The sequence below is a fragment of the Chrysemys picta genome, chromosome 20, assembly GCF_011386835.1.
Source record: "Chrysemys picta bellii isolate R12L10 chromosome 20, ASM1138683v2, whole genome shotgun sequence".
NCBI classification, from domain to species: Eukaryota; Metazoa; Chordata; order Testudines; family Emydidae; genus Chrysemys; species Chrysemys picta.
The window spans coordinates 4682819-4753600 of NC_088810.1; the positions used below are offsets into that span (position 1 = coordinate 4682819).

Consider the following 70782-nt stretch of genomic DNA (forward strand, 5'->3'; position numbering starts at 1 on the left):
AGGCTGCAGCGGAACCCCGTCAGCCTTGGATCACGTAAGGTGCCCCTTAACACCATTCGTGCCCCTCCCCTTGAACTCTGGGGCTGCACTGACCAGGGACAGAGACTTTGGGGGGTTGTTGGACTTTTGGGACTTTGGTGATTCTTGGGTTGCTGGACCCAAGAGACTGGGGGGTTGTTGGACTTTTGGGACTTTGGTGATTCTTGGGTTGCTGGTTTCAAGAACCAAAGGGAAAGGACACAGCCCAATTTGCTGGGGTGGGTTTTTTGCTCATGGTTTGTGTCATGAATCCTGTTTGTGGTGATTTTCCAATTTAATGCTGATGTCGTTTACCTCATGTTATTAAACATTTTCTGTTACACTCAGACTCCGTGCTTGCGAGAGGGGAAGTATTGCCTCTTAGAGGCACCCAGGGGGTGGTATATAATTGTCCCAGGTCACTGGGTGGGGGCTCGAGCCAGTTTTGCATTGTGTTATTGAAACGGAACCCCTAGATACAGAACCCGGCCCTTGTTGCTGCCAACTTAGATGGGCAGAAGGGTTACACATACATGGGGCAACTTGACAGCAGCAAGGAGCGGTTCAACTCTGAGCCCAGGCCCCACCCCGACCCCGAACGTCTACACAGACCTCGGAGGAAACGTCCGTGCTGAAATCAAAGACCCTCAGCCCAAGCTCCGTGAGCCCGACCCAACACACCCAGGCTCTGAGCCTTGGCACTGTGGGGCTTTGAGGGTAGGGTGGACAGACCCTGCCAGGCCTGCCCAGCCGGTACCAGCATCTGGCTGTTCTGGGTGTTGCTTTTAGCTGTCCTTCTGGGTGCAGCAGGGCAGCCTGGCGTAAAAGTACCCAGGTTTTGCTGGCCAAGCCTGGGGGCAAAAGGAGAGGGCTGGGGAGAGATGAACCAAGGGGAGAAGGCAAAGGACCCAGGGGGTGTGTGTTTCTGATGTCCCTGTGGTGGCTGGGACTGGGGTGGGGGCAGGAGTGGGGTATTTTAGAACCCTGGCTCTGGCCCGCCCTGGGGAGGATACGTTTGGGGACCGGGAGGCCATCATTGTTAATTTGCTGCATCAAGGGCAGCCTCAATGGGGGCAGCTGAGGCTTGATTGGACTCCTGGGCTGTCTAGAAGGGCCACAAGTGCCCAGACTGAGCGTAAAGAAGCAGGTGGGTTGGTGTGAAGCGCAACTGACCAAGGATGGGGCCAGATCCGTGCCTGGGGGCCAGCCGAAGAGACACCCCAGGGCAGAAGAACCTGTGGGACTCTGCCACTGGATATTCGCAGGTTAATCTATGGGACTCCCTTCCCCTGGGCATTAGTATGGTTAACATGTGGGACTCCCTGCCTCTGGGTTTCACTCTCACTATTATTAATTTGTGGGCTGTGTCTCCTGCATTCCCCAGACAGTCCCCAGCTGGGGATTGGGCTGAACACATCCTGCAGTGCCAGGGGACCAGCCTAAGCTGCAGCTGCTCCCTGTGCTCCCAGCCCCCGCCCTGGCTCCAATTGCAGGTGGACAGGGAGTCCCTGACAGGGAACAGCTCACGGGGGCCCTTCAGGTCAGCTCCTGGGCCCAGGGGAATGAGGCCATTAGCACCCTGAGCTGGACAGGAAACAGTCACTGGGACCCCAGGATCTTCTGCCTTGGCTCCAACACTGACAGGATGTTTGCTGTACTGCTGAGCCCACTGGAAACAGGTGAGACCCCATCCCCACTAGGGGGTGCAAGCTCCAATCTGGCCCAGGGGTGGGGATTTGCTGGCTTGCGGGGGGCAGGAATTGGACCATGGGACCTTTCCTCTCAAGTGGGCCCCGGCTCCGTCCCAGCACCAGGGTGGGTTTGGCTGGCATAGGAACTGGGGAATTTCCCCTCTAGGGGGCGCTGGTTCTCACCTGGCCTAAAGGCAGGGACCGGCTGGGTCAGGGGGCTGGGAATTTCCCCTCTAGGAGGCACCAGCTCTGACCCAGCCCCAGGGCGGGGGCTGGCTGGCTTGGGACAGGGGTTGCAGGGATCTATCCCAGACTCTCGGCTTGTTCCATCTCCCACAGATGGCCTTAGTCGGGCATTTATCAAAATCAGCTGCAAACTCGTTTTCGTGGAGACTGGATTCTTACTGGCCTATTACCTCACCCTGCTCTATTATGGATGGTAACTCAGCTACTGACCCACCTATCAATCTGCCCACCTATGTACCCACCTGACTACCAAACTACTGACCCACCCATCTACCCACCTACAACCCTGCCTAGCTACCTACCTACAAAATTACCATCCTACTCACCCACCTAACATCCCACCCACCTACGTACCCACCTACCTACCTATGTACCCATTGACCCACCCATCTACCTACTACCCCATCTAGCTACCAACCCACTTACCTAACCACCCACTGACCTACCCACTTACTGATCTACCCACCTACGTACCTCTCTATCCACTTACCCAACTAACTAGCTATCCACCCACCTATGTACCCATCTACCACTCGACCTACCTACCTATTCACGCACCCATTTACCTACTCACCTACCATCCCATCCACCCACCCATACATCTATCTATCTATCTCTCTATCTATTCTGACTGCCAGCCACTTATATACCCCAGAATCTCTCTCTCTCTCTCCCCCAGGACACGCTGTCATTCCTCAGCCACTGAAGAGCGAACAAGGAATTGGGTATCGGGGGAATTGAGTAGCCGTGTTAGACTGTATTTGCAAATTCATTAGCAAATTTAACACCATTAATCTGGGCTTGAATAGGGACTGGGAGTGGCTGGCTCATTACAGAAGCAGCTTTTCCTCTCCTGGAATTGACACCTCCTCATCTATTATTGGGAGTGGACTACATCCACCCTGATTGAATTGGCCCTGTCAACACTGGTTCTCCAGCTGCGAAGTAACTCCCTGCTCTCCATGGGTCAGTATATAATGCCTGCATCTGTAACTTTCACTCTATGCATCTGAAGAAGTGAGGTTTTTACCCACAAAACCTTATGCCCAAATAAATCTGTTAGTCTTTAAGGTGCCACCAGACTCCTTGTTGTTTTAACAAGGAATTGGAATCTCACAGGACTGAGGAAATGGAGAATGAGACCTCAGCTGGGGGCACTGCCACCCTGGGTGAGGCCAACAGCACAGTTTAGCCCAGTACCTGGCCTCCTCCTTACCCCTCCGAATCAGACCCATCATGGATCCATCTAGCCTGGTATCCCGCCACCTCCCTACCCCTCCAGCTCAGACCCATGGGCCTGGGAAGCATGTGGAATCTGCCTGTAACATTTGTATGACCAGTAGATGATCTGTTTGTTGCCCTGATGGTTATGACTAGGGCTGGCCTTAGGGAAAATGGCACCATGGGCAAACTTGTATTTTGGTGCCCCCCCATCACTCCTGGCCCCCATGGGCTCCTTGGGCTTCCCCCCCCCCATCACCTCTGGGCCCCATTCCCTCCCACAGTTTAATTTGTATTGAAAGAGATGCCAGAGCTCAAATTAAGCCCTGGCAGGGTGGCCTGATAATGGCGGGTGCTGGCCGGGCACCCAGCTCTGAAGGTACATCATGAGCAACAGCACAGAAGTCAGGGAGGCCTGGCACATGGGGTATTGCCACCTTCCTGCACTGCTGCTGGGGCTTGTGATGCCTGATGCTCGGCATGTGGCTCAAGGCTTCACGCTGTCACACGTGGACTGCATCTCGCCAGAGCCCACATCCTCCTCCAGCCCTCTGGCCACTCCTGGCTCATCGGGGGGGGGGCACCAGTTCAGATTTGGGGGCGGGGGTGGCAGGAAACTTTAACCATGATTCCAGGGACTACTTAGGCACCTGAAAACTCTCAGGTTTTTTTCAGATATTAACTTGTAAGCAGAGTCAGGATAAGCTCTACCCTGACATCTGGTGGTGAATTATGGTGAGGGTTGAAAAGAACTCCAGGGGCTGATCTTGTTTGCATAGGCACACCAACCCGCCTGACCTGGGACAACAACAACTGAAAGTGGTTACTTTGGCTGGTGTGGGATCCCCAGTTTCTCTGTTATTGTGGCAGGAAGAATAAAGTGTTGTTACCTGATTCGGTGAATCAAGGCCAGTGGAACTGTTGTATGACAGAGAGACTCACCAGAAACAAAGTAGCACTTCCTAGACAAGGGGCATGGGTTCCACAACCCAATCAATTGAGAGGGAAGGGATTTGTGTATGGTGGGTGTGACCCCTTTTGAGGAAGGAAGGAAGGAAGGAAGGAAGGAAGGAAGGACCGACCGACCGACCGACCGTACTATTGCCATTGTTGAATGTCAGAGATAACTTTGATTCTATTAGGAATCTAACTACAGACTGTTAAGCTGAATTTACTTTGGGTCAATGGTGCATGAGCACTGGGGCTCCCCTACTACAAGCTAAAATCACAAAAGAGCTGGGGAGCCTGAAGCTATATTGCTAAGTGGCTGGTGGAGCAAGTTTGCAGGGATGGCTAGAGTGGCTCATAGGTTGGTGAGTGGAGCCATTTGCAGAGATGGCTGGAGCGGCTCATAGAGCAGAGTAATTTGTGGGATGGCACGAAGTGGACTGGCTCGTGGTGAAGGCTGTGGAGAGATGGCTGGTCTCAGATCATGTAAAGTTCCCCTTAACACCCTGCGGGGCCCCCTTTTACTCTGGGGCTGCACTGACCAGGGACAGAGACTTTGGGGGTTGTTGGACTTTTGGAACTTCGGGTGGTTTTGAGGTTGCTGGATTCAAGAACCAAAGAGAAAGGACACGGCCCAATTTGCTGGGGTGGGTCTTTTGCTCCTGGTTTGTGTTATGAATCCTGTTTGTGGTGTTTTTTCCAATTTAATGCTGATGTCGTTTACCTCATGTTATTAAACATTTTCTGCTACACTCAGACTCCGTGCTTGCGAGAGGGGAAGTATTACCTCTTAGAGGCACCCAGGGGGTGGTATGTAATTGTCCCAGGTCACTGGGTGGGGGCTCGAGCCGGTTTTGCATTGCATTATTGAAACGGAACCCCTAGATACAGAACCCGGCCCTTGTTGCTGCCAACTTAGATGGGCAGAAGGGTTACAAACTTAAGGATCAGCTGACAGGAGCACTGTATCTAGCTATTATATAAAGATAGAAAAAAAATATACAAAAGCTAATTAAAGCCACGTTTAAAGCTTCTATGTAAATTTAGAACAGTCAGGAGATAATACAGCAAGATATTCCCAATCCCAAGCCTTGAGGTATCAGTTCTGGATCTCTAACGCAGATATCAGAAACACATGTCTCATACTTTGTACACTATCTTTAGTAGAGATAAATAAAATCTGCTTACACAGACACACTGTGTTACTGCCATTATCTCCTCTATTTTAGTCAATTGTTTTTCACTTAATTTCAACATATGTGATTAAGGTTTTTTTTCTCTTTTATTAAGAAAGGGAATTAATTTTTTAAATTATTTTGGCATTTATGTTTACCGACCACAATCATGTATTTGTATGTGACTCACTAACGTTTGACTCCATCATTGCTATTGATATCCTAGTTGGAACTGCAGTTATTTTCATGCAAATGTTGTTAGTTTACAGATATAACTAAAAATACAATTTAAAAATAAATGACTTTCATCTGCGCAATGTCTCTAGTTCTGTGTTTAGCTAATGTTTTTGAAACTGGAATTACTAAAGTGAGTACAAGCTAAAGCTACGTTCTAGGAGAATGCTATTATTTGATTGTACCACTTTACATAATGAATGACAGAGCACAATATGATACTAACAGTAATAATGCTCATTACTCCGGCCAGGACAGGTTAGGCAGTTTAGAACTCACTACTCAAAGAACTCAATGTAAGCGTAAGCGAAAAAGAAAATTATGAAATGCAGAAACTCAAAGAACAGCACTTTGAAAGAATAAAATTACAGAGAATATATGTGTATTGCAGTAACAAGAGCACTATAGGTATGTGTAGGGGGTGATTGTGAAAGAGACAATGTGTGTGAGCTGGGGGGGGGGTGAGGTGGGGGAGTGTGTGCGGTACCGTTCATTGCCCCTTTAGGAGAGCGGCACTCAGCAGTCTGAGGAAAGCTCCTTCAGACACAGCAGCAGCCGCCAACAGCACCGTCCCTCTCTCGGTGAGTCCTGTTCCCCCCCCCCCCACCTGCTCTGCGGTGATGGGGTACATGGGGGGACAGGGGACAGCCTGACATCAGAGCCCCTCCCCCGTGCTCCTTACAGCAGACAGGAAGCTCCCAGGAGCAGCTGGCCAGGGGCGGCTCCAAGGCAGGGGGCAGGAGCCACAGGGCTGTAGAGGCCCCTGTGACGTTGCACTCCATCATGCATTATAAAAATACGTGTATAAGTGTGAATATAATGTAACTGGAATATGCTTTATGCAAAAGGTCTCTTGTAAGGTATCATTACAAAGCTTATAATCTACTAAGTGTGTTCCTCCTATTTGTACGAATGCATCATTCATTTTCTTGAATCTAGGAATATGTAGCATAACTCTGAGGTCCTATTGTAATTATGCAAAGTGTGGGCCATTAATGGTGGTTTGGAATCTCCAAGGCAGGGGGCAGGAGCCGCGGGGCTGCAGACACCAGCAAGGTGAGGGGCACCCCTGCTCCGGAGGTCCCCCCATTTGCCCATGCCTGAGGCTGGCCCTGGATTACTTTGTTTGCTCTGTGATATCTGCAAGGTGCCCATATACCCCGGTGACGACTGCAGTACGACACCCTTTACTTTAGAGCAGTGGTTTTCAAACTGTGGATCAGGGACTCCAAAGTGGGTCGTGAACCCATTTTCATGGGGTCACCAGGGTTGGCTTTGACTTGCTGAGGCCTGGGGCCAAAGCCCGAGAGCTTCAGTCCTGGGCTTTGGGTCTCAGGTTACAGGCCCCCAAACCCAGGGTTGAAGCCCTTTGGCTTTGGCACCCCTACCCACCCATGGCAACGCGCCTCAGGCGGGCTCAAACTTTGGTCCCCCTCCTGGGGTTGTGTAGTAATTTTTGTTTTCAGAAGGTGGTTGTGGTGGGATGACGTTTGAGAACTGCTGCTCTAGAGAATGGAGCAGACCAGCTGATGCTAGTTACTGATCCCTGCAGGACAACGCCCTGACTTTGGGTTCCCTCAAAATTGATCAGATTATGCTTTCAGATTGACCTCAAAGTATTTTTTTCAAATGTTTGGTTCGCCAAAAAATTTGTTTCTACCCAAACAGTTTTTAGTTTGCTAAAATTTGTTACCTATTTTTGTTTCAAGCCACTAGTCAGGTGGGGAATGGGCCACTTGGCCTTTCCCCTCTTGTGGGCGATGTCTTGGATGCCAGGGCAGGGGACTGGCTGGCTCAGGTGGCAGCGGTGGGATACCTGTGACAATGAGTGCAGGCTGTGTTGCTCAGTAGCTGTGCTGAACAATTTCCCCTTGCAGATGTGCAGATAATAGCAGCCCCCATCCCCGTATCTCATGTTCTCGATGCCCAAGGAGCAGCGCCCATTCTCCAGGTACCCCAGCATCCAAAAGTGGACCTGTGCCTCCCCCAACACCTCTCAGTAGGGGATGTTGGCAGCGACGGGTTTCCCCCAACAGACGTCCACTTGCTCCATGAACCAAGGCTCACAGATCCCACCATCCGATCCGACCTCATCAGTGGCTTGAATGTGCAGGGGATGATGAAGCAGAGACCCACCCAGGCTCGCACCGATTCTTTGACCCTCAGGCCCAGGTCTGGTCTCTGGGCAAAGAATCCTGCATAGGAGAGATGGGATGGGAACAACACGCTGTTCTTGATGGAGCCAGACATAATCTTAGTGTGTGACCAAGTGTTAAGTCTTTGGAGAAATGCTGGATTGATTGTGTTCAATATTTTTATGTAGACATATACCTCTCTCTACATATATGTGTGTGTGTGTGTATATATATTTTTATGTTATTATATATCTACACACACACATAATTATAGACACACAAAGTATATATAGACAATATATCTAATTATGCTCAGTTTTATGTTAATATAATATACATATATATGTGTGTGTACACACACATACACACACACACACACACAAACACATATATAAACACACAGAGAGAGAGAGAGAGAGTACATATAGACTTTGCATACACACATATACTGGATATATACATATGTTGACTATTATTTTAGGATATATTTTATATAATGATGCTAATTATGTTTTATTTCTTGTATTAAACGTATTGAACCAGATCTGGGTGGAGTCACAACCTCCCAGGACCAGGGCTCTCTTGACTCATTATGGTCCCTAGGAGGACCCCCTTCGGTGTGACAGCCCTTCTCGGGGTCACACACACTCTGGGGGGGTTAAGACCTGGGATCCAGCGCCTCCTGGAACCACACCTCCCCGAGCGTTCAGCCTGCCTGTCACCATCAGCCCCCTCAGGGAGTCCCCTACCTCTGCACCACTGGGGTGTCCCCAACCAGAGGGAGCAACGCCCCCCGATCTCTACCCTGCAGTGACCCTCAGCCAGCATAACACAGGAGGTTTATTGACTGTCTGAACCCAGCACAGGCAGTTCTCAGGGCCCTCAGACCTGGCCAGTCTCAGCACAGTCCAGCTGGGTCTGACCTCGTCCAGGTAGCTCAGGCCCCTCTTTGTCCTCAGTCCAGAAGTGACCTTCTTCCCACCGAGCCCCCCATATCCCCTCCCCCACCAGCCCCTCCTCCACCCTTTGTCTTTGTTCCTGGGCAAATAGGTCATCTGGGCTCCATCTCTTCCATCCTTTGTTTCCCAACTGACCAGAACCAGCTGCCTTATCGGGCCCTCTCTCCTCCACTTTTTATCCTCCTACGGGTCTGTCAGGGTTCACTCCCTACTCTGAACTCTGGGGTACAGATGTGGGAACCAGCATGAAAGACCCTCTTAAGCTTATTTTTACTAGCTTAGGTTAAGAACTTCCCCAAGGCACAAATTCCTTCCCTTTTCCTAGGAAGGTATTGCTGCCACCACCAAGGGATTTAGACAAAAAACTCAGGAAAAGCGTCACTTGGAGTCCCTTGTTCCCCAAAATATTCCCCCCAAGCTCCTTCACCCCCTTTCCTGGGGAGACTTGAGAATAATATATTAACCAATTAGTTACAATGTGAGCACAGACCAAACCCCTTGGTTTTTAGGACACTGAAAATTAATCAGGTTCTTAAAAAAATAATTTTGTTTAAAGGAAAAGGAAAAGAATCACCCCTACAAAAATCAGGATGGAAGGTAACTTTACAGGGTAATAGAAAGATTTAAAACTCAGAGGATTCCCCTCTAGGCTCAGCTTCAAAGTTACTAAAAACAGGAATAAAACTCCCTGTTAGCATAGGGGAAATTCACAAGCTAAAACAAAAGATGATCTAACGCATTTCCTTGCCCTTACTTACAATTTTTGTAATCTTAGGTGCTCATTTCAGGTATGTTTTCAGGAGATGTTTTTCCTGCCTCGTCTTTCTCTCCGTCCAGAGAGAGAACAAGAAAGACAGCACAAAGAAAACCTCCGCCCTTGATTTGAAAGTATTTTCCTTATTGGTCCTTTTGATCAGATGCCAACCAGGTTATTTGAGCTTCTTAACTGCTTACAGGATTCAGTACAGATGCTCAGGCGGGATTTTATGCTACCCTTAGCTGTATGTTCACGACAGGGCCAGAACCAGCTGGCTCCCAAGATGGGATGGGCCTCTGGGTCATTGGCTGCTAAGATCCAGTGTCCAGGCCAGTGTCCAGGGTCCAGGCTGCTAGGCAGGGTCACACCTGGCCCTCTGCAACCACAAACCCCCTCTCCCACCACCTCATTACGCATGCAGCACACAGGGAAATTGAGGTACGCACCATATTAATGCAAAACACTAACAAAATCCACCACTTCATCATATCTCTCCCCACTTCGAGTCTGAACTGAGCAGGGTCACTTCAGCCAGGGCCCCGGGGAGGTTCAGGTACCTCTCTCCGGGACAAAGCCTCGGCTATAACATTCATACTCCCATTCCCATGGCCCACCTCCATCTCGTAATCCTGGAGGCTCAGACTCCATCTCAGGAGCTTGGCATCAGCCCCTTTCATTTGGTGCAGCCCGTCAGCATGAGTGGTCAGTGTACACAGTAAAGTGCCACCCAAATAGTTATACCTGCAGCTCCTTAAGGGCCCACCCCCCAGCCAGGTATTGCTTCTCTATGACTGCATAGTTCTGCTCTGCGGCAGCAATCGCTGGGAGGGAGGGGGAACAAGGCACACTCGGAAAAGAGGGGGGACCGGGGCAGGGATTTAGTTTGATAGCATCCTGTCTGTCAAGAAATCACTCATCAATAGCTGTGGTTGTGAAATCCTCATTTCTTTATTGTTTTGTCATTATGGTCCCCACTTCCCTATTGTTTATCTGTCTGGTTCTTTAATTGTTTCTGTCTGTTACATAATTAATTTTGCTAGGTGTAAATCAATTCAGGTTTTGGGATAGGATTGGTTAGAGAATTTTGTGACACTATGTTAGGATTGGTTAGCAAAATTTTAGTATCATGATTGGTTAAGGTACAGATTAAAAGGGCTCAAATTTCACTATATAAACTGGGGTCCAAAAGGAAGTTCTTTGGGTACCAACTCCAGGACACAGCCCCAAGAACACAGCTGCCAGACCTCAACTCTCTGCCAATGACACCGTGCAGAAACTGGAGTCCCCCAGATGGACCTGATTCTGTCTGGCCATCAAGAAAAGTTCATCTGCCTGATTGGGAGTGGTGAGCACTGTACGTGGGAGAGGGATAGCTCAGTGGTTTGAGCATTGGCCTGCAAAACCCAGCGTTGTGAGCCCAATCCTTGGGGGCAGCATCTAGGAATCTGAGGCAAAAATCTGTCTGGGGATTGGTCCTGCTTTTAGCAAGGAGTTGGACTAGATGACCTCCTGAGGTCCCTTCCAACCCTGATATTCTATGATTCTATGTGTAGTGTGTGCAGTCTGGTTTGGGTGATGGTTAATAAATAGAGCTTAGGTAGGATATTACTGTGTAAGGTTCTTTCACTGGTAAAAGGTCCCGCACACCTGCAGGGCTCTGCCTGAGGCCTAGGACCAGGGTAAGGTGGGTGCCCTACATTGTAAGGTGACACCTGGAGCCCTAGAAACACAGTAAGGGCAGGTGCCCTTGAGTGTGTGAGTAACAGATAATTTTGTGCAGGTAACAATTTGGTGGCGAATGCCTGGGCAACCTAAGGTCTTTTGGACTGAACTGATAGAGTCTAACACTGTAAATAATAGCAGAGTACCTGTGCGTGCTGTCAGAAAGGGTCGCTACCTATCTGGCAGAATGACCCTCCCCCCCCCCCGAGCAACAAGAGAGAAAGGGAACAAAAAAAGGACCAGGGGGGGTGGGGTCTAGCTGAAGGGCCCACCCTCCTTGCTAAATGGTTACTGGGGCAAAGCCTGTGCCCCTGGGAAGGGGCGGTTCCACAAGGAAAGCAGGATCAGGCCCAGACAAGCAGGCAGGCAACAGAGAAGGAGATTGGAAAACATGTTGGAAGCCCTGAGGGCAGAGTGGCAGGAGTAAGGAAAGCAGTAATTGCAGACATGGGGAATTCAGATCCCTGGGACAATACTTGGAAGGGTGATATCTGGACTGATGGAGGTGTCACTTTGGGAGATAAGCAAGTGATTTAAGGAAAGAGAGTGAGATGTTAACTCTGCAGAGGCTGGAGGGAATTAAGCAGCTGAACGTTGTAAAAATGTTTTTTTTTAAGTGTTATAGAAAGAGAATTTTTGGTTTCTTTCCAACCATTCTGAAGGGAAAATGGGCCCTTTTCCAAAGGAAGGTCTGTAAATAAGCCAGGCAAAGAGACAATCTGATTTAAATCATTTGACTGTGAACAATTTAGTCAAATTCGCTAAAAGAACATAAGGGGTTTCTATTGGAACGTAACTGCCCCCAAATGTATACAAATGTAATCTATGTACAGCTGTGTAAAAATTAAAGCAGTGTAAGGGGATGTTAAGCAAAAGAGTATGTATGTATCTCTCTCTCTCTCTCTCTCTCTGTGTAAATACATTGTGTAAATATGTGGAGTGTTTAAGACCTAAACCAACACTCCTGGTTTGTAAAACTCTGTTTTGTGGGTTTAAGATTAACTTGTTTTTGTTTTGTTTTGTTTTTAAATAATACCACTAAAAATCTATTTGAACCTTTCATTCAAAGTTGCAAAACTGACAGACACTGTTTTCCAGACACAGGTAACTGGCGTTGTTTGGCTTTGGTATTGAGCATTTAACCATTAAGGTACCTCAATGCTTTATAAAGTTCAATATCTTTTTAAAGACCAAAGTGGTGGCTACAGCAGGGCAGTGAAACCCAGGAGAATGGGGAAAGAGTCTAGATTCGTTTTCTGGTAACAAAATAGCAGATAAGAGCTGTAGTAAAAGAATAAGAAATAAATTAAAAAAAAAAGACGGTGTCCCTCTGGAGCAACAGCAGGGGTGAGGTGCACAAAAAAAGCAACATTCGGAACACTGAGCCTTAAGGTGGCTCTGAGTAATCAGACTGTCACTTTGATAAGGGTACATGAAAACTCTGTGAGCACAAAAGAAACAGTTCCACAGTAAGTAAAAAATGATATGACTAATATAATGTTCTAGAAGTTAAACTATGGAAGGACCGGAAGCAGTAGAGCCCTCCCACATATCCGAAGGGACTCCAGGAATTCTCGTCACCTAGTGGTTCGATCTCTGGACAGCTGGAGCCTGATCACCCACAGTCACCTAAGATTGAAAACAACATCCATGCCTGCAGTCAGCCAGTAGAACGAATGTAACGTGTGTGTGAGTATTATTGTTCAGATAAGGGAAGCAAGTAATAAATCAAGTGCCGATACTACTCGAGTTCGACCTTGGTTTGTGGTTATTTCTTGGCTGGTTCCAAGAACAGGTAACCAGAACTGCCCATAAATGGCAGCACAAAGGAGCCGCAGATAAAGGACAGACCTGGTTAGCAAACAAACTACCTGAAACCAAAAGGCTCAAATTTTGACCCTTGAGAGGAAGGAGAAAAAAGGAGTCAAACCTAAGAATAAGAAAGGGACAGATTAACCCTAAGTAGAAAAAAATATTTTGTGTGTGCAGTGCTGAAATCTGAAGACAGGTAAAAAGGGGTCTGCTTATATGCATGACACCCCTACCTTTTAACTCACCAAAATTCCAGGGAATAATACATGTTATAACAAGATACCTTGAATAGATTTTATGCTGATGTTAGTAGTATATTGCTTGATAGCATTCGTCACCATGCATTTTTGACAGGTTTCCACGCCTCATTTAGGGCTTATGTCCCGCCTTCCCACCCCGTTTCTGTTGGCGCCAAAGTTTGGCGCCGTCGGCCATTTTGAAAATTTGTGTGTGTGTGTGTGTGTGTTTAACTAGGGGAAGTGTTGTGTGTGTTTGTGCTTAGGTACATGGAGAGAAAATGGTTGAAAGAAGAGAGTGAGAGAGTGTAAAGATGAAAAAAATAAAGTGTGGGTAAGGTTTAGAGAAAAAAGGAAAGAAAGGTTATTGGATGTGATTGAGTAAGGAGAGAGGTTGGTAAAGGCATTAGGACTTAATCCTAGCCCCTCTGATTTCAACAATGTCTCAGGTCTCTTGTCTACTGTTTCATATTATTTAATGCTGTACATCATCTAAGGTTACAGTTTGCATAAAAGTGTTTTATAAAAACAAAACAAAATATATTCTGTAGGGGCTTAGACAAGAGAATGGTCAACAAAATTGTAATTATTGCTTTACAGACCTTGCTACAAAGTATCTTTTAGCTTGTTTTCATGAATATTTCTGATAGGCCGTAAGATGGGGGAGATAATACCTCATAAAATGGGAAGGTGCTTTCAAATAAAAAATGCTTGCCCATGCTAAAGCATAACAACTAACACAGACAGGCTGCCTACAAAACCGTTTCACTATCAACATGCCCCCTAAAACTCAGGACAGCTTTCTTACCCCCATGGCCTGATCTCTGTGGCTCTGGCTTTTTTTTTAAAAAAAATTGTTTGTCCTTGGTTTAGATTTTAAAAAACATTAAAAAAAGGAAAAAAGCGGCAGAGGAAGGGGGGGAAAAGTCTGTGTGTGTGTGTGGAGAGCGGGGGTGAGGAAGGGTCCATATCTCTAGTAAAAAAAACAGCTTTGTTTTTTTGTATAAATCCAAACTTTAAAAAGGAATCTTAGTTTTTTTTTTTTATTGAAACTGATATGTAAACTCCCATCAAATGCCAGTTTTCATATTCTTACCCAGTTGTTGTTCTGGTACTTTAAAAACACTGTTTTTTAAAAGAACAGGCTAATATCTTAAGCCTTTTTAGTTCACTAAACTTCTATGAAATATCCCTAAGAGGGTCCTTGTTTTGTTACAGCTCAGGCAATACTGCTTTTCCATAATAAACTTAAAAAAAACATAATGCTGCAAATAGGCCTCACTGCCTACAGAATATCCTTTGAAAAGGTCATGTTATGTTACAGCTCAGTCAATTCTGTATTTTCGTGTTAAAAACCTTTATATAATGAAACACGGCATGTTTAGCAAGTGTTAAAAGTATGGGGGGAAAGTCAAGGGGTGAGGGTATTCTTCAGATAGGCTATCTCTGAGCTTCATGCAGTCACAAAGCGGTGTTTTTTGTCTTTTACAATCAGTAAATGGAATAAAATACTTCTTATAACTTTCATAAAGTATCTTTCAATGCAATCTCGCCATTTTTTAAAACTTTAACAGAGTTTAAAAACGTAGGAAAGAAGTCTGTAAAAAACCAAATAAACTGAAGGGGTGACCCCTAGAGCCTTGCTAAGGCTATAGGGCAGGGGTCGGCAACGTTCAGCATGCGGATCCCCAGGGTAAGCACCCTGGCAGGCCGGGCCAGTTTATTTACCTGCTGACGCAGCAGGTTCGGCTGATTGCAGCCCCCACTGGCCGTGGTTCACCGTCCCAGGTGAACTAAAAAGAGGGGGTGTTAGACATTACTTTAAAAAACGCATTTTAAAATGGTTTATAGTATGTGTTGTTCAGCTTTTGTTACAGGGCCCTGGTTGTTTAGATAAGAGCAGAGCAGGGCTTTGCTGCAGCGTCACAGTTTTTACTAAAAAAAATAACCCATGTTAGTCTAAAACCTAGGGGGAAACTTTTTATCACTATACGTCACATTTATAAACAGGTTTTCTGTGTTTTTAAACCCTGAACTGTTTCTGCATACTTACATTTTATTAAAACACTTATGCCTAAGGGGCTAAATAAAAAAATGTGTCTTCATATAGGCCTGTCTTTTCAAGTGTTTATACCTTTACAAGACTTTCACCTCTCTCTTTTTTTAAAAAGTGGGGAAAGAAACAAACTTCTTCTCTCTAATCCATTGGTTTACAGAATAAGGGGAATATAAATTGGCTGTTACTAAGGACCTGGGGTTTTAAACCTGGCGTGTTTCTGCCTGCTCTATTTTATTACAACACACCTGTAAATAAAGGGATGTGTCTTCATATAGGTTTGTCTTTTCAAGTAATTATACCTTTGCAAAACTTAATGTAACTTTTACCTGCCTGTGTTAAAAAGTTGGGGGAAGAAGCAGCCTTCTTATCTCTGATCCACTAACTCACAGAGGGTGCTTTGCCGCAGCCTCATTGAAACACTTATGCCAAGGGGGCTAAATAAAAAAACGCGTCTTCATTTAGGCATGTCTTTTCAAGTGTTTATTTCCTGAAAAGCCTTAATGTAACTTTCACCTCTATTTGTTAAAAAGTGGGGGAAGAAGCAATCTTCTTCTTCTTTCTAATCCAATGGTTTACAAAATAAGGGATTTATAAACTGTCTGTTACTAAAAACCTGGGGTCGTTGTGCATAATTTTTTATTACAACACATGCAAAAGGAATGTGTCTTAGGTTTGTCTTTTTAATGTAACTTTATCATGTATTTGTTAAAAAGCAGGGAAAGAAGGAAACTCCTTCTTTGCAATCCACTGGGTCACAGAGGCTATTTTGCTAACAGGAGCTTTGCTGCTTCACATTGTTCTTACTAAAAAATAACATGTTAGTCTAAAACCTAGGGGGAACTTTTAAAATTTGCGTGTTACTAAAAGCTTATGGTTTTAACTTTTATAAAAACCCCTATGTAAAAGGGCTACATGGTGGTGAAAAATGCTGAAGGTCTGTTTCTTTAGATAAGAATAAGACAGTTAAAGGGGGGGTAGGAGAGGGGGGAGGGAAAAGAGGAGGGAGATGGCTCTTGTTTAAAACCTTGAGACTCTAGAATTGGTTCAGTAAAATGAATTATATGATGCTGTTGTAGAACAAACTCTGATTGGGCCGATCCAAAGGCGGTGATAACAAGTCTGAGAGGGTCTGAACCAGGAAAGTTGCCTCATTCTACAGAAAGACTTAAAGTTGAGAATTCTCTCTCTCTCTGACTCAACCATGTGCTGTCTATCTTTGCCCTTTGCAAAGGGGTTCTCTTTTCCCTTTTCTTGCCCTATTCTTTCTTTTAACCTCTCTTTTTTCTTAACCTACCCTGTTACTAAATGCTTTTCTACCATGTGCTTACTAAACAGACTCTGCCTGCTTCTCTCTTTCTTATTCTCTCTCATTCTGATTCCACCATGTGCTGTCTATCTTTTCTTGTCCTGTTCTTTCTTTTACCCTCTCTTTTTTCTTAACCTACACTGGTATTGAATAGTCTGAATGCATTTTTATTCACTTTTTTACCCTGTGCTTACCAAGCAGGCTCGGCCTTTGTAAATTCCCTTTTTAAACCTAGTTTTTAATTATTTTCAATGCTTTTTTCTTAGTACCCCTTTATAGTTTTTGGCCATGTGCTTCCTAAACAGGTTCTGCCTTAGTAAATTCCTTTTTTAAACCTAGTTTTTAATATTATTTAATGTTTTTAAAGGCTTTTTTCTTAACCTACCCTGATAGTAAATAGTTTACTTGTGTTTTTCTTAGCCACCCTTTATAGTTTTTGGCGATGGGCTTACTAAACAGGCTGGCCTTAGTAAATTCCCTTTTTTGGCTATATGGGTTCTTTTTCAACCTAGTTTTTAATATTATTTAACTTTTTTCTTAAACTAACCCTTTAAAAACAAATATTTCCTTTTTTTCTTTAAGTTCTATCTTTCTATTCTTGAATAACCTGCCTTTACCAATCTCTCTCCTTACTCAGTCACATCCAATAACTTTTCTTTCCTTTTTTTCTCTAAACCTTACCCACACTTTTTTTCATCTTTACACTCTCTCACTCTCTTCTTTCAACCATTTTCTCTATATGTACCCAAGCACAAACACACACAACACTTCCCCTAGTCAAACACACACACACACACACACATTTACAAAATGGCCAACGGCGCCAAACTTCTGCGCCAACAGAAACAGGATAGAAAGGCAGGACATAAGCCCTAAATGGGATGTGGAAACCTGTCAAAAAATGCATAGTGATGAATGCTATCGAGCAGTATACTACTGATGTTATTGTTAATATTAAACATTGGGATAAACTTGCTGTTAATAAGTACCCCTGTAACAATGTATAGTGTCTAAGATTTTTGTAAAAAAACCTTTAAGGTCATATGGCAATGATGCTTCTCAGCTATTACCTCTGAATAAACTTAAAGCTTAGCATAGCAGAAAAAACATTACATACCTGGTCTTCTGTATAAAAAGGGAAACTGAGTTACACCACCCCATGAATGTAATCACTGAACAGTGGGATAATTTCCCCTAAACCCTTAAAGGGTAAAAGCCAATAAACCTGGACTGCCTATAGAACAAAAACATGAAAGTATGGAGGTAATTGCTCTGTTTTGCCTGCAATCAGCAAGGGTATTTGTAAAAGGAAGGGCTATTTTAAGCAATAATCTGCCACCCCAAAGGGTTTAGAAACATGTTCTTTTTGTCTTTCAGAAAATCAGGAAAATGCTGCAGTATGGCAAGAGAAAGGTGAAAAGAATTTGTTATTGTTAGCAGGGACTATGGAATCAATACAAGAAAATGTGTCCCTTGCATTAGCCTGTACACTGGCCCAGGAAATAAGTCAGCAATTTTGGTCATTCAAATAATCTGGGAAGGCATGCAAGGAAATTTGCCTTTGGAAATGAGAAAGTTGTTGGAAAATGTTACAGAAGGGGAGAGACAAGTAATGGTGTGGTGGAAATTGGTAAATTTTCCCTAAATAAAGATCAAATAGTTCTACAAGCACATGTAGTAACTGTACACCACAGTCTAACTATTGATGTATATCCAGTGGTACCTGTGGGAATCCAATTAACCAAAAAATTGGTTGTGTATTACACTGATCATCATTCCTCGGCATATAAAGAAAACCAACAATGGAAAACCATTGACATGTTTCATTCTGTAGCCTATGAAAAATTGGGATATGTGTGTGAGGATCAAAATTTACAAGAAAGAGATAAATGTTTCTATGTTAAAGACAAAGGAACTCAAAGATGTATAAATATATTCGCTGAACAAAAGTCAGCTGTTGTATATGCAGGAAGGGGATGTGTTTGTGTTAGAAGTCATTGTCCAATGGTGGTAGTAGACGATAAGGAATTGTATTTTATGACTTATTTAGTTAATTGATGTTTTTGCAACATTAGAAGTTGAGATTTTGAATACTGTGTACCTGTATGGAATGTGAACTACTTAAAGTTTAAACCACAATTGTATCACAATGTAACACCTGTAACCTTAGTCAGGGCCGCTCAGAGGATTCAGAGGACCTGGGGCAAAGCAATTTCGGGGACCCCTTCTATAAAAAAAAGTTGCAATACTATAGAATATTATATTCTCGTGGGGGCCGCTGCGGGGCCTGGGGCAAATTGCCCCACTTGCCCCCCCACCTCCGGGCGGCCCTGACCTTAGGTATTATTATGACCATGATCAGAAAATTGTTAATCCATTCTCTATTACATTCGCATTTACAAAATATTGCAAAGACAGAAAAAAAATAAATATTTAAGTACAACATGATAATACAGACATCACTCATGTACTAAAAACTATTGCAAATGCAGGACAACACTCCTGGTAGGAAACACTATTAAGGTGGTCACCTGCAACTGGTATGCTAAATATCATGATTCACCCCATTGTGGTGATCACTGGAATCCAGTTGGCTTTATTAGGGAGCATAATAGCCTTGGCTTGCTGGATGAAGACAACTGTTTGTAGACTACAGGAAGCTGGCATGCAAAGTCAAATAAGGCCCTTGTTAATTATACCCAGGAGGAAAGCCCAAGGGGACTGTAAGGAAAAAGCCTTGAGCCCTAGGAACTGGGTAAAGGTGGGTGCCCCTAGAGTGTGTGAGTAACAGAGAATTTTGTGTGGGTAACACTCCCACTGGACAGAACCGGCTGGCTCCCAAGATGACTTGCCCTCAGGGCCACTGGTTCCTAAGTTCCATAATGTCCAGGCCATTGTCCGGGGTCCCGGCTGCCATGGTGAGGTCACACCTGACCCTCTGCAACCAGAATCCCCCTCTTCCACCACCTCATTAGGCACACAGCACACAGGGAAACTGAGGCACATACAGTATTCATGCAGAACACTCACGAAATCCCCCATTTTGTCATAGGTTGTGTTTAAAATAAAAATTTTGTGCAAATGTTCCATTTTCTAAAAACTAATAATGAGATTTTTTGGTTTTTAGAAAGGTTTCACAGAGATCTTGGCCGTTTAAAACTAATGATCACTAGAAAAAATTCACTGGCTAGGAAGTTGTCACAAAAAATATCCCACATTTTTCAATTCACACCCCCTCTCCTCCACCTGCCATATTTTAAAATATACTGGTAATTAACCCTTGCCCTCCCATATCAGTAAGAAATGGACCCCAGTCCCCATGATCTCCATGTCATCAGCCATGTCAGGTTTCGATCTCGACCTGGCGGTTCCAAGATTTCCCAGTGAATCTCTTTTTTTCCTGCATCTGAACCTGGTAATTCCCAAGACCCAGGAAAAACACACGAATCAAATACTGAGCTCAATACAATGCACAAAGATCCCTTGCTCAGCACTGAGATGCGGCCGCATCTGGAGTGGGGTGTGGGGGCTGTTTATAGAAGGATCCCTTGCCCGGCTGGCGCAGAAATGCAGCCACCTCCAGGTAGGGCATCTGTTTAACAGCCACTGAGGGAAACCTCCTGGGCAGCTAATTAAAAAGAGTCTGAAACCAAATGGGGATTAACCAGAGGCAGAACATAACAAACCAAACTAGGGGCCGGCCCGGACACCAGGGTTCCTGCCCCGGCTCTCACCCGAAGGACCAGGGGTCTGCCCTGATCCGCATGGATCCAGCGCAGCGAGTTCTAACCCACAAGACCCGTCAGCCACAGTCCCAGCAGGAATCTGCCCCGGGCTCGCCCCTCTCACCACTGGCTGAGGACCTACGTCCATGCGGCCGCACCCCAGTGTTCAATGGGACCCTCTCCCCTGCTCTCCACTGCTTTTGCCCAGCCACGAACAGGGGCTGACCGGCCGGAGGTGGAGCAAACTCACCAACTGGAAACTTCCTGTTGTGGAAGATCCACTCAGCAACCAGCTTCCCAGCACAGCCGCCATGGCCCACACATGGGGGGCAGAGCTGACATGCCACTGGCCTGGGGCAGAGCGGGCCAGGTTCTGGCTGGGGTGGGAGACTTAGGAAGACCCGGACATCGGGGCTGGTCCCAATACCCCTAGGGGCCACTGTGTTCCTTTTAGTTCTAGGTTTCCCCCAAGCCCTTGTATATCTCAACACCGGGCAAGGAGTCCTTGTATAAACAGCCTGTGCACTCCACCTTAGAGGCAGCCACATCTCAGCACTGGGGAGAGGTCCCTATGTAAACAGCCCCCCAGGACCCAGGCCAGATTCAGCTACATCTCAGCTCTTAAGTCGAAGGACGGAGTCTGTCATGGGCCGTGGGATCCAGCTGCCTCTCCTGAGCCAGCCGATGACCCTGGCTCACAAGGGTATCCCCAGACTCAGTTACCCAGGACCTGGGAGACATTTGAGGAACCGAGAGACAGAAAACAAACGTCTGTGCTCATTGGTGCCTACTGGCATCTGCCCTGCTGAGAGACCCTAGAGGGGAAGGCCCCAGGTTACATTCCTACGCCCTAGATGCAGCCAGTGCCCCACCCTGGGGCAGATCAGAGCCAGTGCCCCCTAGAGTGAAAAAGCCGTATGCCCCATTCCCCCTACCCCCGGCCAGCTCCCTGCGGGGGTCCAGAAGCCGACTGTCTGTGGATGCTGCCTGTGTCTGTGACAATCTCCCTCTTGCATCAAAGGCACCGAGATCTCCAGCCACTTGAACCGGCTTCAGCAAGACATCCTAGGGCCAGATTCACAAGCTGACTTCCCCTTCCTGTCTTGAAATCTCACATCTCACCGCAGCCCTCGCTCTGACACTTGCAACCGCTCCATCCCAGGCAGATCTCCACACTCACCTGACTCTTCCCATTGGAGTCGAGATTCACTAGCTGTCGTAACCAGGCATCTGCTGTTCCAGTGTGCTGTTCCTGTCCCCACCACCCAAGAGGTGGATGCATCTCAGCTCCCAGTGAGCAACCCCTGGGCAGAGTCGCTGTGTGGCTGTTCCCCAGCTGCCCCGCCTGGAGGTGGCTGCATCTCAGCTCAGGGTGAGTGATTAGCGTTTGCAGCATGTGCAATACGATAAGAGGTGTGAGCTGCTAGCATTCAAATATTATTGTGTGACTTGAAAAAGCAGTAATAAAGGGATAGAGCTGGGATGGGGGACAGGGAGCCCAACCTCCTGGGTTCTATCCCTGGCTCTGGGAAGGGAGTGGGGTCTAGTGGTCAGAGCAGTGGATCTCGGAGCCAGGACTCCTGGGTTCTGTCCCTGGCTCTGGGAGGGGAGCAGGGTCTAGTGGGTTACAATGGGGAGTAGAGGCAGGGACTCATGACTCCTGAGCTCTATCCCAGCTCTGGGAGGAGAGTGAGGTGTAGAAGGGCTCAAAGCCCAGACTCTTGGGTTCTATTTCCAGCCCCACAAGCAATATGCAGCCTCCCCCGTTGCAGGGAAATCGCAGGCAGCCCCAGCCACAGGGAGGGGAAGTGGGCAGGATGCTGGTGCTGTGGTTTCTGAGAGAGCATCTTCCTCCAACCCCCTCCTGTCCACACCCACTTCTACTTTCACATTCCTGTGCATGCCGCTTCCCCAGGCTCCGAGTCACAAACCCTGAGGAACCCGAGCTGCAGGGTCGGAGAACCAGGTGAAGGGCCCCCCTCTGCAGGTCTAGGGGTAAGTGGAACTAGGGTGCGGGAGGGAGCTGGATGGTCTGTGGAGACTGGGGTGCCCCTCAATCCCGACGCGCAGCCCCTTCCCATCCCAGACCTCGGCTCCCTGCCCCCACAGCTCTGCTGGTGCCCCTCAAGCCTGAGCAGGGTCTCGTCCCAGGGCTCCACCACCATGGGGACCACACTGGAGGCGTTGGCTCAGGGGGCCACGTACAACCTCATATCTCAGCCCCTTTCCCGAGAATGCCTGAAGGCAGCAGAGGGGTGGTGGGAAATTGAACTGCTGGGCGTTTCCCCCTTCCTGATAAGTATGGTTTTGGGGGGCAGGGAGTGCAGGCAATGCAGAGGGGAGCCCGGCAGGGATGGGGATGGAGGCTGGATCTCTCATGGCCGGCCCCAGGACAGCAGGGCCCATCCCACCCTGCTCCGGTAGGGGATGGTGCATGGGCCACAGGGCATCCAGGCTGAGACCCACCCAGCTCACTGCATTAGTGACCGGCCCCAAGGCTGCAGAACTCCATCCTTGAACCCCCCCCTCTGATTGGCTGCCCTGACCACTTGCCCCACCTCCTGGAGAAGGGCAGCCAATTAGGGTGCTGCAGGAGGGAGGCAGCTCCCCCCTCAGGAGCTGAGAAGAGTTTTTAGGTATGGGAGGGAAAGGGGGGAGCGGCCTGTACCATTTTCATGGGGGTGCGAGGAGCCATTGCCTGTACCATTTGCACAGAAAAGGAATTGGGAGGTGGGGAGTGGCTCATACCATCTTAAAAGGAAAGGAGGTGTGAGGAGTGAGTAGTCCACACCATTTTCATAGGGGAGGAGGGGAGAGGAGTGAGTCACCCATACCATTCTGACAGTAGTGGACGGGGGACTGGGGAAGGAGTGAGTGGCCCATACCATTCTCACGGGTAAGGAAGGGGTAAGAGGGAACGGCCCAAATCATATTAACAGGTGAGAAGGGGGGAAGGTGTGAGGAGAGTCCCAGCTGCAGGAGGAGCAGTGTGGAGTGGGGGTGGGGGAGACAGCTGTGGAGCAGGGAGGGCAGGATTATTGCCCCACCCTGGCTGCAGAGGGGGGAGCCATCAGCTCTCTGCATTTCCCCTCCCGCCTCCCGGGACGCTTTACCCACATCCAGGCCATCTGTCTCAACTGGATCCCTGCAGAACCGAGCCACTCACCGTGTGGGGGGCAACACCAGCACCGGTGGGGGGTGTGTGTGTGAGCCAACGGGCCGCAAACAAAAGGGCTTGCAAAGACACACATCTGTGTATTTTAAAAGCCAATCTCAGGATTCTTATACCAAACCTTGGGATTTATTAGTGAATATTGGGGGGAAGAGGGGAGTTGTCATCACATTAAATCTCAAGATTTTTTAGTGAATCCTAGAATCACAGACCCTAAGTGGAGCACCTTCCATTTGTCCTTGATGAATTTCATTGTGTCGTCTACAGCCCAGTTCTGCAATTTATCGAGGTCCTTCTGAATTTTAGCTCTATCCTCCAAAGTGTTGGCAACTCCCCCCAGCTTTCTGTCATCTGCAGATCTGATCAGTCTGCTCCCTAATCCTACATCCAGGTCATTGATAAAGATGTTAAACAGCACAGGACCCAGAACAGAACCCTGTGGAGCCCTACTTGGGACCTCCCTCCAATCCAATATCGTTTTATTAACAGTTACTCATTGTTTGCGGTTGTTTAACCAGTTATGTATCCACTTAATGGTAATGGACCCACATTTCTCCATAAGAACAGCCATTCTGGGTTAGAACAAAGGTCCATCTTGTCTTTCAATAGTAGCCAATGCCACATGCCTCAGAGGGAATGAACAGAACAGGTAATCATCAAGTGATCCGTCCCCTGTTTCCCATTCCCCGCTTCTGGCAAACAGAGGCTAAGGACACCATCCCTCTCCATTATGGCTAATAGCCATTGAAGGATTTTGTTACCAGCTTTGCCTCTGACTTTTGGGTACTTTGGGGTACACTCATTTATTAGGGTTACTCTTCTGGATCGGAGGGTCTGTATTTCTATGGAGCTCTACTTCTCCCTGCTGCAAGTCCCCTGCCAATGGAGCTGTCCTGCAGGACCTAGGTTCCCCAGGGCTGGGTTCTTCCAGCCCCAGAATCAGATGAACACACACACACACACACACACACACACTTTAACAGAGCGCGTCTGAGAGGAACGGGTTAATCAGAACTCCCAAGCTGACCCCTTATATGTCCCTGGACTCAGCTGATTGGATCGAGCAGCATCTGCAAGCTGTCACCCTCATATGTCCCACGGTCAGCATGTGCCTATCCCCACTGTAACATTACAATTGTTCTGGAGTAACCCACGTGATGAGCAAACCCCACAGGATTTTTTGGTGATGAAGGGATCTTTTAGCTTAGGTATGAGGAGCATTGCTACAGAACGAATGAGGAAAGCAAAAAACACCCATGGGGGTGGGAGGGGAGAGAGAGAGAGAGAAGCAACCAGTTTAATCATGAAAGTTATTTATTGGCAGGAAATGACCACTGGGGAGCCAAACCAAAAAAACAGATTTAATATTAAATCTAACTTAAATTTGATTGTAAAAGTCAGGTTTACAAAACTATAATTGATCACACAAGTCAGGGTCAGAAGGCTACACCTAGAGAGAGAGAGAGATGGGTTCTCACCACTCCATGAAGCTTGACTCAATCAGGGGTCCCAGGTGATGGTGGTAGCTCAGGGTCCTGAGTGCTGGAGTCAGGCAGAGCCCCCAGCATGATCAGTCAGGAGAAGATGGAACTGATGCAGCTGTTGGATCCAGGCATCAGAATACTGACTGGAGTGTAGATCCGGGTTTTTGTAAAGAAAGAATAATAGTTCAAGGGAAAACACTAGATTTGTTTGTGTGTAAACACGCGAGAATACCAAAGTTGTTTTGTTCAAGCTAGACATGGGAGCTGATCATTCCTGGCTTTGGCCGGTGTTCCTTGGAGGGAGCTCATAATGTATTTCACTATTTTCGATACCAATAAAGGATTCATTACTAGAATTGGTCTGATAACTGCTGAGCTGGGTGTGTGCAGGTGTGGGCTATCTGGAGCAGAGATCCCCCATCATGCATTGCTTCCCTGCTTTTCTGGTCCCAGAGTTCAGTGCGGTTCTTGCCTGGCAATGTCTGTTCTCCATTCAGTAAGCTAATGGAGATACCTCCCTGTCCCATCTTCGATTCAAATGAGGCTAGGGGAGTTTCCTTAATTCTGTCATTGTTGTCACAGGGGTTGAGGTGTGTCTCCCACTGGCTTTCCATTGCTTTTTGTAAGTCTTTCTTCTGATGCAGGTTTGGTTCAAGCAGAGGCTGGGGGGCCTTCTGTCTTTCATGAGTCAGACAGGCTGGGTACTGCACCCTGGTTCCCCAAGAACACAGAGCTGCTAGGTAATAACCTGTCCTCCATGAATTTATCCAGTTCTTTTTCAACCCTGTTATAGTTTTGGCCTTCACAACATCCTCTGGCAAAGAGTTCCACAGGTTGACTGTGCGTTGTGTGAAGAAATACTTCCTTTTGTTTGTTTTAAACCTGCTGCCCATTAATTTCATTTGGGGACTCCTAGTTCTTGTGTTATGGGAAGAAGTAAATAACACTTCCTTATTTTCTCCACACCTGTCATGATCAGATAGATCTTTATCATATCCTCGCTTAGTCATCTCTTTTCCAAGCTGAACAGTCCCAGTCTTATTAATCTCTCCTCATATGGAAGCTGTTCCATACCTCTCATCATTTTTGTTGCCCTTTTCTGAATCTTTTCCAATTGCAATTTGAGATAGGGCCACCAGAACTGCACGCAGTATTGAAGGTGGGGGTGTACCATGGATTTATATCAAAGGCAATATGATATTTTCTGTCTTATGAACTATCCCTTTCTTAATGATTCCCAACATTGTGTTCACTTTTTTGATGGCCGCTGCACATTGAATGGGCGTTTTCAGCGAACTATCCACAATGACTCCAAGATAACATAAGAACATAAAAAGATAAGGATGGCCAGACTGGGTCAGACCAATGGTCCATCTAGCCCAGTATCCTGTCTTCCGACAGTGGCCAGTGCCAGGTGCCCCAGATGGAGTGAACCTAACAGGTAATGATCAAGTGATCTCTCTCCTGCCATCCATCTCCACCCTCTGACAAACAGAGGCTAGGGACACCATTCCTTACCCATCGTGGCTAATAGCCATTAATGGACTTAACCTCCATGAATATATCTAGTTCTCCTTTAAACCCTGTTATAGTCTTCCTTGAGTGGTAGTACCTCATTTTATAGTTATAGTTGGGATTATATTTTCCAATGTGCATTACTTTGCATTTATTAACATTGAATTTATCTGCCATTTTGTTGCCCAGTCACCCAGTTTTGTGAGATCCTTTGTAGCTCTTTGCTGTCAGCTTTCAACTTAACTATCTTGAGTACGTTTGTATCATCTGCAAATTTTGCCACCTTACTGTTGACCCCTTTTTCCAGATCGTTTACAAATATGTTGAACAACACTGGTCCCAATACAGATCCCTGGGGGACACCACTATTTACCTCTCTCCACTGTAAAAATTGACCATTTATTCCTATCCTTTAACTATCTTTAACCAGTTACTGATCCAGGAAAGGACCTTCCCACTTATCCCATGAAAGCTTACTTTGCTTAAGAGCCTTTCGGGAGGGATGTTTGAAAAGGCTTTCTGAAAATTTAAGTACATCAAAAAATTCTAATAGATTGGTGAGGCATGATTTCCCTTTACAGAAACCATGTTGACTCTTCTCCAACAAATTGTATTCATTATGCATCTGATAATTCTGTTCTTTACTGTAGTTTCAAACAGTTTGCCCAGCTCTGAAGTTAGGCTTAGTGGCCTCTAATTGCTGGAATCACCTCCAGAGCCTTCTTTAAAAATTGGGGTCACATTAGCTATCCTCCAGTCATCTGGCACAGAAGCTGATTTAAATGATAGGTTACATACGACAGTAAGTAGTTCTGCAATCTTACATTTGAGTTCCTTCAGATGTCTTATCCAGCTTATGTAGGAGAAAGTCATGTTGGACTCTGTCAAAAGCCTTACTGAAGTCCAGTTTTATTATTTCCACTTCTTTCCCCCTGCCAGCATCCAGTTACCTCCAGTGGCTCCAAGATTTCCTGAACAGTGTCATGCCCCACTGATTTGAATTCATTTAAATTGGTCGGAACATCTCTGACGTGTTATTTACTTATCCCGATCTGCAGCCCTTCCCCTTTGTTGTCTGTGGTAACTTCAGTGGTCACCCACTCACATGTTAATTTTTGTGGGAAGACTGAAACAAAGCAGGCCTTCCGATGACCTTCTGATACCAGCTCGGGATTTTCCTGCCTTTCTTGTGATTCTTAGAGAAAATCTCTCTTTTTTGGTGTGTGCCAATTTAAGGATTCTTTTAGCCCACGGTCTCTCAGGACTGTCTGGTGATTTGGGGATTGGGGGGGGGGGTCACTGCGCTGCCAGAAGTCCCAGATCAGCCCCCTGCAGAGCCCAGAAGTACTGATGGTCCCCCAGGCAGATCTGTCCTCCCCAAACAACCTCTGCTCTTACACATCCCACCCACCCCGTCTGTCTCTAGGTCTGTCCCAGCCCAAACCCCAGCCATGGGCAGAGCCCTGTTACCACAGCAGGATTCAAGAGAGTGGGAGCTCCGGGCTCAGGGCACCCCCTGGGGAGCAGGGGGTCCTGCCACACTGAGGGTCCTGATCCTCGCCCTGCTCTGGAGGGGTAAGTAAGCAGCACCTGCAGCCCCAGTTCAGGGGGAAGGGCAGAACTTCGCTGAGCGGTGCCAGGACTGTCACAGAGTTTGGAAGGGAGACTGGCCAGAGGGGGGAGGGGAGCCCAGTGCCCCACTGTGGTGCTAGGGGGGCACTGAGTGACAGGGAGCAGGCAGGGGGCTCGATGGAGGGAGGAATGGAAACTAAATGGAGTGAGAATTGGTCAAAGACCCAGGGCTGGGTTTGCAGGGGGCTGCACGTCTGGAGTGAGGGGCACCGGCAGAGCTGTCGGGGAAGCTCAGGGTTGGTCTCTGCTCTCTATGGGTCCCACTTCAATCCCTGTATGTCCCTGCAGGGTCCCTGTCCCTGGAGTCTGGTTATTCCCTCATGGTGCTGCAGTCGGTGTCCGTGCAGGAGGGTCTCTGTGTTCTCATCCCCTGCAACTTCACCTACCCAGCCTGGTATAACACCAACAATCCCCAACACCAGCTTTACGGATACTGGTTCAAGGATCCAGTCGATGTGTACAATGATCCGCCTGTGGCCAGCAATGACCCCAGCCGGAACGTGTCGCAAGACACCCAGGGCCGGTTCTGGCTGACGGGGGATCCGGCGCCCGGCGACTGCTCCCTGCAAATCAGCGACGCCCGAGGGATGGATGCGGGGAGATATTTCCTTAGAGTCGAGAAAGGAGACTTTAAATACACTTACCGCACCAATAACGATCACACTTACCCTATGCTAGAGATCTCCGTGACACGTAAGAGCAGCCGCAGTCACCACTCATCAGTCCCCCTGAGCCAGTCAGTCCCCGCCCTGGGGCCAGATTGGAGCGGCGCCCCTATAGGGGAAAGGCCCCATGTCCCCGAGTGATTCTCTCCCCTCTTGACATGTCTCAGGGCTGATGGAGGAGCCAGAGATCCAGATCTCGCCAGTGTGGGGGCTGCCAGGGACGCTGCTGGCTGGGGAGCCAGTGAATGTGACCTGCACATCCCCCGGGCGCTGCTCCGGGCCCCCTCCCCAAGTCACCTGGACGGGGCCGTTCTGCGACACAGCCCGGAACGTCTCAGCCCAGCTGGCAAACGGCACTTGGGCCCACAGGTCTGATCTCCGCTTCACGCCCACCCCAGTGGACGATGGCAAAGAGCTCATCTGCACCGTCACCTACAGCCCACCACAGGGACCTTCCACCAGCAGAACCATCCGGCTCCACGTCGACTGTGAGTGACCCACTAGCCCCTCGACGCCGGACCCCAGCTCCCTATGCTGGGTTTCCCACCCCTGGGCTATCCCAGCCCTGCTCTCCAGCCCCTCCCCAACCCTGCCCTGTGCTGGGATCCCCCCCCCCACCATGCAGCCTCAACCAATTCTACTCCAGGCCCCTTCCCTCCACACCATGCAACCCTTCTCCCTTAGGATCTTCACCCTTCCTGCCCCCCTTGGCTATGGCTCCCCTCTCTATCCCCGACCTGCCCTGCCCCCAGAATCCTCCTGTGCCGCGGTCCACACCCTCCATTCCAATCCCCCCTTGTTGGGATTTCTCCTCGCACCAACCATCCCGGTTCCCACTGAGATCCCCCCAGACTGTCCCACTGCGTCTCCTCCACCCCCTCCCCTTTCTGCCGGGATCGGTGGATGCTCTATATGTTGCAGAGTGTTAACGGGACCAGTCACTGTCCAGCACTAAACACACTCCGGGGTCGGTGCCCAGAGACCTCGGCCCGCCCTGCCCTAGGGCAAACCCCCATTAAATGGCTTGTGACCCTCACGCTGCATATCCAGGGTAGAGGGGAAATCAGCGGCTGTCTTTGCGAGGTGAAGGATCAAATCAGGCATCAGTGTAAGGACGGCCCTTGTTCCCTTCAGCCGGAGGGAGCTTTAGAAGGAACCCGCCCCCCAGTCCCCCGCCCATGTCTGAGCCCAGGCCCCAGCCCGACCACGAACGTCTACACAGACCTCGGAGGAAACGTCCGCACTGCAATCGAAGACCCACAGCCCGAGCCCCCCGAGTCCAACCCAACGGACCCAGGCTCTGAGTTCCGGGTGTTGCTTTTCCCCACCCCTCTGGATGCAGCCGGGTACCCAAGCAGCAAAATACCCTGTACTGGCCAGTCAAGCCCAGGGGCGAAAGGAGAGGGCTGGGGAGAGAAGAACTGAGGGAGGAAAGCAAAGGACCCATGACGGGGGTGTCTGATGTCCCTGGTGGTAGCTGGGTCTGGGGTGGGGGTGTGAGTGGGGTTATTTAGACCCCTGGCTCTGTCCCCCCCTTGGGAGGACACGTTTGAGGAGCAGGACGCTGAATGCCCAGGCGTCCGGCAGACAGTGGCACCGAGATGGTGACGCTCGCTCCAGTACCCAGGCTGGAGCAGCTCGGCCTCTCGTTAGTGCCTCTGCCAATTAGGCTGAATTTTGACCCACTGGTTTTGGTCCCTTGGGTTTCAATTCCCCACGGTTCTGGTTCCCTGGCGCGGCCCTAACCCGGCCCCTGGGTTCTGTTCGGCGCCTCTTGGGTGGGGCTCAGTTGGGTCTGTCACTTCCCTTCCCCGCCCACGGGTCTTGTGCACTTCAGGGACTTTCCCGTCCCCCAGCTGAGCTCACCCCACCCGGTGCTCTCCAGCCCCCTGATCCCCCATGTCTGGTTTGTGTTACAGACCCGCCCGGGCCCCCCAACATCACTGGGAAACTGACCAGGAACGGACGCCCTGGTGAGAGGCCGCGCTGTGAGCCCCGGGAATCAGCGAGCGCCTCCTAGTCACGCTCTGCCCGCGCTCAGGCCAGGCACCAGGATCAGCCAGGCCAGACTGCTCCATGCCCGGAGGGGAGAGCCCGAGGGAGCTGCACGGCTGTGGGGAGGGTGGTGGGGAGAGCGGGCCGGGTTCCCTCAGTCTCCAGACCCCCAGACAGAATTAAGGGGGTGCTGGGCAGTGGGAATGAGATGGGTCAGGGACTGATCTCTGCAACGGAGACCTGCTGCCATGGAAAGGCACCGAGATTGTGCACCCACCACAGAGGGGCCATGTCTCAGCGCTGGGTGAGGCGTCCCTGTATAATCAGCTCCCATGTCCCACCCCAGTGGTGGCTGCGTCTCAGCTCCTTAGTGGGGGATCGCTAGGGGGATCAAACCCACCTGCTCATCTCTTCCAGTGCCAGATGCATGGGGAGCTGAGGGCGACGTAGTGTCTCTGGAGACCCAGGAGGGCGACTCCCTGAACCTGAGCTGTGAGGCTTCGAGCAGACCCGAGTCCAACCTGAGCTGGGCCAAGGGGAACGAGTCCCTGAGCCCCGGCCAGGGAGGGTCTGGGCACCTGAAGCTGCCGAATCTCAGCAGAGGAGACGCTGGGGAGTATCGGTGCTGGGCGAAGAATTCCTACGGGTTGGCCAGCCGGGTCCTGCGTGTGGACGTGCAGTGTAAGGCACTAGGGGGCGCTGTGCCACACAGAGGGACCTTAGTGGAGGGTATTGGGCTGCAGGGGGCAGGTGGTCAGTAGGGGACACTGTGCTGCAGGGGGTGGGCTGGGGGTCAGTAGAGGGTGCTGTGCTGGAGGGGGCAGGTCGGGGGGTCAGTGGGGCATTTGATGGGGCAGGGCAAGGAGTCCATGGGGGGATGTCCCAGGGGAAGTTCGAGCTGCTCATCCAACGCGAGTGGGGTTATCGTGCAGGACTCCCTGCCACCGTCTATTAGCAAAGTTTACCCATGAGACTCCCTGCCACAGGGTGTGAGTGGGGTTAACCCCTGGGACGCTGACACTGGAGAGTAGCAGTTTTAATCCGTAGGAGTCGTCGCCACAGAGTACTAGCCGGTGTGACAGGTGCCTGGCCCCTGTAAACGGAGACAGTGCAAAGTCCTCCTGTGCCATAGTTAATTAGCTGCTTTGAGGACAGCCCCATGGGGGGCAGCTGAGGTTTGAACAGATGTCTGGGCCACCTAAATGGGCTGTGAATGCCCAGGCTGAGGGCAGAGAAGCAGGTGGGTTGGTGTGAAGCGGAGCTGGCTGAGGATGGGGGTGGATCAGCGCCTGGGGGCCAGCCGAAGAGACACCCCAGGGCAAAGGAACCCGTGGGACTCCCTGCCACTGGATATTAGCAGGTTAATCTATGGGACTCCCTGCCACTGGGTTTCTCTCTCTCACTATTAATTTGTCGCTGTGTCTCCTGGTCTCCCCAGACAGCCCTCGGCTGGGGAACAGGCTGAACACGTCCTGCCAGCACCAGGGGCCCAGAGTCAGCTGCAGCTGCTCCCTGCGCTCCCACCCCTCTCCCCGGCTCCAGTGGCAGGTGGACGGGGAGCCGCTGGCTGGGAACGGCTCATGGGGGCCCCTGCAGGTCAGCTCCTGGGCCCAGGGGGATGAGGCTGTCAGCACCCTGAGCTGGACGGGGAGCAGGGACAGGGGCCCCCAGATCTTCTGCCTTGGCTCGAACACCCACAGGATGTATACTGTACTGCTGAGCCCACCAGACACAGGTGAGAGCCCCTCCCTGCTAGGGTGCGTGAGCTCCGAACTGGCCCCAGGGTGGGGATTGGCTGGCTTGGGGGGAACGGGGATTGGGTCACAGGATCTTTCCCCTCTAGGACGCGCCAGCTATGATCTTGCCACAGAGTGGGTTTTGCTGGCTGATGCGCTGGGGAATTTCCCCTCTAGGGGGCGCTAGCTCCAACCCAGCCCCAGGGCGGGGGCTGGCTGTCTCGGGGCAGGGGTTGCAGGGATCTATCCCAGACTCTTGGCTTGTTCCAGCTCCCACAGGTGGCCTCACTCGGGCATTTATCGAAATCAGCTGCAAACTCGTCTTCGTGGCGACTGGATTCATCCTGGCCTATTATCTCACCCTGCTCTATTACAGATGGTAACTCAGCTACCGACCCACCTACCGACCTACCTACCTATGTACCCACCTACCCATATACCTACCCACCATTCTACCCACCATCTATCTATCCACCTACCCAACTATGTACCTACCCACCCACCTATGTATCTATTCATCCCCATACACCTATCTATCTATCTATCTATCTATCTATCTATCTATCTATCTATCTATCTATCTATCTATCTATCCTGCCAGCCACATACATACCCCAGAATCTCTCTCTCCCAGGACACCCTGGTGCTGTCATGGAAGCAGAAGGAAGGACAGGCCAGGGGCCAGGGTATCCACGGTGCTCGAGTCCGGCGTGTAGCTCGGGCCGTTCCTCAGCCACCAAAGAGCCGACAAGAAATTGGAATCTCACAGGACTGAGGAAACAGAGAATGAGACCTCAGCTGGGGGAACTGCCACCCCAGGTGAGGCCAACAGACCCATCTAGCCTGATATCCTGCCCACTCCCTACCCTGTTTGTTGCCTTGTTAATTATGACTTTGTTTGCTCTGTGATGACCGCCAGGCAACCAGATACCCCGGTGACAAGCACAGTATGAGACTGTGGAAGAAAACAAGTTCTCACTCTGAGGTTGTTAGCAACAAGCCAGAGACAGTTTATGATGAGCAGTTTATGATGAGTTGCAAGGGAAGACTGTGGTCGGGCCGGGGGTCTCCCTGACCTTAAACAGACCTTCTCCCTACAATCTGTATAAGACAAGTATTTATAGGTTCCTGTTACATACATCAATGGCTAACAGTTATTCTTTATTTATACAAAACCCCTCCAGCCACTACCTTATCTCAAGGTTTCTGCTTCAGTCAGCATTCCATTCTTATCAACTAAAAGCAAGGCGAGACCAGCATCTTTTACAACTCTCAGGTGGTTAGGGTTAAACAAATCCTTTTGCTCGATTCTTAAATGCACTAAAGAAATCTATCCCTAGATCCTCCTTTTACTCTTATTTTCTGCTTCCACAAGACCCTCTACAGAACAGAGCAAACCATCTCATACTAGTTACTGATCACTGCAAGACAAAGCCCAACCCAGCAGCTCTGACGGCCATTCCCAGTCAGCGTGGGGAGAAAGTTTCACAGAGAAATGGTTTTTTTTTTTTTTGGTGGAAAATGCTAATTCGGCAACACCAAAACTTTGTGTGAATCCAGGTCAATTTTGCTGAATTGTTCATTTGGCGACAAAATACTCCCACAATTGCTCAAAATGGAAAGATATAGTTCGGCGTTGTCAAAAAGAAATGTTTCACTTTCTCAATTCAAAACCATTGTATGGGTTGAAATTTCCTGTAATTTTATTTTTTAGTAAAAAAAAAATCTAAAATGCTTGAAATCAAAACAAAATGTTTCATCCTCAAACCAAATCTATTTCTGGCTACCTGGTTCACTGAAAATTTTGACTAATTTTCATTTTCGGTTTTACATGAAAAGACATTTCCCCCCCGACTTTTGGTTCCCTCAAAATGTATCAAATTGTGCTTTCACATTGACCCCCCAAATATTTTTTTCAAATGTTTGGTTTGCCAAAAAATTCAACAATTTTTTTTTCTTTCGATCCAAACAATTTTCAGTTTGCTAAAAATTTGACCAATTTTTGTTTCAAGCCACTAGGGGAATGGGCCACTGGGCCTTTCCCCTCTTGTGGGTGATGGCTTGGATCCATCCCCAGAATGGGGGACTGACTGGCTCAGGTGGTAGCGGTGGGATACCTGTGACAATGAGTATGGGCTGTGTTGCTCGGTAGCTGTGCTGAACAATTTCCCCTTGGTGATGTGCAAATAAGAGCAGCTCCCGTCCCTGGCTCTCACATCCTTGATGCCCAAGGAGCAGCCCCCCTTGTCCAGGTACCCCAGCATCCAGAAGTGGCCCCGCACCTCCCCCAACACCTCTCGGTAGAATAGTGGTTCTCAAACTTTTTTTTTCACAGACCATTTAAAAATTACTGAGGGTCCTGGCAGACCACTTACTGATCTTTCCAAATGTTGTTTGTACCGTTAGTTTACTATTGTAAAGCGCTTTAGATATATAAAAAATAATAATAATAATTAACATTTTTTTGTTCTACAAATAAAAGCACACAACTCATATTTTAATATCAGTAGTGTCACCTTTCTAATGCGATGGATGTGCTGAGGCTGGGAAGGAGGGCTGTTTCTCCCCGGCAGCCGCAGCCCTGGAGCTGGGGAAAGTCGCCTCTTTCTCTGGCCACCACAGCCCTGCGCGTCCCAAATTCCCCCCACCCCCTCTTCTCACCCCACTGCTCCCTCCCACCTATCCCCTATTTCCACCAAGGCCACCACCTCCCCTTACATGTGCATTTTCTCCAGGGTCCAGGCACCTAATTAGTGGAACCATAACTGTGCAGCTGCACTCAGGGCCGACTTTAGGCCGATTCAGCCAATTCGGCTGAATTGGGCCCTGTGCCAAGAAGGCCCCGCGCTGCAGCTCTCCACCCTGCCCCCAGCTCACTTCCCCCCCCTCCCCTTCCCTGAACGCTTTGCCCCCTCCCCTGCTTCCCGCGAATCTCTGATTCGCGGGAAGTCTGAAAAGAAGCTGGGGCGGGCCGGCAGCACAAGGTAAGCTGGCGTGGTGGGGGTGCGAGAAGGGCTCCGGGGAGGTGCGGCCCGTTCCCGCAGGCCCCAGCGGCTCTGGCCCAGCTTGGCTCCAGCTCGCCCCGCGGCCCGGCTCCGGCCCGGCTCCGGCCCGGTCCCCGCAGCTCGGGTAGGCTCCGGCCCGGCCCGGTCCCCGCGGTGCGGCCCCCGTGGCGCGGCTCGGGTCCCTCCCCCAGCGTGGCCCCCGCGGCGCGGGTCCCCCCCCCGCGCGGCCACCGTTGCGCGGGTCCGGGTCGGACCCAAGCCCGGCAACCCCGGCCGGAGCGCGGCTCGATTCCTGGGGGCCGGGCTTGCAGCAAGCCCCGCCCCCAGGGAGCGGGCCCCGCTATTGCTAAAGCCGGCCCTGGCTGCACTAATTAGGTGGGTGGTGCTTCATTCTCTCGTATGCGGCCGCCCAGGCACACATCTTAGAGGGAACTATCCGTGGACCACCTGAATGGAGCTTGCAGACCACTAGTGGTCCGTGGACCACAGTTTGAGAACCTCTCTGTAGAGGATGTTGGCAGCAACACGTTTCCCCCAGAAGACGTCCGCTTGCTTGATGAACCAAGGCACACAGATCCCCCCATCCGATCCGGGCCTCATCAGTGGCCTGAATGTGCAGGGGATAATGAAGCAGAGACCCACCCAGGCTCGCACCGATTCTGGGACCCTCAGGCCCAGGTCTGGGCTCTGGGCAAAGAATCCTGCATAGGAGAGATGGGATGGGAGGAACAGGCTGTTCTGGACGGAGCCAACAGATGGTGCAGTTACACAAAGCCAGACATAATCTTAGTGTGTGAGCAAGTGTTAAGTCTTTGGTGAAATGCTGGATTGATTGTGTTCAATATTTGTATGTAGCTGTATAGCTACCTCTCTCTTTCTCTTTCTTTATATATATATGTGTGTATGCGTGTGTGTGTGTGTGTATCTATATCTACTATTATGTTTTATATATATACACACACACAAAGTATATTTAGACTATATATTTAATTATGCTCAATTTTATATTAATGTCATATATGTATGTATGTGTGTGTGGATATATACATACGTAGACTATTATTTTAGGATATATTTTATATAATGATGCAAATTATGTTTTGTTTGTTATAGTAAAACTATTACACCAAATTTGGGCTGTGTCACAGGCCCCTTGCTCTCTCAGCTCCATATGGTCCCTGGGAGGACCCCCCTTCAGTGTGACAGCCCTTCTCGAGGTCACACACACGCTGGGGGGGTTAAGACCTGGGCTCCAGCACCTCCTGGAACCACAGCTCCTGAACCTTCAGCCTGCCTGTCTCTTACCATCAGCCCCTCGCTCTGCACCTCCGGGGCTTCCACCCCCAGAGGGACCAATGCCCCCTGATCTCTACCCAGCTGTGACTCTCAGCCAACGTAACACAGGAGGTTTATTGAACGTCTGAACCCAGCACAGGCAGTTCTCAGGGCCCTCGGGCCTAGTAACCCTCAGCACAGTCCAGCTGGGTCTGACCCCATCCAGGTAGCTCAGGCCCCTCTTTGTCCCCAGTCCACAAGCGACCTCCTTCCAGCCGAGCCCCCTATATCCCCTCTCCCACCAGCCCCTCCTCTTGTCCTTTGTCTTTGTTCCTGAGCAAACAGGTCACCTGGGCCCCCTCTCTTCCGTCCTTTGTTCCCCGACTGGCCAGAACCGGTTGTCTTCTGGGGCCCTCTCTCCTCCACTCTTTGTCCTCCCATGGGCCAGAACCGGCTGGCTCCCAAGATGGGCTGTGCCTCCAGCTCCCGGGTTGCTAAGTTCCACAGTGTCCAGGCCGGTGTCTGGGGTCCAGGCTGCCAGGTGAGGTCACCTCTGGCTCTCTGCAATCACAACCCCCCTCTCCCACCATCCCGTTACACACGCAGCACACAGGGAAACTGAGGCACAGACAGTATTCATGCAAAACACTAACAAAATCCCCCACTTATTCACATTTCTCCCCACTTCGAATTTGAACTGAGTGGGGTCACTTCAGCCAGTGCCCCAGGGAGGTTCAGGTTCCCCTCTCTGGGACAAAGCCTCGGCTATAACATTCATACTCCCATTCCCATGGCCCACTTCCATCTCGTAATGCTGGAGGCTCAGACTCCATCTCAGGAGCTTGGCATTAGCCCCTTTCATTTGGTGCAGGCTGTCGGGGTGAGCGGTCAGTGTACACAGCAAAGTGACGCCCAATTATTTATGGCTGCAGCTTTTTAATGGCCCACCCCACGGCCAGGCATTGCCTCGATATCGCCACATAGCTCTGCTCTCTGGGAGCAGCTTCCTGCTCAGGTACATGACGGGCTGTCTCTGCCCCTTTGCATTGGCCTGTATCAGCCACCTGCCCGGCCCCGTGTCTGAGGTGTCTGTGAACACCAGAAAGGGTTTGTCCAAGTCTGGCTTTCCCAGCACCGGGGCCTGGAGTAGAGACTCCTTCTGTGCACAGAGAGCTCTCCCCCACCCCGTGCTGCTCTGTCCAGATCACTGTGTCCGGCTCGCCCTTCGTACACAGCTCCGTGATGGGATCTGCTAGGGAGCTAAAGCGGGACACAAACCGCTGGCACGGCCCTGCTGCCCCTATAACAGCCTGGGCCTGTGTCTTGGTTTGAGGAATGGGCCAATCTCTGATCGCCTGCACCATGGCTGGCTTGGGCTTTACGCAGCCGCTTCCCACCTTATGATCCTGGTACGACACCTCCGCCATCCCCACCTTTCCCTCTCCAGCTTTGATAGTGAGTCCTGCCTCCCGGAGACAGCCCAGACCCCTCTTCACCTGGGATACAGCCAACCCTCATAGTGAGTAGTTTAAATGCTTTTCTATTTATTTATTTTACCCTGTGCTCACTAAACAGGCTCTGCCTTAGTAAATTCCTTTTTTAAACCTAGTTTTTAATATTATTTAATGTTTTTAAAGGCTTTTTTCTCAACCTCCCCTGATAGTAAATAGTTTACTTGTGTTTTTCTTAGCCACCCTTTATAGTTTTTGGCCATGGGCTTACTAAACAGGCTGGCCTTAGAAAATTCCCTTTTTTGGCTATATGGGTTCTTTTTAAACCTAGTTTTTAATATTAATTAACTTTTTTCTTAAACTAACCCTTTAAAAACAAAATTTCCTTTTTTCTGTAAGTTCTATCTTTCTATTCTTGAATAACCTGCCTTTACCAACCTCTCTCCTTACTCAATCACATCCAATAACCTTTCTTTCCTTTTTTTCTCTAAACCTTACCAACACTTTTTTTCATCTTTATACTCTCTCACTCTCTTCTTTCAACCATTTTCTCTCTATGTACCCAAGCACAAACACACACAACACTTCCCCTAGTCAAACACACACACACAAATTTTCAAAATGGCCGATGGCGCCAAACTTCTGCACCAACAGAAACAGGGTAAGAAGGCAGGACATAAGCCCTAAATGGGATGTGGAAACCTGTCAAAAAATGCATGGTGATGAATGCTATTTAGCGGTATACTACTGATGTAATTGTTAATATTAAACATTGGGATAAACTTGCTGTTAATAAGTACCCCTGTAACAATGTATAGTGTCTAAGATTTTTGGAAAAAAACCTTTAAAGTCATATGGTAATGATGCTTCTCAGCTATTACCTCTGAATAAACTTAAAGCTTAGCACAGCAGAAAAAACATTACATATCTGGTCTTCTGTATAAAAAGGGAAGCTGAGTTACACCACCTCAAGAATGTAATGACTGAACAGTGGGATAATTTCCCCTAAACCCTTAAAGGGTAAAAGCCAATAAACCTGGCCTGCCTATAGAACAAAAAACAGGAAAGTATGGAGGTAATTGCTCTGTTTTGCCTGCAATCAGCAAGGGTATTTGTAAAAGGAAGGGATATTTTAAGCAATAATCTGCCACCCCAAAGGGTTTAGAAACATGTTCTTTTTGTCTTTCAGAAAATCAGGAAAAGCTGGTATCAGCTGACGAGCAACCCAGAATACTGTGAATCTACTGTCATAACAAAGATTGTGTTTTGTGGTTTATGTTTTGTGTTTTGTCTTATGTTGTTTGTCTTGTTGCTAGCATTGTTCTGTATTGTGTTACAAAAAGGAAAATACTGCATTAGGCAGAAAAGGATTAATAAGCATTTTAACTGTATTTACAGAAACCAATGTTGCAGAAGAGCGGAGGTCAAAGAATGCCAGTCTGTTAACAAGGAAACATCCTTACGTGCTAAAGGAAAATTAAAAGACAAAATATGCATAAGACACAAGGTTTATCTGTTGGTGGGAATAGAACAATAAACATAAAAAAAATTGAAAAATAAAGTGAAATAACCAAGGGAAAAAAAGGGTATGTGAAATAATTGGTTTCTTGGGGGGGGGGGGTCAGTAATAATTGGCAAGTCTTTATCAACTTCCAGCATGCAAGCCCAGCTGAATTCACCTGTATGTTGTATAAAATTGTATGTAAGGAAAGAATGGCCATTGCAACATCTTCTCTGATTACTAAAAGGGGCAGTACGGTAAAGGCCCAGTGAAGGTAGAGCTTCCCTAATACTATCTCAGTATGAACTACTGAAGGTTATTGGATTTGCCTGGCAGCCAGGAGGGATGGGTACCCTAAAGAAAAGGCTCCCATTAAATGTATTGAACTGCTTTGGGTAAAACTGGATTAGGAGTTGGAGTACTGGATGCTACTAACATAGAGGCAATGGCAAACAAACTAAGTTATGCTACAGCTGAAATACAAGAATTGGGAAAGTCCATCCGTGCATCCTTATCAACATTAGGAATGGGTCAACAATTATTTTCTAAAATGCTGCCAGTATGGCAAGAGAAAGGTGAAAAGAATTTGTTATTGTTAGCAGGGACTATGGAATCAATACAAGAAAACGTGTCCCTCACATTAGCCTGTACACTGGCCCAAGAAATAAGTCAGCAATTTTGGTCATTCAAATAATCTGGGAAGGCATGCAAGGAAATTTGCCTTTGGAAATGAAAAAGTTGTTGGAAAATGTTACAGAAGGGGAGAGACAAGTAATAGTGTGGTGGAAATTGGTAAATTTTCCCTAAATAAAGATCAAATGGTTCTACAAGCACATGTAGTAACTGTACACCACAGTCTAACTATTGATATATATCCAGTGGTACCTGTGGGAATCCAATTAACCAAAAAATTGGTTGTGTATTACACTGATCATCATTCCTCGGCATATAAAGAAAACCAACAATGGAAAACCATTGACATGTTTCATTGTGTAGCCTATGAATATTTGGGATATGTGTGTGAGGATCAAAATTTACAAGAAAGAGATAAATGTTTCTATGTTAAAGACAAAGGAACTCAAAGATGTATAAATATATTCGCTGAACAAAAGTCAGCTGTTGTATATGCAGGAAGGGGATGTGTTTGTGTTAGAAGTCATTGTCCAATGGTGGTAGTAGACGATAAGGAATTGTATTTTATGACTTATTTAGTTAATTGATGTTCAGAGGACCAGGGGCAAACTAATTTCGGGGGCCCCTTCCATGAAATAAAGTTGCAATACTATAGAATATTATATTCTCGTGGGGGCCCCTGCGGGGCCTGGGGCAAATTGCCCCACTTGCCCCCACCCACCCCCGGGCGGCCCTGACCTTAGGTATTATTATGACCATGATCAGAAAATTGTTAATCCATTCTCTATTACATTTGCATTTACAAAATATTGCAAAGAAAGAAAAACAAATACACATTGAAGTACAACATGATAATACAGACATCACTCATGTACTAAAAACTATTGCAAATGCAGGACAACACTCCTGGTAGGAAACACTATTAAGGTGGTCACCTGCAACTGGTATGCTAAATATCATGATTCACCCCATTGTGGTGATCATTGGAATCCAGTTGGCTTTATTAGTGAGCATAATAGCCTTGGCTTGCTGGATGAAGACAACTGTTTGTAGACTATAGGAAGCTGCATGCAAAGTCAAATAAGGCCCTTGTTAATTATACCCAGGAGGAAAGCCCAAGGGGACTGTAAGGAAAAAGCCTTGAGCCCTAGGAACTGGGTAAAGGTGGGTGCCCCTATAGTGTGTGAGTAACAGACAATTTTGTGTGGGTAACACTCCCACTGGACAGAACCGGCTGGCTCCCAAGATGACTTGTCCTCAGGGCCACTGGTTCCTAAGTTCCATAATGTCCAGGCCATTGTCCGGGGTCCCGGCTGCCAGGTGAGGTCACACCTGACCCTCTGGAACCGGAATCCCCCTCTTCCACCACCTCGTTACACATACAGCACACAGGGAAACTGAGGCACATACAGTATTCATGCAGAACACTCACAAAATCCCCCACTTTGTCATAGGTTGTGTTTAAAATAAAAATTTTGTGCAAATGTTCCATTTTCTAAAAACTAATAATGAGATTTTTTGGTTTTTAGAAAGGTTTCACAGAGCTCTTGGCCGTTTAAAACTAATGATCACTAGAAAAAATTCACTGTCTAGGACGTTGTCACAAAAAATATCCCACATTTTTCAATTCCCACCCCCTCTCCTCCACCTGCCATATTTTAAAATATACTGGTAATTAACCCTTGCCCTCCCATATCAGTAAGAAATGGACCCCAGTCCCCATGATCTCCATGTTATCAGCCATGTCAGGTTTCGATCTCGACCTGGCGGTTCCAAGATTTCCCAGTCAATCTCTTTTTTTCCTGCACCTGAACCTGGTAATTCCCAAGACCCAGGAAAAACACACAAATCAAATACTGAGCTCAATACAATGCACAAAGATCCCTTGCTCAGCACTGAGATGCGGCCGCATCTGGAGTGGGGTGTGGGGGCTGTTTATAGAAGGATCCTTTGCCCGGCTGGCGCAGAAATGCAGCCACCTCCAGGTAGGGCATCTGTTTAACAGCCACTGAGGGAAACCTCCTGGGCAGCTAATTAAAAAGAGTCTGAAACCAAATGAGGATTAACCAGAGGCAGAACGTAACAAACCAAACTAGGGGCCAGCCCGGACACTGGGGTTCCTGCCCCGGCTCTCACCCGAAGGACCAGGGGTCTGCCCTGATCCGCATGGATTCAGTGCAGAAAGCTCTAACCCACTAGACCCGGCAGCCACAGTCCCAGCAGGAATCTGCCCCGGGCTCACCCCTTCCGCCATTGGCTGGGGACCTATGTCCATGCGGCCGCACCCCAGTGTTCAATGGGACCCTCTCCCCTGCTCTCCGCGGCTTTTGCCCAGCCACGAACAGGGGCCGACCGGCTGGAGGTGGAGCAAACTCACCAACTGGAATCTTCCTGTTGTGGAAGATCCGCTCAGCAACCAGCTTCCCACCACAGCCGCCATGGCCCGCATATGGGGGACAGAGCTGACATGCCACTGGCCTGGGGCAGAGCGGGCCTGGGTCTGGCTGGGGTGGGAGACTTAGGAGGACCCGGACATCGGGGCTGGTCCCAATGCCCCTAGGGGGCGCTGTGTTTCTTTTAGTTCTAGGTTTCCCCCAAGCCCTTCTGTATCTCAGCACCGGGCAAGGAGTCCTTGTATAAACAGCCTGTGCACTCCACCTTAGAGGCAGCCACATCTCAGCACTGGGGAGAGGTCCCTGTGTAAACAGCCCCCAAAGACCCAGGCCAGATTCAGCTGCGTCTCAGCTCTTAAGTCGAAGGATGGAGTCTGTGGTGGTCCGTGGGATCCAGCTGCTTCTCCTGATCCAGCCGATGACCCGGGTCCCATCACAAGGGAATCCCCAGACTCAGTGAACCAGGACCTGGGAGACAATTGAGGAACCGAGAGACAGAAAACAAACGTCTGTGCTCAATGGTGCCTACTGGCATCTGCCCTGCTGAGAGACCCTAGAGGGGAAGGCCCCAGGTTCCATTCCTACGCCCCAGACCCAGCCAGTGCCCCCTACAGTGAAAAAGCCCTATGCGCCATTCCCCCTACCCCTGGCCAGCTCCCAGCGGGGGTCCAGAAGCCGACTGTCTGTGGATGCTGCCTGTGTCTGTGACAATCTCCCTCTTGAGTCAAAGGCACCGAGATCTCCAGCCACTTGAACCAGCTTCAGCAAGACATCCTAGGGCCAGATTCACAAGCTGACTTCCCCTTCCTGTCTTGAAATCTCACATCTCACCGCAGCCCTCGCTCTGACACTTGCAACCGCTCCATCCCAGGCAGATCTCCACACTCACCTGACTCTGCCCATTGGAGTCGGGATTCACTAGCCGTCGTAACCAGGCATCTGCTGTTCCAGTGTGCTGTTCCTGGCCCCCCCACCCAAGAGGTGGATGCATCTCAGCTCCCAGTGAGCAACCCCTGGGCAGAGTCGCTGTGTGGCTGTTCCCCAGCTGCCCCGCCTGGAGGTGGCTGCATCTCAGCTCAGGGTGAGTGATTAGAGTCTGCAGCATGTACAATATGATAAGAGGTGTGAGCTGCTAGCATTCAAATATTATTGTGTGACTTGAAAAAGCAGTAATAAAGGGATAGAGCTGGGATCGGGGGCAGGAGCCCAACCTCCTGTGTTCTATCCCTGGCTCTGGGAAGGGAGTGGGGTCTAGTGGTCAGAGCAGTGGATCTGGGAGCCAGGACTCCTGGGTTCTGTCCCTGGCTCTGGGAGGGGAGCAGGGTCTAGTGGGTTACAATGGGGAGTAGAGGCAAGGACTCACGACTCCTGAGCTCTATCCCAGCTCTGGGAGGAGAGTGAGGTGTAGAAGGGCTCAAAGCCCAGACTCCTGGGTTCTATTTCCAGCCCCACAAGCAATATGCAGCCTCCCCCATTGCAGGGAAATCGCAGGCAGCCCCAGCCACTGGGAGGGGAAGTGGGCAGGATGCTGGTGCTGTGGTTTCTGAGAGAGCATCTTCCTCCAACCCCCTCCTGTCCACACCCACTTCTACTTTCACATTCCCGTGCATGCCGCTTCCCCAGGCTCCGGGTCACAAACCCTGGGGAACCCGGGCTGCAGGGTCGGAGAACCAGGTGCCAGGCCCCCCTCTGCAGGTCTAGGGGTAAGTGGAACTAGGGTGGGGGAGGGAGCTGGACGGTCTATGGAGACTGGGGTGTCCCTCAATCCCGACGCGCAGCCCCTTCCCATCCCAGCCCTCGGCTCCCTGCCCCCACAGCTCTGCCGGTGCCCCTCAAGCCCGAGCAGGGTCCCGCCCCAGGGCTCCACCACCATGGGGACCACACTGGAGGCGTCGGCTCAGGGGGCCACGTACAACCTCATATCTCAGCCGCCTTCCCAAGAATGCCTGAAGGCAGCAGAGGGATGGTGGGAAATTGAACTGCTGGGCGTTTCCCCCTTCCTGATGGGGATGGTTTTGGGGGGCAGGGAGTGCAGGCATTGCAGAGGGCAGCCCCGCAGGGATGGGGATTGAGGCTGGATCTCTCATGGCCGGCCTCAGGACAGCAGGGCCCGTCCCACACTGCTCTGGCAGGGGATGGTTCATGGGCCACAGGGCATCCAGGCTGAGACCCGCCCATCTCACTGCATTAGTGACCGGCCCCAAGGCTGCAGAACTCCAGCCTTGAACCCCACCTCTGATTGGCTGCCCTGACCACTTGCCCCACCTCCTGGAGAAGGGCAGCCAATTAGGGTGCTGCAGGAGGGAGGCAGCTCCCCCCTCAGGAGCTGAGAAGAGTTTTTAGGTGTAACCCTTCTGCCCATCTAAGTTGGAAGCAACAAGGGCCGGGTTCTGTATCTAGGTGTTCCATTTCAATAACGCAATGCAAAACCGGCTCGAGCCCCCACCCAGTGACCTGGGACAATTACATACCACCCCCTGGGCGCCTCTAAGAGGCAATACTTCCCCTCTCGCAAGCACAGAGTCTGAGTGTAACAGAAAATGTTTAATAACATGAGGTAAACAACATCAGCGTTAAATTGGAAAAACACCACAAACAGGCTTCATGAGCAAAAAAAACTCACCCCAGCAAATTGGGCTGTGTCCTTTCCCTTGGGTTCTTGAAACCAGCAACCCAAGGATCACCAAAGTCCCAAAAGTCCAACAACCCCCCAAAGTCTCTTGGGTCCAGCAACCCAAGGATCACCAAAGTCCCCAAAGTCCAACAACCCCCCAAAGTCTCTGTCCCTGGTCAGTGCAGCCCCAGAGTTCAAGCGGGGGGGGGGGAGGCACACAGGGTGTTAAGGGGCACCTTACGTGATCCAAGGCCGACCGGCTGCCTCTCCGTGGGTTCCGCCGCAGCCTTCTCCACGAGCCGCTCCACTCCACCAGCTGTCCCATGAGCCGCTCCCGCCGTCCACGAGCTGCTCTGGCAGCTGCTCCGCTCTGCTCACCGACCTGTGAGCCACTCAGCTCTGCTCCACTTCAGCCGTTCCTTGGGCCGCTCCCACAAGGCTCCGCTCTGCTCTGCTCGCTGCTTCTCCAGCCGCTCCACCCTGCTCACCGACCTGTGAGTCGCTCAGCTCCGCTCCGCTCCAACCGTCCCCATGAGGCTCCACTCTGCTAGCTGCTTCGCCAGCCGCTTAGCAATATAGCTTCAGGCTCCCCCACTAGTTAACACAGCACTCAGTGATCTCAGCTCTTTTGTGATTTCAGCTCATAGTAGTAGGGGAGCCCCAGTGCTAGTGCACCAGTGGCCCAAAGTGAATTCAGCTCAGCAGTCTGTAATTAGACTTCTAATGGAATCAAAGTTAGCTCTGACATTCAACAGTGGAGAGAGGAGATAGTGCAATTGGTGTTTCAACCCCTCGGGGAGGGGCCATACCATCAGGTACAAATACCTGTCCCCATCCTCTCTCTATTCACTGGGTTTTGTAACCCATGCCCCTTGTCAAGCAAGTGCTACTTAGGTAATGGTGATGGACTCACTCAGTCCTTCTGTCATACAACAGGTTCACTGCCCTTGATTCACAGAATCAGGGTAACAAAACTTTATTCTTCCTGCCCCAATAACAAAGAAACTGGGGATCCCACACCAGCCAAAGTAACCACTTTGAGTTGCTGTTGTTTCATGCCAGGCGAGTGGGTGTGCCTATGCAAACAAGATCAGCCCCTGGAGTTCTTTTCCACACTCGCCATAATTCACCACCAGATGTCAGGGTAGAGCTCATCCTGACTCTGCTTACATAGGTATGGGAGGGAAAGGGGGGAGCGGCCTGTACCATTTTCATGGGGGTGCGAGGAGCCATTGCCCTGTACCATTTGCACAGAAAAGTAATTGGGAGGTGGGGAGTGGCTCATACCATCATAAAAAGAAAGGAGGTGTGAGGAGTGAGTAGTCCACACCATTTTCATAGGGGAGGAGGGGAGACCAGTGAGTCGCCCATACCATTCTGACAGTAGTGGACGGGGGACCGGGGAAGGAGTGAGTGGCCCATACCATTCTCATGGGTAAGGAAGGGGTAAGAGGGAACGGCCCAAATCATATTAACAGGTGAGAAGGGGGGAAGGTGTGAGGAGAGTCCCAGCAGCAGGAGGAGCAGTGTGGAGTGGGGGTGGGGGAGACAGCTGTGGGGCAGGGAGGGCAGGATTATTGCCCCACCCTGGCTGCAGAGGGGGGGAGCCATCAGCTCTCTGCATTCCCCCTCCCCCCTCCCGGGACGCTTTACCCACATCCAGGCCATCTGTCTCAACTGGATCCCAGCAGAACCGAGCCACTCACCGTGTGGGGGGCGACACCAGCACCGGTGGGGGGGGGGGGTGAGCCAACGGGCCGCAAACAAAAGGGCTTGCAAAGACACAAATCTGTGTATTTTAAAAGCCAATCTCAGGATTCTTATACCAAACCTTGGGATTTATTAGTGAATATTGGGAGGAAGAGGGGAGTTGTCATCACATTAAATCTCAAGATTTTTTATTGAATCCTAGAATCACAGACCCTAAGTGGAGCACCTTCCATTTGTCCTTGATGAATTTCATTGTGTCGTCTACAGCCCAGTTCTGCAATTTATCGAGGTTCTTCTGAATTTTAGCTCTATCCTCCAAAGTGTTGGCAACCCCCCCAGCTTTCTGTCATCTGCAGATCTGATCAGTCTGCTCCCTAGTCTTACATCCAGGTCATTGATAAAGATGTTAAACAGCACAGGACCCAGAACAGATCCCTGTGGAGCCCCACTTGGGACCTCCCTCCAGTCCAATATTGTTTTATTAACAGTTACTCATTGTTTGCAGTTGTTTAACCAGTTATGTATCCACTTAATGGTAATGGACCCACATTTCTCCATAAGAACAGCCATTCTGGGTTAGAACAAAGGTCCATCTAGCTCAGTATCTTGTCTTTCAACAGTAGCCAATGCCACATGCCTCAGAGGGAATGAACAGAACAGGTAATCATCAAGTGATCCGTCCCCTGTCTCCCATTCCCGCTTCTGGCAAACAGAGGCTAAGGACACCATCCCTCTCCATCATGGCTAATAGCCATTGATGGATTTTGTTACCAGCTTTGCCTCTGACTTTTGGGTACTTTGGGGTACACTCATTTATTAGGGTTACTCTTCTGGGTTGGAGGGTCTGTATTTCTATGGAGCTCTACTTCTCCCTGCTGCAAGTCCCCTCCCAATGGAGCTGTCCTGCAGGACCTAGGCTCCCCAGGGCTGGGTTCTTCCAGGCCCAGAATCAGATGAACACCCACCCACACACACACATACACTTTAGCAGAGCGTGTCTGAGAGGAACAGGTTAATCAGAACTCCCAAGCTGACCCCTTATATGTCCCTGGACTCAGCTGATTGGATCGAGCAGCATCTCCAAGCTGTCACCCTTGTATGTCCCACGTTCAGCATGTGCCAATCCCCACTGTAACGTTACAATTGTTCTGGTAGTAACCCACGTGATGAGCAAACCCCACAGGATTTTTGGGTGATGAAGGGATCTTTTAGCTTAGGTATGAGGAGCGTTGCTACAGAACGAATGAGGAAACCAAAAAACACCCACGGGGTGGGGGAGGGGAGAGAGAGAGAGAGAAGCAACCAGTTTAATCATGAAAGTTATTTATTGGCAGGAAATAACCATTGCGGAGGCAAACCAAAAAAAAAACAGATTTAATATTAAATCTAACTTAAATTTGATTGTAAAAGTCAGGTTTACAAAACTATAACTGATCACACAAGTCAGGGTCAGAAGGCAAAACCTAGAGAGAGAGAGAGAGAGAGATGGGTTCTCACCGCTCCATGAAGCTTGACTCAATCAGGGGTCCCAGGTGATGGTGGTAGCTCAGGGTCCTGAGTGCTGGAGTCAGGCAGAGCCCCCAGCATGATCAGTCAGGAGAAGATGGAACTGATGCAGCTGTTGGATCCAGGCATCAGAACACTGACTGGAGTGTGGGTCGGGGTTTTTGTAAAGAAAGAATAATGGTTCAAGGGAAAACACTAGATTTGTTTGTGTGTAAACACGCGAGAATACCAAATTTGTTTTGTTCAAGCTAGACATGTGAGCTGATCATTCCTGGCTTTGGGTGGTATTCCTTGGAGGGAGCTCATAATGTATTTCACTATTTTCGATACCAATAAAGGATTCATTACTAGAATTGGTCTGATAACTGCTGAGCTGGGTGTGTTCAGGTGTGGGCTCATTAACATCTGGAGCAGAGATCCCCCATCATGCATTGCTTCCCTGCTTTTCTGGTCCCAGAGTTCAGTGCGGTTCTTGCCTGGCAATCTCTGTTCTCCATTCTGTAAGCTAATGGAGATACCTCCCTGTCCCATCTTCGATTCAAATGAGGCTAGGGGAGTTTCCTTATTTCTGTCATTGTTGTCACAGGGGTTGAGGTGTGTCTCCCACTGGCTTTCCATTGCTTTTTGTAAGTCTTTCTTCTGATGCAGGTTTGATTCAAGCAGAGGCTGGGGGGCCTTCTGTCTTTCATGAGTCAGACAGGCTGGGTACTGCACTCTGGTTCCCCAAGAACACAGAGCTGCTAGGTAATAACCTATCCTCCATGAATTTATCCAGTTCTTTTTCAACCCTGTTATAGTTTTGGCCTTCACAACATCCTCTGGCAAAGAGTTCCACAGGTTGACTGTGCGTTGTGTGAAGAAATACTTCCTTTTGTTTGTTTTAAACCTGCTGCCCATTAATTTCATTTGGGGACTCCTAGTTCTTGTGTTATGGGAAGAAGTAAATAACACTTCCTTATTTTCTCCACACCTGTCATGATCTTATAGATCTTTATCATATCCCCGCTTAGTGATCTCTTTTCCAAGCTGAACAGTCCCAGTCTTATTAATCTCTCCTCATATGGAAGCTGTTCCATACCCCTCATCATTTTTGTTGCCCTTTTCTGAACCTTTTCCAATTCCAATTTGAGATAGGGCCACCAGAACTGCACGCAGTATTGAAGGTGGGGGTGTACCATGGATTTATATAAAGGCAATATGATATTTTCTGTCTTATGAACTATCCCTTTCTTAATGATTCCCAACATTGTGTTCAGTTTTTTGATGGCCGCTGCACATTGAATGGGCGTTTTCAGCGAACTATCCACAATGACTCCAAGATAACATAAGAACATAAAAAGATAAGGATGGCCAGACTGGGTCAGACCAATGGTCCATCTAGACCAGTATTCTGTCTACCGACAGTGGCCAATGCCAGGTGCCCCAGATGGAGTGAATCTAACAGGTAATGAACAAATGATCTCTCTCCTGCCATTCATCTCCACCCTCTGACAAACAGATGCTAGGGACACCATTCCTTACCCATCATGGCTAATAGCCATTAATGGACTTAACCTCCATGAATATATCTAGTTCTCCTTTAAACCCTGTTATAGTCTTCCTTGAGTGGTAGTACCTCATTTTATAGCTATAGTTGGGATTATGTTTTCCAATGTGCATTACTTTGCATTTATTAACATTGAATTTATCTGCCATTTTGTTGCCCAGTTCACCCAGTTTTGTGAGATCCTTTGTAACTCTTTGCTGTCAGCTTTCAACTTAACTATCTTGAGTACGTTTGTATCATCTGCAAGTTTTGCCACCTCACTGTTGACCCCTTTTTCCAGATCGTTTACGAATATGTTGAATAACACTGGTCGCAATACAGACCCTGGGGGACACCACTATTTACCTCCCTCCACTGTAAAAATTGACCATTTATTCCTATCCTTTAACTATCTTTAACCAGTTACTGATCCAGGAAAGGACCTTCCCACTTATCCCATGAAAGCTTACTTTGCTTAAGAGCCTTTCAGGAGGGATGTTTGCAAAGGCTTTCTGAAAATTTAAGAACATAGACTGGGTCACCCTTGCCCACATGCTGTTGACTCCCTCAAAAAATTCTAATAGATTGGTGAGGCATGATTTCCCTTTACAGAAACCATGTTGACTCTTCTCCAACAAATTGTATTCATTATGCATCTGATAATTCTGTTCTTTACTGTAGTTTCAAACAGTTTGCCCAGCTCTGAAGTTAGGCTTAGTGGCCTCTAATTGCTGGAATCACCTCCAGAGCCTTCTTTAAGAATTGGGGTCACATTAGCTATCCTCCAGTCATCTGGCACAGAAGCTGATTTAAATGATAGGTTACATATGACAGTAAGTAGTTCTGCAATCTTACATTTGAGTTCCTTCAGAAGCCTTCTCCAGCTTATGTAGGAGAAAGTCATGTTGGACTCTGTCAAAAGCCTTGCTGAAGTCCAGTTTTATTATTTCCACTTCTTTCTCCCTGCCAGCAACCAGTTACCTCGTCAAAGAAGGAAATCAAGCTGGTTTGGAAAGATTTGTTCTTGGTGAATCCATGCTGGTGATCACCCTTTCGTCCTCACAAATTGAAGGTTTTATATATTGCTCTAGTAGCTTTCCATTTGTCGAGGTCAGGCTGACTGTTCTATAGTTCCCCGGCTCCTCCTTTTTCCCCTTTTAAAGATGGCCACTCTGTTAGCCCTTCTCCCGTCTTCTGGGACCTCTCCTGGCAGCCATCAGTTTGCAAATATTATTGCCAGTGGCTCCAAGATTTCTTGAACAGTGTCATGCCCCACTGATTTGAATTCATTTAAATTGGTCGGAACATCTCTGACGTGTTATTTACTTATCCCGATCTGCAGCCCGTCCCCTTTGTTGTCTGTGGTAACTTCAGTGGTCACCCGCTCACATGTTAATTTTTGTGGGAAGACTGAAACAAAGCAGGCCTTCCGATGATCTTCTGATACCAGCTCGGGATTTTCTGGCATATCTTTTGATTCTTAGAGAAAATCTCTCTTTTTTGGTGTGTGCCAATTTAAGGATTCTTTTAGCCCACGGTCTCTCAGGACTGTCTGGTGAATTGGGGATTTGGGGGCGGGGGTCACTGCGCTGCCAGAAGTCCCAGATCAGCCCCCTGCAGAGCCCAGCAGTACTGATGGTCCCCCAGGCAGATCTGTCCTCCCCAAACAACCTCTGCTCTTACACTTCCCACCCACCCCGTCTGTCTCTAGGTCTGTCCCAGGCCAAACCCCAGCCATGGGCAGAGCCCTGCTACCACAGCAGGATTCAAGAGAGTGGGAGCTCCGGGCTCAGGGCACCCCCTGGAGAGGAGGGGGTCCTGCCACACTGAGGGTCCTGATCCTCGCCCTGCTCTGGAGGGGTAAGTAAGCAGCACCTGCAGCCCCAGTGCAGGGGGAAGGGCAGAACTTCGCTGAGCGGTGCCAGGACTGTCACAGAGTTTGGAAGGGAGACTGGCCAGAGGGGGAGGGGAGCCCAGTGCCCCACTGTGGTGCTAGGGGGGCACTGAGTGACAGGGAGCAGGCAGGGGGCTTGATGGAGGGAGGAATGGAAACTAAATGGAGTGAGAATTGCTCAAAGACCCAGGGCTGGGCTCGCAGGGGGCTGCACGTCTGGAGTGAGGGGCACCGGCAGAGCTGTCGGGGAAGCTCAGGGTTGGTCTCTGCTCTCTATGGGTCCCACTTCAATCCCTGTCTGTCCCCTGCAGGGTCCCTGTCCCTGGAGTCTGGTTATTCCCTCATGGTGCTGCAGTCGGTGTCCGTGCAGGAGGGTCTCTGTGTTCTCATCCCCTGCAATTTCATGTACCCAGCCTCGTATGACACCAACAATTCCCGACACCAGCTTTACAGATACTGGTTCAAGGATCCAGTCGATGTGCACAATGATCCGCCTGTGGCCAGCAATGACCCCAGCCGGAACGTGTCGCAAGACACCCAGGGCCGGTTCCGGCTGACGGGGGATCCGGCGCCCGGCGACTGCTCCCTGCAAATCAGCAACGCCCGAAGGACGGATGCAGGGAGATATTTCCTTAGAGTCGAGAAAGGAGACTTTAAATACACTTACCGCACCAATAACGATCACACTTTCCCTATCCTAGAGATCTCCGTGACACGTAAGAGCAGCCGCAGTCACCACTCATCGGTCCCCCTAAGCCAGTCAGTCCCCGCCCTGGGGCCAGATTGGAGCGGCGCCCCTAGAGGGGAAAGGCCCCATGTCCCCGAGTGATTCTCTCCCCTCTTGACATGTCTCAGGGCTGATGGAGGAGCCAGAGATCGAGATCTCGCCAGTGTGGGGGCTGCCAGGGACGCTGCTGGCTTGGGAGCCAGTAAATGTGACCTGCACGGCCCCCGGGCGCTGCTCTGGGACCCCTCCCCGAGTCACCTGGACGGGGCTGTTCAGCGACACAGCCCGGAACGTCTCAGCCCAGCTGGCAAACGGCACTTGGGCCCACAGCTCTGAGCTCCGCTTCACGCCCACCCCAGGGGACGATGGCAAAGAGCTCATCTGCACCGTCACCTACAGCCCACCACAGGGACCTTCCACCAGCAGAAGAATCCGGCTCCACGTCGACTGTGAGTGACCCACTAGCCCCTCGACGCCGGCCCCCAGCTCCCTATGCTGGGTTCCCCACCCCTGGGCTATCCCAGCCCTGCTCTCCAGCCCCTCCCCAACCCTGCACTGTGCTGGGATCCCCACCCCCCACCATGCAGCCTCAACCAATTCTACTCCAGGCCCCTTCCCTCCACACCGTGCAACCCCTTCTCCCTTGGGATCTTCACCCTTCCTGCCCCCCTTAGCTATAGCTCCCCTCTCTACCCCCGACCTGCCCTGCCCCCAGAATCCTCCTGTGCTGCTATCCACACACTCCACTCCAATCCCACCTTGTTGCGATTTCTCCTCACACCAACCACCCCAGTTCCCCCTGAGATTCCCCCACACTGTCCCACTGCGTCTCCTCCACCCCCTCCCCTTTCTGCCGGGATCGGTGGATGCTCTATATGGGGCAGAGTGTTATTGGGACTCAGTCACTGTCCAGCACTAAACACACTCCGGGGTCGGTGCCCAGAGACCTCGGCCCGCCCTGCCCTAGGGCAACCCCCCATTAAATGGCTTGTGACCCTAACGCTGCAGATCCAGGGTAGAGGGGAAATCAGCGGCCGTCTTTGCGAGGTGAAGGATCAAATCAGGCATCAGTGTAAGGATGGCCCTTGTTCCCTTCAGCTGGAGGGAGCTTTAGAAGGAACCCGCCCCCCCAGTCCCCCGCCCATGTCTGAGCCCAGGCTCCAGCCCAACCCCGAATGTCTACACAGACCTTGGAGGAAACGTCCGCACTGCAATCGAAGACCCACAGCCCGAGCCTCCCGAGTCCAACCCAACGGACCCAGGCTCTGAGTTCCGGGTGTTGCTTTTCCCCACCCCTCTGGGTGCAGCCGGGTAGCCAAGCAGCAAAATACCCAGTCCTGGCCAGTCAAGCTCGGGGGCGAAAGGAGAGGGCTGGGGAGAGATGAACCGAGGGAGGAAAGCAAAGGACGCATGACGGGGGTGTCTGATGTCCCTGGTGGTGGCTGGGTCTGGGGTGGGGGTGTGAGTGGGGTTATTTAGACCCCTGGCTCTGTCCCCCCCTTGGGAGGACACGTTTGAGGAGCAGGACGCTGAATGCCCGGGCGCCCGGCAGACAGTGGCACCGAGATGGTGAGGCTCGCTCCAGTACCCAGGCTGGAGCAGCTCGGCCTCTCGTTAGTGCCTCTGCCAATTAGGCTGAATTTTGACCCACTGGTTTTGGTCCCTTGGGTTTCAATTCCCCATGGTTCTGGTTCCCTGGCGCGGCCCTAACCCGGCCCCTGGGTTCTGTGCGGCGCCTCTTGGGTGGGGCTCAGTCGGGTCTGTCACTTCCCTTTCCCGCCCACGGGTCTTGTTCACTTCAGGGACTTTCCCATCCCCCAGCTGAGCTCACAGCGAGGGTCCATGTCTAGGTTCAGTGATCACTAGTGACCCCTCCCCCGCAGTGCTCTCCAGCCCCCTGATCCCCCCTGTCTGGTTTGTGTTACAGACCCACCCGGGCCCCCCAACATCACTGGGAAACTGACCAGGAACGGACGCCCTGGTGAGAGGCCGCTCTGTGAGCCCCGGGAATCAGCGAGTGCCTCCTAGTCACGCTCTGCCCGCGCTCAGGCCAGGCGCCAGGATCAGCCAGGCCAGACTGCTCCATGCCCGGAGGGGAGAGCCCGAGGAAGCTGCACGGCTGTGGGGAGGGTGGTGGGGAGAGCGGGCCCGGTTCCCTCAGTCTCCAGACCCCCAGACAGAATTAAGGGGGCGCTGGGCAGTGGGAAGGAAATGGGTTAGGGACTGATTTCTGCAACGGAAACCTGCTGCCATGGAATGGCACCGAGATTGTTCACCCACCACAGAGGGGCCATGTCTCAGCGCTGGGTGAGGCGTCCCTGTATAAACAGCCCCCAGGTCCCACCCCAGTGGTGGCTGCATCTCAGCTCCTTAGTGGGGGATCTCTGGGGGGATCAAACCCACCTGCTCGTTTCTTCCAGTGCCAGATGTGTGGGGAGCTGAGGGCAACGTCGTGTCTCTGGAGACCCAAGAGGGCGACTCCCTGAACCTGAGCTGTGAGGCTTTGAGCAGACCAGAGTTCAACCTGAGTTGGGCCAAGGGGAACGAGTCCCTCAGCCCCGGCCAGGGAGGGGCCGGGCACCTGGAGCTGCCGAATCTCAGCAGAGGAGACGCTGGGGAGTATTGGTGCTGGGTGAAGAATTCCTACGGGTTGGCCAGCCGGGTCCTGCGTGTGGACGTGCAGTGTAAGGCAGTAGGGGGCGCTGTGCCACACAGAGGGGCCTTAGTGGAGGGTATTGGGCTGCAGGGGGCAGGTGGTCAGTAAGGGGCGCTGTGCTGCAGGGGGTGGGCTGGGGGTCAGTAGAGGGTGCTGTGCTGCAGGGGGCAGGTGGGGGATCCACGGGGGGTGCTGGGTGAGGGGGGGCCGAGCCGTCGAGGGTGCCTGCCCCATGGAGGAGAATCAGCTGCGGCTGGAGCTACCCAACATGATGGCCGAGGACGGGGGGCTGTACGGGTGCTGGGCCCAGAGAGAGAAGAGCTCCGCCCAGGGGACGTTCCAGCTGCTCATCGAGTGTGAGTGGGGTTAACCCCAAGACGCTGACACTGGAGAGTAGCAGTGTTCATCCGTGGGACTCCTCGCCACTGAGTCCTAGCAGGTGTCACAGGTGCCTGGCCCCTTTAAACAGAGACAGTGCATACCGCCTCCCCGCCGCCCACCATGCCATAGTTAATTAGCTGCTTCGAGGGCAGCCCCAAGGGGGGCAGCTGAGGCTTGAACCAACTCCTGGTCTCTCTAGGAGGGCCATGAGCGCCCCGACTGAGGGCAGAGAAGCTGGAGGGTTGGTGCGAAGCACTGCTGGCCGAGAATGGGGCCAGATCAGCACCCAGGGGCTGGCCAAAGGGATGTCCCAGGGCAGAAGAACCCACAGGACTCCCTGCCACTGGATATTAGCAGGTTAATCTGTGGGATTCCCTGCCACTGGGTGTGAATGGGGTTAACCTATGGGACTCCCTACCACTGGTTTTTTCTCTCTCTGACTATTGTCGCTGTGTCTCCTGCTCTCCCCAGACAGCCCTCGGCCGGGGACTGGGCTGAACTCGTCCTGCCAGCACCAGGGGACCAGCGTCAGCTGCAGCTGCTCCCTGCGCTCCCACCCCCCACCACGGCTCCAGTGGCAGGTGGACGGGGAGCCCGTGGCTGGGAACAGCAAGCGGGGGGCCCTGCAGGTCAGCTCGTGGGCCCAGGGGGATGAGGCCATCAGCACCCTGAGCTGGACGGGGAGTGGGGACGGGGGACCCCGGATCTTCTGCCTCGGCTCCAACCCCCACGGGACCTACGCCGCCCTGCACTTTGATTTCAGCCCCCCACAGAGAGGTGAGACATTCGGACTCCTGGGTTCTCTCCCCAGCTCAGGGAGGGAGCCAGGACTCCTGGGTTCTCTCCCCAGCCCTGGAAGAAGAGTGGGGTCTGGGTGTTGGAAGCAGGGGAGTTGGGAACCAGGACTCCTAGATACTATCCACAGACCTGGGAGGGGAGTGGGGTCTAGTGGTAAGAGCAGGGGGGCTGGGAGTCAGGACTCCTGGGTTCTCTCCCAGCCATGCTCCGTGCTGTGTGTTTTTGCAGGTGTGGAGGTGCCTGGCAAGCTGCTGGGCGTCGGGGTGGCCTGTGGGCTGGGGATCGCCGTCGGCTTCTTCCTTCTCGGGCTGTGTGTGATCAAGTGAGTCTGACGCCTCCTGCCCTGACCTGCACCTGCCTCCCACCCCGCTAAGATCTCACTGAGATCCCCTGCCCTCTCCCCTGGGCTATTCCAGCCCCTCCCGCAGTGAGATCCCCCAACCCCTCTCCCTGGCCTATCCCAGTCCCCTGCGCTCTAGCCTCTCATACTGGGCTGCCACCTTCCTCCCTCCCCACGGAGCTATTCTACACCCGCCCCCCCGCCCCTGTCTCATGAGTAGGGTTACCATTCGTCCGGATTTACCCGGACATGTCCTCTTTTTTGTCCTAAAAATAGCGTCCGGGGGGAATTTGTAAAGTACTCACAATGTCCGGGATTTTCCCCTCCCCCGGCAGAGCAGACCGAGCGGCTGGGAGGGCTGCAGGAAAGTCCCGGGCTGGACTCAGGAGCAGCTGGAGAGGAGCTCCGCCCTGCATTCTGAGCAAGTGTCTCAGCACAAAGTGCAGCCCTCTCCTTTTGCAACTGGGAGCGGTTTCTGCCATGCAGCGTAGCAAAACGGGAGCGAGAGCACTTTGTGCTGATACAAGGGCAGCTCTCCCCTGCAGCCCGGTCCGGGCCAGGGACCGGGTTTTGTTGTGCAGGGCCAGGGACCGGGTTTTGTTTTGCTGGGGAGCTCAGCCACGTGTCCGGCTCGCACAGAGCCCAACACCCTGTTCTGAGCAGCAGGGTAAGGGGGGGCAGGAGAAGGGGCAGGGAGGTTCTGGAGGGGGCAGTCAAGAAACGGGGGGGGGCTTTTTCGGGGGAGTGGAGAAAGTTTTGGGCAGTCAGGGTACAGGTAGGGGGTAGGGTCCTGGGGGGCAGTTGGGGGGGTCTTAGGAGGGGGCAGTTAGGGGACAAGGAACAGGGAGTCTTAGGTAGGGGGTGGGGTTCTGGAGGGCAGTTAGGAGCAGGGGTCCCAGGAGGGGGCAGTCAGGGGACAAGGAGCGGCGTGGGGGGCTGAGAGTTCTGGGGGGGAGCTGTCAGGGGGCAGGAGTGGGGAGAGGGATCGGAGCAGTCAGGGGACAGAGAGCAGAGGGGTTTAGATGGGTTGGGAGTTCTGGGGGGGGCTGTCAGGGGGCAGGAGTGGGGAGAGGGATCGGAGCAGTCAGGGGACAGGGAGCAGAGGGGTTTAGATGGGTTGGGAGTTCTGGGGGGGCTGTCAGGGGGTGGGGAGTGGTTGGATGGGGCGTGGGAGTCCCAGGGGTCTGTCTGGGGGTGGGGGTGTGGATAAGGTTTAGGGCAGTCAGGGGACAAGAGGCAGGGAGGCTTAGATAGGGAGTGGAGTCCTGGGGGGCAGTTAGGGGCAGGGGTCCCAGGAGGGGGCAGTCAGGGGACAAGGAACGGGGGGAGGGTTGGGGGTTCTGGAGGGGCGGGAAGTGGGAGGGGCAGGGGCGGGGCTAGGGCGGGGCTCCACCCGTCCTCTTTTTTGCTTGCTGAAATATGGTAACCCTACTCATGAGTCCATCCTGATCCGTCTTCCCACAGGCTGCGGGGCCGGGAGCCGGCGCCCCCCAGCGCTGAGGCCGGGGAGACAGCTAACAGGATCCAGGCCGAGCACACGGCCGACGACGCCAGCCTGATCTACAGTAACATCCCCACCATGCCCATGGTATGTACCTGGCGGGAGTGGGGGACCAAGTCCACATGCCCTTCCCACCCTGTCTCTGCCCCCCTCCATTTCTTCTCCTGCCTCCCCACGCTTTCACACCACCTTAATGAATGCATGAATATAAGCCAGGCTTTGAGTAGGGCACCCAACCCTCCCATGCATGCCTGGTTCAAGAAATGCACCCCTGCCACCAGCCTGGGCTCCCGGAACTGCGTGGGATTGGCTCTTGCATGCAGAAAATGCACCTCATCCCTCGGGTCTCACTTAGAGGGGAGGACATGCAACGAATGCATTCATGTGAATTCACAAAGTGCACAGGACTAGATTGGGGCTGGAATGCTGGTAACTCCAGGGCATCTCCTGGATGCACCAACCGGGCAAGAAATGTATTTCTGCAGCTGCCTGCTATGGTATCAGGTGCTTGTCATCAGACAGTGCATGCAGCATGCTCTGTGTCTGTTGCACCCTTCAGAGAATGCCTCAGCACAGTCTATGCATGGGATCAAATCATGAATGCACAGTGCATAAAATGCACACAGCTCCATGTGTCTTCCTAATGCATGGCCAGTGCAGGCAATGCAGAGAATGCATTAACTTAACTGGTGCTGCCCCAAGACGCATGAGATCAGTTCACGCATCCTCGGAGCATGAAATCCAGTCAATACATTTCCTAAACATGTTCTGTGATGAGATGCATGAGATGAAATCCTGCATGCGTGGTGCATGAAATGCGCACACCCCCATGCATCTTGCTAATGCATGGCCTGTACAGCTGAGGCAGTGAATGCATTAACCGAGCTGGTGCTGGCGTGGGATCGGCTCACGTGTGCAGCGAATGTGAAACACCCAATCCCACCTCTCTTGCTAGTACACGCCTAATGCAGGAAATGTAATTGCACAGAGGGAGGGGAAACGAGGCCTGGGGCAGCCCATGCAATCAGCTCAGCAGGGTGGATGCAAGTCTCTGCCTGGTGTCTCTGCCTTGCTTCTCGCTCAGCATCACAAGACTCCAGCCGCCCACCGGACCGAAGGTGCCCAGGACGGGGCTGCCACAGCACAGGCCCCGCTAGGCCCCGGGGAGCCGGAGGAGCTGCACTACGCTGCCATCGACTTCTCCAAGCTGCAGCGCAAAGGGGCGGAGCCTCCGGAGGCCCCCGCCACGGAATATTCCGAGGTCCGGCGGAAATAGCCCCTTCGCGCCATGGGCCCAGGCTGGGCATCTCTGGCCTGTCCAGTGCGCGGTGGGGGGGTACAGTCAGGGGGAAAGGGGAAAGGGGTCGGCTCAGGACTGGAAACCTGGGTGCAAATCCCTGCTCCGCCCCAGACTCAGGGCGGAGTCAACTACGCCTTGGACATGCTGGAGCGCTGCATTGTGGGGACGTATCCCAGAGTCCTCTGCAGCTGGGTCCCAAAGCCTGCCCCCTCCCAAACCCCACTGCCCCCAGGGGAAAGAGCGTCTCACCCCTCAGCCATAGATCATCTCTCTTCTACCCTGCCTGAGCCCTCACCCACTCGCTTCACAGATGGACAGGACTTTCATGCTCAGGGGCAGCACCTGGCAGGAGCTAGGGTGACCAGACAGTAAATGTGAAAAATCAGGACGGGGGTGGGGGGTAATAGGAGCCTATACACAGTGGTGAGCTGGAGCCGGTTCTCGGGAACCGGTTGTTAAATTTAGAAGCCCTTTTAGAACTGGTTGTCCCGCGGGAATTGGTTGTTAAGTTTTTGGCAGTTCATCACTGCCTATACAGCAACTCCTCACTTAACGTCCTCCCGCTTAACGTTGTTTCAAAGTTACGTTGCTGCTCCATTAGGGAACATGCCCTTATAAGGTTGTTTGGCTGACTTTACAAGGGACTTTACAAGGGAGCATTGCACAAGTTCCTCTTCTCCACCTCCTCCCCCTTCCTCCCTTCCTCCCTCCCTCCCAGCACTTCCCCTTCAAAGCTGGCTGGAGAGAAGCAGTGGTTTGATGGGGGAAACGCCGCTTCTCTCCAGCCGCTGGCTGCGCGGCTGCCCCTGCTTCTCCTGAGTCCTCCGGCCCGTGGTCACACCCTTCGCTCCCTCCCGCACCCTAACTCCCTCCCAGACCCCGCACCGCCACCCTGAGTGCCCTCCCGCACCCTAACTCGCTCCCAGACCCTGCACCGCCACCCTGAGTGCCCTCCCACAGCCTAACTCCCTCCCAGACCCTGCAACCCCAGCCCTGATCCCCCCTCCCGCACCCTAACTCCCTCCCAGACCCTGCACCCCCACCCTGAGTGCCCTCCCGCACCTTAACTCCCTCCCAGACCCCGCACCCCCACCCTGAGTGCTCTCCCACACCCTAACTCCCTCCCAGACCCTGCACCCCCACCCTGAGCGCCCTCCCGCACCTTAACTCCCTCCCAGACCCCGCACCGCCACCCTGAGTGCCCTCCCGCACCTTAACTCCCTCCCAGACCCCTCACCCCCACCCTGAGTGCCCTCCCTCACCCTCACTCCCTCCCAGACCCTGCACCCCCACCCTGCGTGCCCTCCCACACCCTAACTCCCTCCCAGACCCTGCACCCCCACCCTGCGTGCCCTCCCACACCCTAACGCCCTCCCAGACCCTGCACCCCCACCCTGAGCGCCCTCCCACACCCTAACTCCCTCCCAGACCCTGCACCCCCAGCCCTGATCCCCCTCCTGCACCCTAACACCCTCCTAGACCCCGCACCCCCACTCTGAGCGCCCTCCCACACCGTAACTCCCTCCCAGACCCTGCAACCCCACCCTGAGCACCCTCCCACACCGTAACTCCCTCCCAGACCCTGCAACCCCAGCCCTGATCCCCCCTCCCGCACCCTAACTCCCTCCCAGACCCTGCACCCCCACTCTGAGCACCCTCCCGCACCTTAACTCCCTCCCAGACCCTGAACCCCTCAGCCCTGATCCCCCCTCCCACACCCTAACTCCCTCCCCGACCCTGCACCCCGCCCTGAGCCCCAGGAGGAGAATGGAGAAAAAAGACTGAAAAATGGTGGGGGGGAAATAAGAGAGAATGCTCCCCCCATGGGGGGGCCCAAAAATGAAGCTGAGCACAGGGCCCCACTAACTCTAAATCCGCCACTGGTGGGAGGGGGAGGAGCGGGGAAGCGCCGCCTCTCTGCTTCTTCCCCTCACTCCCAGAAAGTCCTACATGCTGCCAAACAGCTGTTTGGCGGCAGGGAAGTGCTGGGAGGAAGGGGGAGGAGCGGGGACGTGGCATGCTCTGGGGAGGAGGTGGAGTGGGGACGGGAAGAGATGGGCCTGGAGTGGAGCGGGGACGGGAAGAGGCAGGCCTGGAGCATCTCCCGGCAAAGTCAGCACCTGTTCTTCTGGGGGGAAGCTGCTGCTGCACAAGGTGCTTCCTAGCGTCCTTGCTTGCCTCATTGCCTGCTGCGGGCTGTGCCTGTGTGGGGTAAGCCAGGGGCACCTCCCCACCACAGTACAGTATATAATGCCTTTGTCTGCCCCCAGAACATTTCCTTGGAAGCTAACCCCCCCCCCCCCCGCCACTTACATTAAATTGTATGTGAAAATTGGATTCGCTTAACATCGTTTCACTTAAAGTTGTATTTTTCAGGAACAGAACTACAACGTTAAGTGAGGAGTTACTGTACAAGAAAAAGTCCCCAAAATCAGGACATCTCATCATTTTAGTAGGACTAGAGAGATGGGCTTGTGGCTAAGGGACGGGTCTAGTATTCAGGCTTCCTGGGTTCTAATCCTTGCTCCGCTAAGAACACTGTAGGTGAGCTTGGCCAAGTTGCTGTATCTGTCTAGTCTCAGTTAGGATACTCCTGGTCCCCTGTGTTGTTTATTTTATAAACTCTTAGGGGCAGGGAGTGTCTCTCGCTGTGTCTGGACAGCGCCTGGCACAACGGGGCCCTGGTCTCTGCCTAGGTCAAGCAGTGCCCCGTGATTATAACTTCGTAATAACAATGTTCTATTGAAGGTAACATGTTCACTCCAAAGCGAAAAACATCCGACTGTAAAATTCCCTGTTTACAAACTGTTACTTGAAATAGATTTTCATGTGTCATTTTATGTCACTGCTACTTTTTAACAAAGGGCCACTAACAACTCTGACTTATTTGTGTCCAGTAAATAATCAGTTTTCACTTCTGCCTTTCCCCTGAAAGACCCTGATCACAGCTGGTTTCTGGGCAGGGCCGGGCATAACACGGCCCCAATTCCAGCTGGGGCGAGGCCTGTCTCTCGCTGTGTCTGAGCAGCGCCTGGCACAATGGGGCCCTTGTCATAAACATACAGCTAAGGGGAGCATAAAATCCCTCCTTTACCTCTAAGGGGTTAAGAAGCTCAAATAACCTGGTTGGCACCTGACCAGAAGGACCAATGGGGAAGGGAGATACTTTCAAATCTGGGCGGGGGGGGAGGGGAAGGTTTTGTTTGTGCACTTTGTGTGTGCTCCCTCGGGATGGAGAGGGGCCAGGGCAGGAAAAAAACCTCTCCTAAAACCCTACCTGAAATAAGCATCTAAGGTTACAAAAATTGAAGTAAACCAAGGAAATGCGTTCGATTATCTTTTGTTGTAGCTTGTGAATTTTCCCCATGCTAAGAGGGAGGTTTATTCCTGTTTTTTGTAACTTTGCAGTTTTGCCTAGAGGGGAATCCTCTGTGTTTTCAATCTTATTACCCTGTAAAATTCCCTTCCATCCTGATTTTACAGACGTGCTTCTTTTACTTTTTTCTTTATAATAAAGTTCTGCTTTTAACAACCTGACTGATGTTTAGTGTCCAAAAACCCAAGTCTGTGCTCACCTTGTTTACCTATTTGGTTGGTCTATTATTCTCCAGCCTCCCCAGGAAAGGCGGTGAAGGGGTTTGGGGGGATATTTTGGGGAAACAGGAACTCCAAGTGGTCCTTTCCCTGAATCTTTGTCTAACTCCCTTGGTGGTGGCAGCGATACTGTCCAAGGACAAGGAAGGATTTGTGCCTTGGGGAAGTTTTTAACCCAAGTTGGTAGAAATAAGCTTAGGGGGTCTTTCATGCGGGTCCCCACATCTGTACCCCAGAGTTGAGAGTGGGGAGGGAACCCTGACAGCCCTGATCCCAGCTGGGGCAAGGCCTGTCTCTTGCTGTGTCTGGGCAGCCCCCAGCTGTCACAGACTCCCAGGACACATTCTCACTGGGCTCTGTACAGCCCCTGGGAGTGACCCTCCTTTGGCATGACACCCCCCCGGGACAGTTGCACTCTCTCTCCGGGGTTAGGCCCTCTGGCCCCACTGCCTCCTTGGACTGCACCTCTGAGCTGGCCTGTCTCTGCCGTGGGCCCCTCGCCCTGGACCCCCAGGGCCTCCACGCCCAGAGGGAGCAACCCCCGATCTCTAAACTGCAGTGACTCTCAGCCAGCGGAACACAGGAGGATTATTGAATGTCTGAACCCAGCACAGGCAGTTCTCAGGGCCCTCGGGCCTAGCAACCCTCAGCACAGGACATCTGGGTCTCTCCTGCATCCAGATGGGCTCTGACTGCTCTCTCCCCAGCCCAGAAGCCCCCTCCTTCCAGCTGAGCATCCGATATCACTGGCCCCAACTGCTCCTCCCCTGTCCTTTGTGTCCTTTGTCCTCCATCCCAGGTAAACAGGTCACTGGGGTCCTCTCTGCTCAGCCCACTGTCCTCCGCTGCCCAGAACTGGCTGCCTTCCAAGCTGGAGGGGCCTCCTGGTCACCAGTTACTAGGGTCCCCCATCTCCAGGCCGTTGTCCGGGGTCCCGGCAGTTAGGCGAGGTCACACCGGTCCTCTGCAACAACGAACCCTCTTCCACCACCTCATTTCACACACAGCACACAGGGAAACTGAGGCACACACACAGCATTCATGTAAACCACTGTGAAAATCCCCAACTTCTTCACATCAGCACGTAAGGGCCCCAATCTCATCTGGCGCAGGGCCTGTCTCTGTATCTGTGCAATGCCCGGCACGAGGGGGCCTTGAGCTCAGCCAGGGTTTCAAAAGCATTATTGCAGTGAAAATAACACACACACACAGGCCTTTGATTTTCACATTGTTGCTAAAGGCAACAGTGGTGATGTAATATCCATCGCCATCCATAAGGAGTTTCACTTGGCTCCGCACGATATTTTGATTCAAAATCTAGAAGGATACGAAATTACTGTGACCCAGATTCAAAACTGGCTAACTGCTAGATCTCCAGAGGTAATTGACACCAGGGAATCAGCAGCAAACGCGTGTTTCCAGAGGGATCCCACAGGGAACTGTTCTTGGCCTGACGCTCACTAACAACTTTTTTAACGACCTGGAAGACAACATAAAATCAGCCCCGATCAAGTTTGTAGATAACACATAGATGCGGGGAGTGGCAAATAATGACGAGGCCAGGTTACTGCTACAGAGCACTCCGGGTCGCTTGGTAAACTGGGCACAAGCAAACAATGTGTGTTTTAATAGGGCTAAATTTCAACATGTTCACCTAGGAACACAGGGTGTCAGCTGTACTTACAGGACCGGGGACGCTCTCTTGGGAAGCAGGTACTCTGACCACAATTCGGGGGTGATGCTGGATAATTAGCTGAACATGAGCTCCCGGTGCGATGCTGCGGCCGGCCTGGGTGCATCAACAGTGGGCTCTGGAGTCAGAGCACGGAGGTGATTTTCTCTCTGGATCTGGCCCTGGTGCGACTGTTGCTGGGATCCTGTGTCCAGTTCTGGTGCCCGCAGTTCCAGAAGGATGTTGACCCATCGGGGAGGGCTCAGAGGGGAGGCAGGAGAATGATGAAACAGTTAGAAAACCTGCCTCAGAGTGAGAGACTCTGGGAGCTCCAGCTGTTTAGCTTAACAAAGAGCAGGTTCAGGGGTGACTTGATCCCGGTCTATAAAACCCACGTAGGGAACAAATATATAATAACGGGCTCTTCAGTCGAGCAGAGGAAGGTCTAATACCATCCAGTGGTTGGAAGTTGAAGCTGGACAGATTCCGACTGGAAAGACGGTAGAAATATTTAACCATTGGAAAAACTTACAAAGGGCCATGGTGGATTCTCCATGGCTAGCAATTGCTAAACCAAGATGAGCTGGTTTTCTAAGGGCACGTCTACATTGGCAAAGTGCCAGCAGTTACAGCACCGCTCGGAGACGGCTGAAGGGAAACCGCTGTTGTGTGTTCACACTTGCGACACTTGCAGCGGTATTCAGAGCGGTGCACTCTAGGCAGTTATCCCACAGAGCTCCTCTTTCTCTCGTGCCCTAAGACTTGTGGGAAGGTGGATGGGGTCACATGGCATCCTGGGTCTTGTCCCAATGCCCCATGATGCATTGCTTCACATCCCAGAAATCCCTGTGCTTCCATCCACATTTAGCGCCCTTCTTCAATGTTTTGTGTACTGCGCGCCCAGCCCTGCCTCTTCGGGCTGCAGGAATGGATCCCGAACTGTTGACCAGTATGCTGCTCGCTCTGACTAACACGTCACGAGTGGCAGTGGAGTTATTCCTTAAACTACAAAGGCAAGAGGAGTGCGACGTTGATCTTGCCACATGTACTAGCTACGACATGAGATTCCTTAAAAAGAAGAACAGGAGTACTTGTGGCACCTTAGAGACTAACAAATTTATTAGAGCATAAGCTTTCGTGGGCTACAGCCCACTTCTTCGGATGCATATAGAATGGAACATATATTGAGGAGATATATATACACACATACAGAGAGCATAAACAGGTGGGAGTTGTCTTACCAACTCTGAGAGGCCAATTAATTAAGAGAAAAAAAACTTTTGAAGTGATAATCAAGCTAGCCCAGTACAGACAGTTAAGAAGTGTGAGAATACTTACAAGGGGAGATAGATTCAATGTTTGTAATGGCTCAGCCATTCCCAGTCCTTATTCAAACCGGAGTTGATTGTGTCTAGTTTGCATATCAATTCTAGCTCAGCAGTTTCTCGTTGGAGTCTGTTTTTGAAGTTTTTCTGTTGTAATATAGCCACCCGCAGGTCTGTCACTGAATGACCAGACAGGTTAAAGTGTTCTCCCACTGGTTTTTGAGTATTTTGATTCCTGATGTCAGATTTGTGTCCATTAATTCTTTTGCGTAGAGACTGTCCGGTTTGGCCAATGTACATGGCAGAGGGGTGCTGGCTCTCACCTGGCCTAAAGGCAGGGACCGGCTGGCTCAGGGGGCTGGGAATGTCCCTTCTAGGAGGCACCAGCTCCGACCCAGCCCGAGGGCGGGTGTTGGATGGCTTGGGACAGGGGTTGCAGGGATCTACCCCTGACTCTTGGCTTGTTCCATATCCCACAGGTGGCCTTAGTCGGGCATTTATCGAAATCAGCTGCAAACTCGTTTTCGTGGAGACTGGATTCTTACTGGCCTATTACCTCACCCTGCTCTATTACGGATGGTAACTCAGCTACTGACCCACCTATCAATATGCACACCTATGTACCCACCTCACTACCAAACTACTGACCCACCCATCTACCCCCCTACCACCCCGCCTAGCTACCTACCTACAAAATTACCATCCTACTCACCCACCCACCTAACATCCCACCCACCTACGTACCCACCTACCTACCTATGTACCCTTTGACCCACCCATCTACCTACTACCCCATCTAGCTACCCACCCACTGACCTACCCACCTACTGATCTACCCACCTACGTACCTCTCTATCCACTTACCCAACTAACTAGCTACCCACCCACCTATGTACCCATCTACCCACCTACCACTCGACCTACCTACCTATTCATGCACCCATCTACCTACTCACCTACCATCCCATCCACCCACCCATACATCTATCTATCTCTCTATCTATTCTGACGGCCAGCCACTTATATAGCCCAAAATCACTCTCTCTCTCTCTCTCTCTCCCCCAGGACACACTGTCGTTCCTCAGCCACCGAAGAGGGAACAAGGAATTGAGTATCGGGGGAATTGAGTAGCCGTGTTAGACTGTATTTGCAAATTCATTAACAAATTTAACACCATTAATCTGGGCTTGAATAGGGACTGGGAGTGGCTGGCTCACTACAGAAGCAGCTTTTCCTCTCCTGGAATTGACACCTCCTCATCTATTATTGGGAGTGGACTACATCCACCCTGATTGAATTGGCCCTGTCAACACTGGTTCTCCATCTGCGAAGTAACTCCCTGCTCTCCATGGGTCAGTATATAATGCCTGCATCTGTAACTTTCACTCTATGCATCTGAAGAAGTGAGGTTTATACCCACAAAAGCTTATGCCCAAATAAATCTGTTAGTCTTTAAGGTGCCACCAGACTCCTTGTTGTTTTAACAAGGAATTGGAATCTCACAGGACTGAGGAAATGGAGAATGAGACCTCAGCTGGGGGCACTGCCACCCAGGGTGAGGCCAACAGGACAGTTTAGCCCAGTACCTGGCCTCCTCCCTACCCCTCCGAATCAGACCCATCATGGGTCCATCTAGCCCGGTATCCCGCCGCCTCCCTACCCCTCCAGCTCAGAGACATGGGCCTGGGAAGCATGTGGAAGCTGCCTGTAATATTTATATGAGCAGTAGATGATCTGTTTGTTGCCCTGATGGTTATGACCAGGGCTGGCCTTAGGGAAAATGGCACCCTGCGCAAAATTGTAGTTTGGTGCCCCCCCCATCACTCCTGGCCCCATTCCCTCCCACAGTTTAATTTGTATTGAAAGAGATGCCAGAGCTCAAATTAAGCCCTGGCAGGGTGGCCTGATAATGGCGGGGGCTGGCTGGGCACCCAGCTCTGAAGGCAACGCCACCACGAGCAGCAGCGCAGAAATCAGGGGGGCCTGGCACATGGGGTATTGGAAACCTTCCTGCACTGCTGCTGGGGCTTGTGATGCCTGATGCTCGGCATGTGGCTCAAGGCTTCGCGCTGTCACACGTGGGCTGCATCTCACCAGAGCCCACGGCCTCCTGCAGCCCCCTGGCCACTCCTGGCTCACCCGGGGTGGGGCATCAGTTCAGATTTGGGGTGGGGGTTGCAGGAAACTTTAACCATGATTCCAGGGACAACTTAGGCACCTGAAAACTCTCAGGTTTTTTTCAGATATTAACTTATAAGCAGAGTCAGGATAAGCTCTACCCTGACATCCGGTGGTGAATTATGGTGAGGGTTGAAAAGAACTTCAGCGGCTGTTCTTGTTTGCATAGGCACACCCACCCGCCTGGCCTGGGATAACAGCAACTGAAAGGGGTTACTTTGGCTGGTGTGGGATCCCCAGTTTCTCTGTTATTGTGGCAGGAAGAATAAAGTTTTGTTACCCTGATTCGGTGAATCAAGGCCAGTGGAACTGTTGTATGACAGAGAGACTCACCAGTAACTAGGGTGACCAGACAGCAAATGTTAAAAATCAGGATGGGGGTGGGGGGTAATAGGACCCTATATAAGAAAAAGACCCAAAAATCGGGACTGTCCCTATAAAATCGTGACATCTGGTCACCCTACCAGTAACTAAGTAGCACTTGCTAGACAAGGGGCATGGGTTCCACAACCCAATGAATTGAGAGAGGATGGGGACAGGTATCTGTACATGATGGTTGGGACCCCTTTGGGTGGGGGCGGGGCTTGAAACACCAATTGTACTATCTCCACTGTTGAATGTCAGAGCTAACTTTCATTCTATTAGGAATTTAACTACAGACTGCTGAGCTGAATTTACTTTGGGTCAATGGTGCATGAGTATTGGGGCTCCCCTACTACAAGCTAAAATCACAAAAGAGTTGAAGTTATTAAGAGCTGAGATCACTGAGTGCTGTGTTAAATAGTGGGGGAGCCTGAAGCTATATTGCTAAGTGGCTGGTGGAGCAAGTTTGCAGGGATGGCTAGAGCGGCTCACTGGTCTGTGAGTGGAGCCATTTGCGGAGATGGCTGGAGCGGCTCGTAGAGCAGAGTAGTTTGTGGGATGGCAGGAAGTGGACTGGCTCGTGGTGAAGGCTGCGGAGAGATGGCTGGCTGGTCTCAGATCATTTAAGGTTCCCCTTAACACCCTGCGGGTCCCCCTTTTACTCTGGGGCTGCACTGACCAGGGACAGAGACTTTGGGGGTTGTTGGACTTTTGGAACTTTGGGTGGTTTTGGGGTTGCTGGATTCAAGAACCAAAGGGAAAGGACAAAGCCCAATTTGCTGGGGTGGGTTTTTTGCTCATGGTTTGTGTTACGAATCCTGTTTGTGGTGTTTTTTCAATTTAATGCTGAAGTCATTTACCTCATGTTATTAAACATTTTCTGCTACACTCAGACTCCGTGCTTGCGAGAGGGGACGTATTGCCTCTTAGAGGCACCCAGGGGGTGGTATGTAATTGTCCCAGGTCACTGGGTGGGGGCTCGAGCCGGTTTTGCATTACGTTATTGAAACGGAACCCCTAGATACAGAACCCGGCCCTTGTTGCTGCCAACTTAGATGGGCAGAAGGGTTACAAACTTAAGGATTAGCTGACAGGAGCACTGTATCTAGCTATTATATAAAGATAGAAAAAAAATATACAAAAGCTAATTAAAGCCACGTTTAAAGCTTCTATGTAAATTTAGAACAGTCAGGAGATAATACAGCAAGATATTCCCAATCCCAAGCCTTTAGGTATCAGTTCTGGATCTCTAACGCAGATATCAGAAACACATGTCTCATACTTTGTACACTATCTTTAGTAGAGATAAATAAAATCTGCTTACACAGACACACTGTGTTACTGCCATTATCTCCTCTATTTTAGTCAATTGTTTTTCACTTAATTTCAACAGATGTGATTAAGGGTTTTTTTCTCTTTTACTAAGAAAGGGAATTAATTTTTTAAATTATTTTGGCATTTATGTTTACCGACCACAATCATGTATTTGTATGTGACTCACTAACGTTTGACTCCATCATTGCTATTGATATCCTAGTTGGAACTGCACTTATTTTCATGCAAATGTTGTTAGTTTACAGATTTAACTAAAAATACAATTTAAAAATAAAGGACTTTCATCTGCGCAATGTCTCTAGTTCTGTGTTTAGCTAATGTTTTTGAAACTGGAATTACTAAAGTGAGTACAAGCTAAAGCTACATTCTAGGAGAATACTATTATTTGATTGTACCACTTTACATAATGAATGACAGAGCACAATATGATACTAACAGTAATAATGTTCATTACTCCGGCCAGGACAGGTTAGGCAGTTTAGAACTCACTACTCAAAGAATTCAATGTAAGCGTAAGCGAAAAAGAAAATTATGAAATGCAGAAACTCAAAGAACAGCACTTTGAAAGAATAAAATTACAGAGAATATATGTGTATTGCAGTAACAAGAGCACTATAGGTATGTGTAGGGGCATGATTGTGAAAGAGACGGGGGGGTGAGCT

General features: G+C 50.7%; 2 protein-coding genes across 4 annotated transcripts; both read left to right on the forward strand.

The window, feature by feature from the left end:
• The first annotated feature begins 28768 nt into the window (after positions 1 to 28768).
• On the forward strand, positions 28769 to 34944 carry LOC101954083 (sialic acid-binding Ig-like lectin 10). Of its 3 annotated transcripts, XM_065574118.1 has the most exons (6): positions 28769 to 29200; positions 30632 to 30685; positions 31125 to 31388; positions 32146 to 32442; positions 32714 to 32822; positions 33078 to 34944. In XM_065574118.1, the coding sequence occupies exons 1-6, from the start codon at positions 28885 to 28887 to the stop codon at positions 33157 to 33159; spliced, it is 1122 nt and encodes a 373-aa protein (XP_065430190.1). In that variant the 5' UTR covers positions 28769 to 28884; the 3' UTR covers positions 33160 to 34944. The 3 variants fall into 3 exon arrangements, with proteins under 3 accessions (XP_065430190.1, XP_065430187.1, XP_065430188.1); XM_065574115.1 differs by lacking the exon at positions 32714 to 32822; XM_065574116.1 differs by lacking the exons at positions 30632 to 30685; positions 32714 to 32822.
• A 3851-nt stretch (positions 34945 to 38795) lies between these two features.
• LOC103306786 (sialic acid-binding Ig-like lectin 13) lies at positions 38796 to 55441 on the forward strand. Its single transcript, XM_065574647.1, has 5 exons — positions 38796 to 38835; positions 52262 to 52666; positions 52806 to 53126; positions 54605 to 54658; positions 55098 to 55441. The coding sequence occupies exons 1-5, from the start codon at positions 38796 to 38798 to the stop codon at positions 55439 to 55441; spliced, it is 1164 nt and encodes a 387-aa protein (XP_065430719.1).
• Positions 55442 to 70782: the final 15341 nt, after the last annotated feature.

What these genes read in the sequence shown, in the direction of transcription:
- LOC103306786 (XM_065574647.1), top strand. Translation starts at nt 38,796, where the DNA reads ATGGCCGATGGCGCCAAACTTCTGCACCAACAGAAACAGG. An exon ending in AATCCGGCTCCACGTCGACT is followed by an intron (nt 53,127 to 54,604) that starts GTGAGTGACCCA and finishes TTTGTGTTACAG; the next exon opens with ACCCACCCGGGCCCCCCAAC. An exon ending in GACCAGGAACGGACGCCCTG is followed by an intron (nt 54,659 to 55,097) that starts GTGAGAGGCCGC and finishes CGTTTCTTCCAG; the next exon opens with TGCCAGATGTGTGGGGAGCT.
- LOC101954083 (XM_065574115.1), top strand. Translation starts at nt 28,885, where the DNA reads ATGGAGGAGCCAGAGATCCAGATCTCGCCAGTGTGGGGGCTGCCAGGG. An exon ending in GACCAGGAACGGACGCCCTG is followed by an intron (nt 30,686 to 31,124) that starts GTGAGAGGCCGC and finishes CATCTCTTCCAG; the next exon opens with TGCCAGATGCATGGGGAGCT. An exon ending in GCTGAGCCCACCAGACACAG is followed by an intron (nt 32,443 to 33,077) that starts GTGAGAGCCCCT and finishes TCTCTCTCCCAG; the next exon opens with GACACCCTGGTGCTGTCATG.